The sequence below is a fragment of the Podarcis pityusensis genome (genome assembly GCF_964106645.2).
Source record: "Podarcis pityusensis genome assembly, chromosome: Z".
NCBI classification, from domain to species: domain Eukaryota; kingdom Metazoa; phylum Chordata; class Lepidosauria; order Squamata; family Lacertidae; genus Podarcis; species Podarcis pityusensis.
The window spans coordinates 46,387,258-46,459,346 of record NC_138044.1 but is presented as its reverse complement, the minus strand read 5'-3'; the positions used below and the strand labels follow the sequence as shown (position 1 = coordinate 46,459,346).

Genomic DNA, 72,089 nt, shown 5'->3' with positions numbered 1-72,089 from the left:
AAGGTACGACTGTACTATGGTGCTAAATGAATTGAGAGGCTATACACTGTGCCAATCCAATAGGGAACAAAGGCACACCAGCCTACCTCCTGCCAGTATGCTTGCCTGTGCCAAACACCATCCTGCATGTACTTCACTCGCTCCAACGCACTTCAGCTCACTGACACCTTCCTCTAAAGAAACACTGTAAGGATTCCCACCTAATCAGAGGGATGGCATTGTTTATGAGAAAGCTAGCTGTTAGAACAAGGTGAATTCTACAGACTTACATTTCCATAGGCAGCTGTGCAAAATAAAGCCTTGCTATGTACCTGTCATGGCACAGCAAATGCTATTTCTGTTTACTCTTAGATTAACGCCGGGTGCAGTGTGTGTGCGCGTGTGCGTGTGCAGAAGGAAGAAAAGACAAATGCAATGGGATGTCAGCACAGATACCAAAACAAATTGCAAGGTGTGGGAGTTACTGCAGGGTAGCGGTCAGAGCTTGCGGCTCTCCAGATGCACTTCAATTCCTAAGTCCCATCAACTAGTATGGTCAAAAGGCAGGGATGATGGGAATTGTGGTCCAGCAATGTCTGGGTGGTCTGGGTGGTCACAGGTCATTAACCTAGTATTAAAGCAAGCGTGGGGAAATCCTTTTCAGGCCACGAGCAACATTTCTTTCTAGGTCACCTTCCAGGAGCCACATGGCAGTGGTGGGTGGAGCCAAAAGCAAAAGTAGGTGGAGCAACAAATGATTTTTTTAAAAAAAGCTTTGTTGCTGTTGGCATCCATCTGAAGTCAAACTGCTGTATTAGCAGCGCTGAAGTGACCTCCCTAGTGCGCAAGCCTGAGCAGTGTGTATGGAGGTCGTGGGCTGCCCAGACAACAAGATCCCCCTCTCTTGGTCTTTCTGATATGGTCCAAAGGAAAGCAGAGCAATACGTTTGGCACCAGCTTGGCAACAGAAGTTGCCAGAAGGTGACATATAAGGCGCAATCCAACCATCTTAGGGACTCCACACTGGATTTGTGTAGGGTTTACTCCTTGGCTTTTTCTTCTCATGAATATATCCCACAAGGCAGTGGAGGTTTATGATCAGAGTTTTCCTTCTCCTAGATGGGCTCCCTTTTCAGGTGGATGAGCCCCATCTGCCCTTTTACTTTAGGCTTATTTCTTCACACACATCTCTCTCTGCTATCCATCTAGGCCACAAGACATATGATCAGAGCCTAAATACCTATTCTAGCCCAAAGCAGGACTGGTGAGAAGGAGTGTTTGCTCTTGAGGGGATGTGCTCTGGTCTGGATAAAGAGGCCTTGTGGAACACATTCAGCCCTTGGACCGGATGCTCCCTAACCATGGTTAGAAAACCTGTGTATTAGTGGGCAATGCTTTGCCAAGAACTTCCAGGATGAGCAGCTTATGATTCAGTGGATCTCTGTCTCAGCGGGCTGATTCCTGACTCAACTGGGGTTAAGTCCCCAACAACAACAGCTCAGCTGGAGGCATGCCTGTGTTCAGTGGCTTCATTTGCTCATCCCAGCTCAGCCAGGGCTCAGCCTTCTGAGCTGAAGCTGACTGAGCCAAGGGTGGTTTTAATCCCCCAAAAAGAGACATGGGGTGGGGCCAGAGAAGGGAGACTTAGGATGGATCTCAAGCCAGTTTCAGCTCAGTCACGTGACCTGGATGTCAACACACTGTTTTTTAAAGGCTTGTTTTTCCTCTGCCAGGCATCGGCGGAGTAGCAGCAGGAGCCCCACTCTTGAATCAGGATTGGACCTTTTGCAACTTTATGCTGGCTTTACTTGCACCAGGCTTTCTTAATGCTGGCTTCTTGCACATAGGATTGCTCCCTTATTTTCAAATCTCCACTCAGCCATGAAGCTTGCTTGGTGATCTTGAACTAGTGTGTGAGGCAAGGGGTGTAGCTTAATAGTGGAGCACCTGTTTGGCAGGCAGAAGGCCCCAGGTTCCATCCTTGGCATCTTCTGGCAGGGCTGGGACAGTCTGCTGCCGAAACTCTGGGCAGTTGCTGCCCATCAGTGTAGCTCAGTGGTTCCCAAACTCTCCCCAGCATAGACCACTTAAAACTTGCTGAGGGTCTTTGCAGATTCTGTTGCATGTTGTAATAAGCTGTGCTAGATGCTGTGTGATTTTTAATGTTAACGCTTCTTTTATTTATTGTATATTGTATTACAATTTGAATTCCATAAAATTGTAGTACAATAAAACACAATGTAAAAATGTAAGAAATAAAACAGTAAGAAATAATACAATGCAAAATGTATAGAAATGTATCTATCAGAGAAATGCACCACTAAAACCCCGAGAGGCCCCTTTTTAACAAAAAAGGTTTGCAAACTGGCTTGGAAATACATTAATTAAGATTGTTAAGAACGAGAGAAACCGAATTGTTGGATTCATTCATCTAAAATACAGGATTTACTTTTGAGTAAAAATGCCTAGGATTGTGATGTATATCTTCTCAACATCTCCTTTTAAAGACTATTACTCTAAAGGTGACAGAGAATTCTTACAGAAATGAGAGCATTCGTGCCATGTCTGGACTGGAAGTCAATATGACCAGTATTCACTGTAGTTTAAAGTCTGCAAACAAAGCGTAATTGATGGTTCCTCCACCTACCGCAGTTGCATTGAGTTTCCTTTGCACTGAAATGAATACCCTTCGCATTATAATGGTATGGAATAAGGGGATTGCATCCAGATTAAGTGACATTGCATATATTTGAAACACCATTGAAAAAGCCTGTAAACACCCTGTTCTACCCTCACCCTGTGACATTTTTGAGTTACTTCCAGATTCAGCATGATGCACGGATGCACAGTCACACACCTATTGAATGCATATAAATGGGGGGCTGCTGGTAATGATAATGTAATTAATTGCACAAAATTCTTCTACAGTAGACAGCAACATGATAACATAGTTTCTGTTGGAAGCCAAACTGCAGAAGAATTGAAACAGCTCTGCAATGAACCTGAGTTGTAAAGGAAATTGGTGTCTTCATACAGCCATACTGCTACAAACTTCAGATGTCTGGGCTTCCATTTCAAATTTCCGTCTCCACACCTTGTTGTTTTGCACAACATCCATCTTAAATAAGAGTTCTGGAAAACTCAAATGCAGTCATTCCATACTCAGTGACATTTCATTTGGTCCTAATGAAATTATTATCCTACTGTGGCTTTCCCCCCCTTCTCCATAAAGAGTAATAATGATTCCTGCAGCAATTCAAATAACTGGGAGACATCCGGTTACTTCATCACATTTTGCTTCATTAATTCAGTAATAAGATTACCACCCAATGCCAGAACAGAATAGTAACTTTATCTCTCCATTCAGCATTATACTTCTCTCTCTCTCTCCCCCGCCCTTGTATTTTTTGCCGGGTGCCATATTGATATTGAAATGCAAAATTTCCAAAGCATTTTTTTGTTGTTGTAATCTTCAATGAAGACTCTCCTGTTAAATCCTGAGCCTCATTCTTTTTCTACAATCATCCTTCAAAGATTCTTCTGTTTACTTAATGGTCTCAAATCAAAGTACACAAAGCGCATGTTAATAAAATGCTAAGGATTTTGACTGTTCAGAAACTTAGGAAGCTACTCTCCCCCCATTTTAGCTGCTTAGCAAATAAAAAATATATAAAAAGTTTGTGTGCTGTCAGGTTTTAGCAGCTAATGCTTTTATTTTGCATTACATGCAACTTTTTTGTACTTAAACTGAGCTTACAGGCCAATTCAAAATGATTGTGATCTTGGTGTGTTACTCTTTAGATGGATGGCTAAATACAACCAAAAAAGTATTGTCAAACCCAAACCCACTTAATGTTCAGAACAAATTCTGTATGCCAGTAAATGCGAGAGTTGAACAAGTTTGCTATGCCCACACACAGAAAATAGATATTTGCAGTCAGGCTGGGTCTACTTCCTTCACAAAAAAGTTTGTTTTTATATCCTCTTGGGTCTGACGCCCCCCCCTTTTTTTAAGGATTTGGCATCAAACTATCTTGCCAAGGGTCAAATGATTGCTTTCTCTCAGACTTTCATGTGCCTTGCAAATGAGCTGCACAACAAAGAGGTGGGCTTTCCTGCTTGCTTGCTGATTCTGGCTTTACATCAAAACTGTCATCAAAAAGTTCTGGTTTCTGCCATCCAAGCTTTTTAACCCATTGTAGCATGTTCATGTTTTTCATCTTTTGCACAATAATCAGGTGTCACTGTACATTTAATGTTTTGATGTGTCCCTGCAAGTCCTAATGCTTCTCCACCCTTCCTTCTTTGCTTCAGTCCCCCCCCCCCTTTTGCATAAAGCTGAATGAGTGAATACCATAATTTAACTATGCACAGCCAATTCTACAATTCCCGTGCATGGGGGTGAGCCACCATGATAACCATTCTCAAATATGCACCCCACAAAATGGGAAAACAGGGTCCTTTGCAAAACTCATTATAAAGGGCAGCACAGGTTTCATAACAATGAAAGCAAAGGTGTGCTCTGTGTCATCTTGAGGAAGCATTAAGATGGATGTTGGGGAATATGGCCTTTGCTCTTTCATAACACAAGTAATTGGCCCAGGAAGCAGGTGATACTCCATCCCTGCAAACTGATTTTAGAATACATCTTAACAGGGGCTCCAGTTTTGAAAGGCAATAACCATCATAAAAAGGTTTCGTCCACCAGCCATCTTTTCTCTTTTCTCTATTAAAATTTTATTATTAATTAACATCCAAGGATAGCATAAATAAGTAATAATAATAATAATAATAATAATAATAATAATAATAATTTTTATTTATACCCCACCCTCCCTGGCCAGAGCCAGGCTCAGGGCGGCTAACACCAATAAAATTTTGGTAAAAACATATTAAGAAAAAACAAAAACAAAACAACAATTTAAAATACAGGTTAAAATGCAATTTAAAATGCAGCCTCATTTAAAAAGTCAAAACCATAAGGGGAGGGAAACATAGGGGTCAGACTGAGTCCAAACCAAAGGCCAGGTGGAACAGCTCTGTCTTGCAGGCACTGCAGAAAGATGTCAAGTCCCACAGGGCCCTAGTCTCTTGTGACAGAACATTCCACCAAGTCGGGGCCAGTACTGAAAAGGCCCTGGCCCTAGTTGAGACCAATCTAACCACCTTGTGGCTTGGGACCTCCAAAGTGTTGTCATTTGTGGACCTTAAGGTCAATCTTAAATACACGTACAAAAAAAAGGTAAAACTAATAATAATAATAATAATAATAACATGAGTCTGGACAAACTGCGGGAGGCAGTGGAAGACAGGAGTGCCTGGGGTTCTCTGGTCCATGGGGTCACGAAGAGTCGGACACGACTAAATGACTAAACAACAACAACAGCAACAATAATAACAACCTTAAATAATTATACAGTTAAATATTGATTTAAGCTTGTACTTATACATGCTCTTTTCTTATACTTTCTAACTAAACAAAAATAAACCAAAGTAAAAATCCAATAAACTAAATTATGTCAAAACAGAGTTCCCATCATTTCCCGATGTAAGTTACATTTACAACATAGAATGTACTTATACTTCTTACCTTACTCTTACTATATTTTCTAATACTTTTATAACATATTGTACCATTTTTCCTTATTTAGTATTTAATTTACACAAGGGTCATTCAAACGCTGCCATAGATGTTATGTCATTATTATATTTTTGTAGGTATTTCTTAAACATATCCCATTTTTGCGTGAATGATTGCTTTGTATTTGTCAATTGACAAATTGTATTTGTCAATTGAGCCATTTCTGCATAGTCTAAGAACTTATTTTGCCATTCCCTTACTGTTGGTACTTTCCCCCCTTTCCAGTTCAATGCAATTAATAACCGGACAGCAGCTGTCACATATAAAAATATTTCTCTTATGTTTTTCGGGATATCACTGCCTAGAATTCCAAGTGCTTCTGGCTTCTTTGAAAATGTTAATTTAAAGAGTTTTCATCTCATCATAAATGAGGTTCCAGAACTCTTAATTTTTTCGGCATGTCCACCACATATGGTACATATCTCCTTTTGTTTCTCCACACCACCACCATTTGTCTGAAATATTTTTATACATCTTGGAGAGTTTTGATGGTGTAAGCTACCATCGGAACTGCATTTTCATAATATTTTCTTTAATTGTATAACATGCCATAAAATTCATGTTAGTTTTCCAGAGTTTCCCATTCACTCATCCGATGTCTTGCGCCCATTTAATCATTACCACCTTCACCTCTGTACATTCTGGAAATAATTTTGGTATTATTTAACAATTCTTTTTCTAATTTTGAGGGCTCGTTGTTGAATCCATTTTTTTTTGTCTTGTTTGAATGTCTCAAAGAGCTGGTGATATTCTAGCCATCCTGATAATTGATCTTTTATTTCTTCATCTCTCTTTAATTTTATTTGGTTACCATCTTGAATTAATAACAAATTATAAGTGAGCCAATTTCCTTTCATATTTTTCTTTTTAACTACCATGGCCTCTAAAGAAGAAATCCAACATGGAGTTTTTGGTTCCAACAGGGCTTTATATTTTGCCCATATATTTTGCCCAAACAACAAATTTCTTCTTAGGCGGTTGGTAAAGCTCTAATGTACTTTTGACTTGTTGTAATTTAAGTAGGCATGCCAACTGAAGCGAAGATCATGCCCCTCAAGATCCAGTACATCTGTATTCTTACGTTGACACCAATCTTTTATCCAAGAGAGGCATGCTGCTTCATAATAGTGTTTTAAATCAGGTAGGCCGAATCCCCCTCTCTCCTTGATATCAATAAGTAAAGTGTGTCTTATCCTCGGTCTGCACCCCTGCCAAATAAACTTAGAAATTTCCTTCTGCCATTTTATTATACAGCCTATTGTGCACCTGATAATTGGAATGGTTTGAAACAGAAATAGTAGCTTTGGCAAGATATTCATTTTTATAACTGATACATGTCCCCAAAAAGACAAATTTAGTCTACTCCAAATCTCCATATTCCTTTTAACTTTGGACCATGTGTTAATATAGTCTTGATAAAGATTAATGTTTTTTGATGTTGGCCATATTCCAAGATATTTTATTTTTTGACAGAACCTCAACTATGTTGTCCTCTCAATTTCTTCTTTCTCTTGAGCCATGAAGTTCTTAGCCATAAGTTTATTCTTTTTACTATTTAGTTTAAACCCCACCACCTACCAGCTGTCATGGTCTGGTTCACGGGCGATCAAAGTCCCAGCTGGGGACGTTGGGACCGGGGGCAAGATGGCAAATTGGGAGCAGGAACAGGAGTCCAGGAGTCAGGAAGCCAAGGGTCTGAGGGTCAGGATGCAAGGAGTCACAAAGTCAGGGGTCTGAGGATCAAGAAGCAAAGAGTCAAGGAGCCAAACTCAGCAAGGCAGGGAACGTGTTGCTGTGGCAAAGAGTCGAAGGGAAATGCTGACCTTAAATACCTTCCTGGCTCTTGCCACCAGGTGCTGTGAGTTACCAATCGACCTCACCTGTGAGGCCGCGCCTTGCCTCTTCAGAACAAACTTATGAAGGACCCAGTCCTGGAAAGTCCTACTGATCACAAGGCCTGGCTCCTGCACACACTCCTGACACCAGCCATCTTTTCTCATCCTTGTCATCTGCTATAATTTACTACAGCTTGACATACAAGTACTCTCTCTTAGAGCCGAGTCCTAGGCTTGGATGTAAGTTAAATGAAAAGTTAGTCAGCCCAGCTTGTGTGATCATTGCGCTTGTTTCCAGGCAGGACTTGGCAAATCTGTCAGTTTTGGTTTCTCTTATTTTCTCATCTTCTCCTCCATTCTTTGCTTCAGTTCTCCACGCTGACACATCAGTTTGGGAATTCTTTTAGTTAGAAATCCTTCTGAAGATTTCTGAGGGTTTGAGTCTGAATCTCTCCTAACAGACACATTTTTGTATGCAATTTTGCCAAATAGACACAATTCTGCAAGCAATGCTCCCTAACATAATACAATTGTGTGTGCTGTTTTCACTGATATATGGATTTGTTTTACCTACTGTATGCAGTTTTTGCTTGGCTGAAGAACAAGAATGCAAAATTCAGAGAAGTGTAAACTCCCCCCCCCCCCAAGGCTGTGTTTCAGCTTGCATATTGTTTTGGGATGTTCAAATTAGAGAGACATGCCTTTAAGTGTGAGTTTAATTGAATGGTGAATTTTCCTGAGGATTTCCCCTCTTAAAAAACAGCAACTGCAAATGGATGTGGAAATGTGGAAAAGTGAATTTAAGACCGGGAAAATGAGAGACTGCAATTGACAGATCCGTCTTCCCCTAATTCACGACTTGGAGGCGTCAGCCTTTGTGGGCATCATGACTGAGTGCTCCATTCACACTGCTGATTACACACTCCACCCAAAGTTCAAGTGCACAGGAATCCATTGGTCACAAGCAGTTATCCAAAAGGAAGGAAAACACCCTATCAATCTATCTGCAAAGCAGCAGTGACCCCAATGTGCACCCAGGATCTCTCTCTCTCTCTCTCTCTCTCTCTCTCTCTCTCTCTCTCTCTCTCTCTCCTCTGCCCCCCAAGTTTCTGTATAACTTTCTATTTCAAAGACAAAGTCTGGTAGCAGTCAGCTCGAAGGCACTCTCTAAGCCAGTAGCATCCATCAACTGCAAACAGTAACACTTTGTTGCAGGCCATGACAACAGTGCCCCTGTCTCCAACAGAAAGATGTATTTTTTTACCACCAATGGAATTTGCTACGGTCGGTCTTTTGCAGCGAGCACTGAGTAAATGAAGAACCAGAGCAGGACAACAGTCCTTTAATCTAAGAACACAGGGTTTGAAATGAGATCCAAATTGCAAAGGAGGGTTATACACACCCACTCTCACTTTCTATGGCCAGCTTTGTCAATTGCAGATCTGCCATCTTGACCACTTTAGATGGCGATATCAGAGTTGATTCTCCCAATGATCTGCCTAAATGGTGTTATCCCTTATATCCCTTTTGGTCATTTGAAGCACAATAGCAAATTATTGAATGGCAGAACCATATGACTTGCAAGCAGCTCAGTTGGTTAGAGTTTGGTGCTCATAATGCCAAGGTTTGGGGCAGTTGCATATTCTTGCATTGCAGGGGGGTTGGACTAGATGATCACCAGGGTCCCGCCAACTCTACAATTCTGATTCTATGACCTCCCTCTCCCAGATTTGCACCTAACAACCAAATTAATTAATTATTTGGTTAATGATCCAGCTGAACCATTCCCTCCTTTCATTATTGAGGAGTATCCTGATGACTTTTTAAAAACATGTTGATATTATTTATTGTGCTTTTCTTTAAAAACAAAACAAAAACAAAATTGAAGTTTAATGTTACTTGTAAGGTGACCTGGAATTATCTAAGATGGGACATAAAAAATTATAATGATAAAAAAAATAGAGAGAGGGATGAATGAATGAATGAACTATCCAGCATTATTCAGTCTTAAAATGGATGGGATGTTAACTCAATTTGGTGCACATTTAAAGGCAAACCTATCTATTTTGCACTTTCCGAAGGACTGCACAAAATGAAATAAAGCCATCTTTCAAAATTTGCATTTTTTGTGGATTTTTCAGTGCAGTTTTCCAGCCAAGTAACGTACAAAAATGCACAAACTATAAAAAGGGGGGAATTAAAATGTATGTAACACAGAGAGATACTTCATATTGTGGAAAAATGCTTTGCAAAAATTTGTATATTAGGAGAAATTCAAACTAAACTGATTTTTCATTAGGACCTTCTTTAAAAATAAATAAATCACAAAGTAATTTTGGCAATGTGAAGATGGGAAAAATGAGAAACTGAGAGAAACCCAGAGTCACCCCCCAGATTCACCCATCCTTACTCTTAACAAAGGCAATAGGAGCTGACTTTGTTTATGCTTATTTAACATGCATCTCGGAATAGAGATGATGACAATTTAATTATTTATACTGCTCCAACAGTGGTGTCGTGTGTGTGTGTGTGTGTGTATTATCTTACAATCTAATTGTTGACTTTGGGAGAAAGAACGAAGTGTGGAGGGTAAAGGTGAGATGCAAGAGCAAGATGGAATTACAGCAATCTACCTTAAACTTTAATAGTTTTTATTTCTTCTATTAATATGGGCCATAGATATAGATTTCTGCCATTTATTGCAACATTTCTATCCTACATAGCTCTCCCCTCCCTTCCCCATTGTATCCTCACAACAAGCCTCTGAGGTAGGTTAGGATGAGAGACAGTGAATGGGGATTTGAACCCTGGTTTCCCAGGTACTAGTCCCACATTCTGACCATTACTACCCTATACTTTAAAAATTGTGGCTGCTTTGATGAGATTTTTCTTCATCCACTCTCCGCCCCCCCCCCCTTTCCAAATAATGTGATTGATTTAATTTTCTTTTACTGCCCTTAATTGAAAAGGTATCAAGGTGGCATACAATGTAATACAAAACAATAACCCTAGTATCCTACAATTAAAAAGGTCTGAATACAATCCATTTTTAAATGCCACAAAATCTCTAGCAACAGCATATTTAATAAATCAATCATGTCCCCCCAAAAGAGGGAACGTGTTGCGGTGAGACCTGGAGACCTACCACCTGTGTTGTGGGTGGGTAAGATTGGTCAGCCACAACACCCGATTGGTAGGTCCCACGATGTTGGGTTCAATCTGGCCAATGGGGCGCAGTCCAAACGGATTGAGGGACCTATATATACCCATACACGTGACCTAGAGCTTCCTTTTTTGGCTCGTGCATTCAGAACAAGCTAACAGCGTGTCCTCTGTGCAGCCGAGAGACTTACCTTCAACAGATCATCTTTGGTGATTTCTTTCTGTTATCTTTCTTTTTCTTTAATTCATTCCTTATTTATTCCCCTTTTTAAAGTTGATCCCTTCCTCTTCCTTCCCCTTCCCTTCTTTCCAGCAGGGCTTTCACCCCACGGGGCTTGCAACCCCTGAGCACTCCTGGTTGCGGAACCTGCCACTGCCCGTTAATCCTTGCCCTCCCTTTTGCAGTGCCATTAGTATTGTGAACATAAATTCAGTACCCCCCACCCAGTAAAGAAGGGATTGCGATGCCTATCAAAAGGAATCCCAGTCCTGCTCTCCCTTCTAAGAGGGTGGTTAGAGATCTGTCTCAGTCACTGCATTCAGTGCCTGCCCCCGCGGTTCCTCAGCTTATGCTGGATCGCTTGGGTGCAATTATGGCTAATATTGGTTCAGACCCTGCTGCCATGACATGGTTCAATACAGAACTTGAGACGCTGGCCCAGCAATTTGGGGGCAGCCTGACTCTCAGCTGGCCCCTGCACGCCATCCACTGTTTTTGAGGCTCATGGTCCTTCGGATGTGAGTGAAGGGAGTGAGGTTTATGACCCTTCTGGGGCCTTGCTTTCCCAATTTCAGCCTTCCAGGATCCCAGTCCCAGCTAGTCCTGGGGTCATCCTAGGAGTATGGGTGCTATGGTACAGCAGGCCTTTCGGTCTGGGCTGCCTCATTCACAGTCAGCTCCCCCAGAGTTTGTGCCACGGTGCCTCAGGTTTAATATTGTGTTTTCTGCCCGTTTTATTCCTGGCACTAATAATGATCCGTCACCCAGGCATTACCTTCCGTGATGCGTCCCTTTACAGGCTTGATGGGGTTCATCTGTCTGTAATTTGGAATGATTTGTGGCTGACCTCCATGTCAGCGGGGTTAAGGGATTGGTTACAGGTGCGAGTGGTTGGCGGCGAGTGCGGTGCTCGTGTGGTGGATAGGCACTGGTTCATGTGATAGGGATGGGAGAGCGGTCTCGCCATCCCTATGTGAAGGGTATTCTGTTAAAGGAATCCAGGAACTCAACTGGTTTGGTCAACTCCCAAGAGGGGGTTGTGCCTGTGCCTGAGTCCAGGGGGGCATCTGGGTGGTGAACACAGTCTGTTCCCGGCTTTTTGCCTACCCAGGTGTTCACCCTTGGCTGGCCTATGCTGGTGCCCTGGGTCAGCCCTGCCTGCAAGTGTGCAGGGAGCTAGTCGAACCAGAGCCTATGCAACCACTCACCTTCTGTAATCAATAAAATTGTGGCCTAAATTCTGCCAAAAACCAAAACTAAAATTTGAGTCTAGTGTGAATTTATTTAGGGGGAGGTCCCTGGGTCTGAACACGCAAAAGCACCTTCCACTAGAAGCCAGGGAAGACTTACAGGTTTTTGACACTTTCTTTAAAAGTTGGTGAATTCCTTCTCTTTTTCTCCCGTACACACACACAAAACTTGGGAATGCAACAAAATGTGGCAGTGTGGAAGCTTCCTGTTTAGGAAATTCTCCTGGGTAGGGTGCAAGGATTTTGCTGCGCATGCATTATGTATAAAATGTGTTTGTGAGTGTCTTTTCTTTCATTCTGTAATTCTCTTTCAGTGCTCTGCATTTCGCAGCCTGCCTGGGTGCCTGTGCTGCCTGAAAACAGCTGGGCTTTCCTGTAAGGGCAGGTAGGTGGGGAGGCTGCCTGCTGTATGACTGACAGCTGTTCGCTCCCTCCCTAAGGGATGTCTTTTTACTTCTATATAAATCAGCACAGAAAGATTTTTTTAAAAGGGTGAAAGGAAGAGTTTCGCTTAAAAACAAAATCAGCAACTGCACTGCTCTGGGGTGCTCAGTAATCTGCCTCCCTGGCTGGCTGTGCTTAGATTAAACTTTCTGGGAAGATGCCATGAGGTAATATTGTCCTATGAAGATTTTTAAATCAGAAAGGGGAGGCAGAGATCTGGAGAAATGTTCCTAAAGAAACACCCTCTCACCCATCTGTAGCCATCTCATAACAAGAAGATAAGCTCAACTCTGCACTCACTAACTGTCTAGAGAAATTCTAATTGCCCTGAGAAACAGGCAGAAAAATAGAAGCTTCTTTCACAGGAGAATAAAGCATTTGAGTAATTAAGGGACAGGTTTTGACACAGCACTAGAATTTACCCATTTTACTCTGACAAGCCTATTCAATTGTTTACAGTTCTTCATAATGAGTCAGTCTAATGTATTATTATTTTGTACAGGTTTTAATGGTGTTTTATGTTTTATTGTACTCAGTGCTTTTTAAAAAAATAGGAAAAAAGGAGCTGGTACTCTCCATGAAGTTGTTACGGTAAGTGCCACACTTTTAACATGGGGGGGGGGGGCGGGTGTGTGACAGTGCTGATGCTTCATACCCCCAGGAAAAAAAGCACTGATTGTACTTGTCAATTTGGTAGTACAGGGTCCTGGCCTTTTATATGGGGAGTGGGTGGGTTTCTTTAAATATTCATACAAATAAAAATAAATACAGAGACAAAACATAGGTGGCAGAGATGAGAGGCTGCATACCTAACGTACTTAGTGTGGACTGGGTGGAGGGACAGGCAGGTGAGGCCAGGTTGTCATGGGAGCCAACAAGGTCACTATTCTGAAGAGTAGGCCATGCTCTTTTCTACTTGAGGAGGCCAGAAATCTGCTTGGTTCTTAGATAGGCCATGAGGGAATAAGAAATCCTGTTGGAGCCATTGGCCTTATAAACTGAGAGAGAGCAAAACATCCTTTGGTCCCCCTTCCTTCTGTCCAGTTCTCTAAAGCTCATTTCTTTACATCTCCTTCTGAACTGTTGCCCCCCCCCCATCTGTCTGCCACCCTCTCCATTCCCTCCTGTAATCATGTGTCTTTATAGCAGCAAAAGAGTCCCCAGGTAACTATTTAGTCTAAACAAACCATGCAGCTTTAATGGAATTACCTCAGCCTTACTAGTAAATAATTTATAGGAGGCAGTAAATAAAATATGTTTCTTCATCTCTCTCTCTCTCTCAAACACACAGAGAGAGACAGAGACAGGGGGACTCAGTTGTCAAGCGGGACGTTAAGCGAGAAGATTGTAAAAGCACTCCAAATGAAAAGGGGGAACACAGTCAAAATGAAAGGCAGAAACCAAACAAAGCTTGTTTTTTCTCCTTCTTCCTTCTTCTCTGAAAGCGGAGACATGAAACGAGGCTTTGGTGCCATTGTGTGACTGGAGGGTGAGATGGCCCCTAGCCCTGAGGAGGAATGAAACGAGGGATGTTGAAGCAAAGGTTTGTGTCCATTCAAGGGGCTTTTGCAGTGCAAGGTTCTGTATGTTGAAGATCTGCCAGTGGCAAACACTTTATTTATTTAATTGGATTAAGAATGTAAGAAAAACCCTGATGGATCAGGCCAATGGCCCATCTAGTCCAGCATCCTGTTCTCACAGTGGCAGACCAGATGCCCCAATAGGAATCTCACAAGTGGGATGTGAGAGCGACAGCACTCTTCCTGCATGGGATTCTCAGCAACTGGTGTTCAGAGACATACTGGCTGGTAGCCACTGGTAGCCTTATCTTCCATGAATTTGTCTTCTTTTAAGCCTTCCAAGTTGGTGGCCATCACTACCTTAACATGGGAGCAATTTCTAAGAGTGGCTATGTTTTCGGCTCGCGCATTGTTTCAGGAAGTGCAGACTAGGCATGTTCCTCTTTCAATGTGAAATGAATTGAAATTCTCCCCCATTTCTGTTGCAAACGTTGACATAGTAAATGAATATATGACTTCAAAAACCGAATAGAAATTCGTGTTGTAGTTCATAGGCTCATTGACAACACAAACAGACTATGGGACTTCCTTGTCTGGACAAGAGATAGGTCAGGCAATGTCTCCTTCAGCCCTGGCTTAGATGACTTTTCAAAGGGAATTAGGCAAAGGTATAGTGGTTGTGATGGGGTGGGGTGGTAGTATCTGCCCATAGATATTAGTTATTTCTTAGTCAAATGTAGAATCTAGTTTGTTCAGAGGCAGTTTGCCACTGAATGCCAGTTTACTGGAGAGCAATAGGTTTGGGAGAAGAAATACTTCCATTTCTTGTTCTAATGTGAACCTACTTAATTTGCACTTCCTGAACTGAGAAGTGCAAATACTTTGTACTTTGCACTTCTCCAAATGGTGTTCTCTAACCAAAAAAATGTGCACAAAAGTCCACATCTTTGTAAAAAGAATGTATAAAACTGCATTATATTAGGGCAAATTGGGGCATCAGGGTGGGGAATGAAAATGCAAATATTAGGAGAAACATACACAGAAATGCAGTGCTTTTTTGGGGGGGCGCAGGGGTATGCATATTCCTAAACATTTTGTGAATCTTTGTATCTTTGTTCATTTACTGTTTTTATTTTCCCTGTTTTGAACTATAAAATGGTGGTTTTCTTGAGTCAAAATGAGAGTACCCCTAAGCATATTTTTAGGGGGGAAAGCACTGTGGAAATGTATGCACATTCTTGTGTAGATTTTTCTTTTTTAACTGGAAATTCAAAACAATTGATGTAGAAATAGGGTGAAGTTGTTGTAAACAAAATCTGCCCTTATTTCCTTATGGGGTACACAAGAGCCCTTATAGAGTCCTTTGTAGGTTCTCCATCGGTAGGAGAAAATAACAGAGGCCTACCAGAGAATACTGAGAAGCAAAGCAGCTAGTAAGCCTGATCTTTATTAAACCGTTGCAACAGGGTGCTCCCCTCACACGCAGGAGAGAGGAGGAGGACCACGAACCATATGTGCTTGCCCTTATATAGCCATTTTGAAATTCCTTGCCCTAGAGCTCAAGACCACCCCTCCATACATCATACATACATCACAAGAAGGGGTGTAGCCCAAGACCACCCCCTACAAACATCCTACCTACGTCACAGAAAAGGCGGTCTACAACATAAATTTGAATGTTGTTGTTTTTCCTGTCTGCCAGGTTATCTGATAATGCCTTATCTGATTGCCTTCCCTGGTAGTCTGGCCATTCCTTTGAGATGATGATTTCCCAGTTCCTGAGACAATGGGAAGGTTCCCTCACCCCCTCCATCCTTGCAGAGAAAACATTTGGTCAGTTTGGGAGTCAAAATGGTTTCAGGACTGTCTTCCTGTGCTTCTTCAGAAATGAGGTTTATATATTTATGTACATGTTTGCTTGGTACATTTATGAACATTTATTATATATATAAGACCTTACAATTCTTATTACAAAGTTAAGGTGGGAAAACATGAAAACAGGGAGAAACTGAAATCAACTGATTCATACATTCCACTGTCCCGCTTGAAAGCATCACAGAGGAATTTGGTTGGCTACTGTGGGAAGCAAGCTCTGTTCATTTATGTATTCTGTACAATCCTCCACCTCCCACCTCCCAGGAGATAAATCCCATCAAGATGGCTTAGACCAGTAACATTTCATAGCTGGTCTGCACCCACCCACCTTGGCCTGGTCCAGCAAGTTGTGTGTAATCTTGTTTAATAGAGATGTGTATCATTTGCCAGACCAGAAGCCAAGTTTAAATATGTTGTTCCTCCTCCATCTTCGTTTTCCTTGCCCTCTGTGTAGATATTTGGTCATTGAAGAGATCTTCCTGTTCTTCTTAGGTCGCTGTCTCTTGTGATCCCCTTGACCATGAAACTGGAGCCCTGAATACTTGACCCACATTCTCAAGGGCATCTGTTTCAGCCTGTAATTGCCAACATGCCTCATCTGAAATCCGAAACTTTGGCTCTAATAGTATTAACAGAAGCTCTGGCTTTGAGCAAGGAAGCGCAATGGGTCATCTTTGCCTGGATGACCAAAAGCACCTTAAACCACCCTTTCAAAGTTTTGCAGGCTCTGTTTTGTGTTGTTCCCATTGCAGTCATAGATGTGTGATTGGCGGCTCATGATTCTCAGTTTTCATATCATAGAAAAACAAACAAACAAACTGTCCTCTCCACTGCAGAGAATACAGCTGGGTGGAGGTCAGCAGAATCTGCCCTTGCAAGGGTGCTTTGCAATTTTATTTAGCAAAATCATTTATTTGTAGATAAACATAAGGCAAATTCAGCTGCTCCATGCAATGTGCAAGAAAGCAGTTCAATGAACCAATATTATAAAACAACAACATAAAAAGTTACCATTAAACCACTAGGAAACAACTAACTCCCTAAATGTCTATGTATCATCGCTCCATCTAATTTATTTAAAAGCATTTGTAAACCACTTAATATTTTAAGAAATCTCCATGTGGTTTACAACATAAGACAATAAACCATATCATTAAAACAGAAATGCAACATAAAACCAGTAAAACAGTAGCATAAAGCATACAAAAGCAAATAAAAACAGGAATTCGGGGAATCCAGACAGATAAAAACAGGATCAGAGAAAACCTGGGCAAAAAAGATATCTCTTTACAAGATGTCCAAAGCAAATGATGGATGCCTGCTACACATATGGCAGAGGGAAAGAGGGCATTCCATAGTACAGAGGCAATTGCAGAAAATGATATTCTTTAGGGTATGGTGCCAGAGGTAGAATTTCCCCAGATGAAATCTATCATTTATCTACAGAGAGAGAGAGAGGAGAGATATTTAAAGGCAATTATATTTGCAAAAATAATAGGTTTTGATTTTAAAACATTTTAAAATCTATTATCCTCCTTATCTCACTTCATGCAAATACAACAGAATCCAAATGATGAAGGCATTGAAATAACATGCCATTAAATATATACAACTAATAATTAAACCCATTCATCAGCAGGCAATAGATCATTTTTCTCCTTTATCAGATTACACACACATGCGCGTGCGCACACACACACACACACACACACGCACACATTTGGCTTTGGTCTTTGAACAGGTTCCTCTCAGTCTGGCAAGAAAAACAGTTCCTTATTCCAGTCAAAGTGCTCATATCTTCATGGGTATATTCTTATTAAACCATCCATTCTGCTAGGTTACAGACGATTGCAGTATTCATGATGCAATCGCTGTTTACCAGCAATTTGCATTAGTAGTTTCAGTGCTGGTAAAAAATATATATTCTCTACAGCTGTTTTGCTTACTGGGGGTAACTCTATCCAGGCCAATATCTGGAAATCTTGCAAGATGAAAACAAGACACGGCAGCCGTCGTTAGTCAACACCAAAGACCTTAAATACAACCAATTAATTGAAAGCTGCTTATTAAATAGTTTGACACATTTGATGTAATGCATTTAATACAAAGCACCTACAGTTTCGATATTTCATTGTCTCCTAAGGCTATGTTTTCTCTCCATTATTGGAGGCAATATGCTGCTGAATATCCGTTGATGGGAATCACAACTGGGAAGGGTTGCTGTTGCCCTCAGATTCTGTTTGTGGGCTTCCCTTTGGGGCATGTGGATGGCCACTGTAAGAACAGGATGCTGGACTAGGTGGGCATTGGCCAGAGCCAGCAGACACAATCTTCTTATGTTCTTGGTCTGCTGGGAATCTCAACTGGAGAGAGTTGAATGCACACCCTGATTGCCTCCTTCCCATAGGCATCCATCTATGGGAATGCTTGGCTTGATCAACATTTGACCTGATTTGTCAAGACTCTTAAGCTGTTATGTTATTAACTGGAGACTTTCCATGAGCAAAGCCTGTTTTTGGCCACCACTGAACCATGGTCTCTCCCCAATGCTCACCTTTCCTACTGCAAAATGGCAGCACAATATGGTTTCACTACCCCATCGAACTAATGGCAGAGCTATCCCTTTCCTACCCACTCATTGGGTGGACTTTATTTATAATTAGGGCACCTTTCCTTAAATACTTGCAGAACATCATCCAACCTGCCTAAATGGGTATCATCAGTCTACATCTGTTCCAACATTTGCAGGGTCTGGAGAGGCTCCCCCCGCCCAAACTTGGCTGCGAGATTTAATATGTGAGCCGAGATATATTTCACGAAAACACGGTGCTCCGTCTGTGTCTGCATCTGCTCCTTTATATTAGGGAAAGTGAAGCGTTTTGATACTAATTGCAGCGAAACGGTGATGTGTTCACCCTGTAATTGACTTAATGAAGTTCATATGAAACTTCTGAAAATGGTTGGGTAATAGGCTCCCCATTGAGCCCATTGTGGGTGGGAAGGGAGAAACTGCTGTGTTGTGAAGGTAACGTGCCCCCCCAAAGGGTCAAAAACAAGTGTGACCATGGAAAAACTAGTGTTCTCACTATATATATGTTGCTAAATGCTGATACCACAAATGCCACCTCCAGTACATTGGGGGTATCTTGGACTCAAATCACCCACTAAGGTGAGATGTATTTTAATTTAAACTAGGGTCATTTGTTCTAAACTAGCATATTATGATGTTGTTGTTCACACTGGCTAGTCACTTTATTTTAACGAAAAGTAACCTCAAAGCAACTTACAATATATTAAAAAATTAAAACCAGTGTAAAACTAAAGCAAAATAAAAGCTAGAAACATCCATACACATATGAAAGGCAGCCTAATCCATCCCACCTACTAAAGGAGGCCACAGTATCTAAAATTCTCCAAGTTCAAGGCCAAAGGCTGGCTGAAAAATGTTTTTGCCTGGTGCCTAACACTAGCCAGTGATGGTGCCAGATGCAGTTCCCTCAAGACAGCATTCCATAAGGCCCATTCTCATTTTGCCATTCCCTCTTCGCCTCCCTTGGAGATGGCACACTGAGCAGGATCTCAGATGGTGAACATAGGGTGAAGGCTGGTTCATGTGGGGAGAGGCAGCCTTTGAGGTATTGGGGCCCTGAGCTGCATAAGGTTTTATAGATCAAAGCAATTTAGACAAAACCTTTTTCAGGGTTATGTAAGTGTCCAGCCCAGCAATTGCGCTGTCAATTAATAGAACTTACAGGGGACAAAATCAAGCCTCCATCAATGGATAGTCGTCTGAGATGATGGGGAAGTGCTTGGGTATGTATCCTTAGCAGGAGAAACCAGTTGTAGGCATTTCTTGGGCCACGGTTTCCCAGGGAGCTGCAGGGCTGAGTGAGGATTTGAATCTGGGTCTCTGCATTCCTGGTCCAGGATCCTGACCACTGCAGACAAATGTCTTAATTTTAGTTATTTTGATATGGGAGGTGGGAAGCAGTCCCTTTTGGTCTCTAGCAGTTGCTGATACAGTCCAGACCTGGGCAGTGTGCATGGAGGTCCCAGGCTGCCCAGGTGACAAGACTCCGCTCACAATTGCTGTGTTTTAAACTCTGCATTTTTACTCTGTTTGTAAGTCACCTAGATACTATTTTTGCATTAAGCCATGCATTTAGTAGTAATGGAGAAAGATTAGAGCCCTTAGAATTTCTCTCTTTCTCCCTCCAAAATCCCTTCAAATATACAGAAAGAGAAAGAGCCAGACTTTTCCTGTAGACTCACAATCTTCTTATTGGCATGCTAGCTTTCCACATACAAGATTTGTTTATTTTTAAGCAGATTCATTGGAAATGAGCTTTGATTAGCTCTGATCTTCCGTGGCAGATGTAAATTGTACAATAGATGCAAAACACACAATTCATGCAATTACTTTTCTGCTTTTTGAGGGGAGAAGAATGTTTATTATCTTTATTAGAGTACACACAACCAAGGGTCTGCTTTATTATACATCTTGAAGACTGATTTATGGCCCAAACTGAAGATCCTTCCACCCTGAGAATTGCTGTAAAACCAGGGAACACATTAAACTTTAACTACTGTAATCCTAGATAACTCTGCTGTTTGCTTTTACTGCAAGTTTGTGTGTGTTTTTTCTACTGAAGAATGATCCTAACACCTAGAAGGCTTCGGGTGGACAGAGAATGATCTCATGCCTTCAAGATCAAAGCCAAGTACTGCAAATAGTAAAGTAGGAAAGAGATGGTTCACACCAAAATAGTCATCACCATGTACGTACATTCGAATCTGGTCCATTTTTCAGAATCCAACCTTATTTTTAAGCCTCTCTCTTTAAACACGCTACATACCAGGACCAGCGGCTTAAGGCTTCCAGTAATGACACCTCCTTGTCCAAATGCTCCAAGGAATAGTCCATGTATTTAATTACCTGTCCTGGGAAATCACTAGAATGCTTTCCCAAAATGTGTGTGTGTGTAACTAGCAGAGAGATGGGCAACCATTTTTCCCTGTGAGGGACCACATTCCCATGTAGGAAATCTGTCAGGGGCCACATGCTGGCAGTGGAAGGAGCCAGAGACAAAAGTGTTCTAGATTAACTGGGAATAAAGTCTTCCCTGCTTCGATTTTCACCCTTGTCTCTAGGTGCGTCTTGTCTCTAGTTAAGGGCTAACGGAAGTGAAATAAAAATAAGAATCTTTGGGGGGGGGTGAGTATTAGGGTCGCAGAAAAGGAGTGATGAAGGTAAAAATAATGGAACAAATATTTATAGTTAAGTCATCCTGGGTCTCACGTATGAGGCACTTTCAGGTTGACTGGACCTTCACAAAGTTCATTTTCACAATGTCATATAAGATTGAACACCAAACTCTTGAAAAGTCTGGCTGGGAGGGAGTCTAGCAGTTGAACTTGGTTGGCGGCGGGAGAGCTGGTTAAAACAGTTGTGGGCTTATAATGTGTGTGGGAGAAAGTACAGAATGAATTCTGCCATCCTCAGCGATGAATAAGAATAAGAACTAAATCTATAAACTCTCTCCCACACACAGGTAGGTTCTTCTTTTTTAGAATTATTTTTGATAGAATTACTCATAAAATACTTGCAAAGCATTTTCTTGGGAAGGGCTGCAGCTCAGTGCAGAAGGTCCCAGGTTCAATCCCTCTCATCTCCAGGTATGGCTGGGAGAGAACCCTTTTTGGAGTTCTGGAGAGCTACTGCTAGTCATTGTAGACAATTCTGTACTACATAGACCAAAACAGCTTTCTATTCAATTTATTGTCTATTTTTCTTCCAAGGAACTCAAAGTAGACAGTTCTCTCCTGTGTTTTATCTGTACAGCAACCTGATGACATAGGTTAGGCTGAGAGGCAGGTGCCTGGCCAAAAACCACCAAGCAAGCTTCATGGCTAAGTAGGGATTTGAAACCTGGCCTCCCAGGGCTTAGTTCCAACAGTCTAACCACTATACTACCCTAGCTCTGGTGCATGCAGGTTCGTATGGTAGCTGTTAATATCCTGACAACAACCCTGTGAGCATCATGGCTGAGTTGGGATTTGAATCCTAGATCCTAGTCCCTTGCCTCTCTGCTGGTTCAGACTGCAAGCTCATACAGGCAGAGACCTGTCCTCTTTATATTCTGTAGGGTGCCATTTAAATCAGTGACGCTATAATGCATTGATGATGATGATGATGATAATGTAAAATTACAAATCTTGGAAGCAGCCCTCACATCTCACATGCGGAAGGGAATGCCTTTTCCAACAGACTTCATTGTGGCTGCAATAAATGTGCACAGTAGTTCTGAAAAAATAACATAAAATATGTGTTTCCCTCCAGAATTGTTGCTTTATTTATTGCTCTACTTTTTATTGCAGATGTTTGTTTATTTGTCATTTACTGACCAGTTTTATATATAAAAAAACCTTCATCACATTGTAATCTGAGGGCAGTGTCCAATAAAGTAACAAAGGCAAGATTGCAATAAGTACAGCAAAACCCTTTAAAAAAGCTATAATAAAAAACTATATCAAACAGCAAATAAGAACAGATTAATCATAAACTCAAAAGCCCCAACATTAGTTAAAACCAAGACAACACAACTCAACCAGAATATACATTAAGTGGATTTAATGGATTAACCCCATGTGGTTAATCAACTATAATTACTTTAATCAGGTAACAGCCCTAGAAAGAAATCATTCTCAAAAAGCTTTTTTTTTTTTTTTTTAAATTACAGGGATGGTGGACCTGATGTTCCCCGAAGTCATAGCAGCAAACTCCCAGGGGCTGAGGTTCCTTCAGCCCCCCCCCCCCATATTTGAGAGGGCTGAGCTCCTGCAAAGTTGATGGGCATTGCCATTCAAACAGAGTGTGTGTGTGTGTGTGTGTGTGTGTGTGTACACACGCCATGTCATGTGATCAATTATATGGGGCAGGGCTTTACCTGGCCCTCCCCCCAATATTTTACTCAAGTTTGCAACCCAGCCAGAAGTTGCTACACTACAACTGCTGTAATAACCTCTGACTTTTGGCCATGCTGGTTGCTGCAACTGATGGGAGATTCCCAATGGCACCAGGAGGGTCAACACCCCTGTTTTATCAGGTTCATTCTTGGTGTTGCTCCAAGGAAGGTGTTGTACATGAATATTATGCCATCTTATCCTTGCCCGGTCAGTAGGGCTGAGAGAGCCCTGTTGACAAAGAATCAGCCTATTGCATTTCATGACCAAGCAAGAACTTGATGGCTATATAATATTTGAATCCTTCAGCTGCAGGGTAGTATAACCACATTATTGTATGTCACCTTGAGGTTTCATGGAACGCAACAAATACGTTGAAATAATTAATAATAATAATAATAGGCCAGCAGCATTCCACAACTGAAGCTTCAGGATAGTTGTTAACTTAGGAATCAGTTGAAAGAAGGAGTAAAGTGAGGTTCTTTGTGGAGAGAAGATCCCTCCCTCTGCCTCAGCCTTGTTCCATTGGTGTACCTTTGCCGGTAGATAACATTGACTCCCACCTTCCTGTTCAGCCAGCAGAGAGAAGACAGGGGAGCTGATAGGAGGAGCCAGGCAAGTATTTTATCTGGCCAACAAAACTCTGAGCACATGCCCTGAATTAATTTTCTACAAAGTTGCAACTCAAACAAACTTTCCTTTCGTGTCCCATCCCTGTTTGTGCAAGGACATTAATACTCTACACATTTAGAAACTTGACAGCTATTGTTGCTGAGGCCTTGAGCTTGCCATCTGTGATCTTGGATGCCATCTCTGTCTTTTCAAACGTGGACTTAATCTGTAGCTGTTTATTAAATAAAAGCTGGAGTGAATAGTGGCAGAGAGGCACTGGGGACCAGACTCTGCCATCATGCCTGGAGTAAACCTAGCTTTACATACAGTTGTACCTTGGAAATCGAACAGAATCCGTTCCGGAAATCCGTTCAACTGCCAAAACATTCGGAAACCAAAGCACGGCTTCTGATTGGCTGCAGGAAGCTCCTGCAGCCAATTGGAAGCTGTGGAAGCCCCATTGGACGTTCAGGTTCCAAAGAACATGTGAAAAGGATCTAGGAGTCTTGGCTGACCACAAACTTGACATGAGCCAACAGTGTGACGCGGCAGCTAAAAAAGCCAGTGCAATTCTGGGCCTCATCAATAGGAGTATAGCATCTAGATCAAGGGAAGTAATAGTGCCACTGTATTCTGCTCTGGTCAGACCTCACCTGGAGTACTGTGTCCACTTCTGGGCACCACAGTTCAAGAAGGACACTGACAAACTGGAACGTGTCCAGAGGAGGGCAACCAAAATGGTCAAAGGCCTGGAAACGTGTCCAGAGGAGGGCAACCAAAATGGTCAAAGGCCTGGAAACGATGCCTTATGAGGAACGGCTAAGGCAGCTGGGCATGTTTAGCCTGGAGAAGAGGAGGTTAAGGGGTGATATGATAGCCATGTTCAAATATATAAAAGGATGTCACATAGAGGAGGGAGAAAGGTTGTTTTCTGCTGCTCCAGAGAAGCGGACACGGAGCAATGGATCCAAACTACAAGAAAGAAGATTCCACCTAAACATTCGGAAGAACTTCCTGACAGTAAGAGCTGTTCGACAGTGGAATTTGCTGCCAAGGAGTGTGGTGGAGTCTCCTTCTTTGGAGGTCTTTAAGCAGAGGCTTGACAACCATATGTCAGGAGTGCTCTGATGGTGTTTCCTGCTTGGCAGGGGGTTGGACTCGATGGCCCTTGTGGTCTCTTCCAACTCTATGATTCTATGATTCTATGATTCTATTCTAACGTTCACAAACCAGAACACTCACTTCCTGGTTTGCAGCGTTCGGGAGCCAAAACGTTCGAGTTCCAAGGCGTTCAGAATCCAAGGTATGACTGTACTTCAATTATCCTTGCCAATTTCTGTCCTTAGTCGGGCACTCTAGTCCAACCTCCCCATGTCCATCAGAGACCAGCCCCATCAAAGAGTCTCCATGCCTTCCAGCTTGTCCATGGGACTGGATTATACTTGTATGTCTACCTGCAACAACCAGTGGGGACTTGCATATGTGAATGGGCATCCCCAGATATAGCACCACAGATGATCAGTTCACAAGTTCAGCTACCAGTCACAATAAACTGACTGGTTCACACACAACAGATTGTGGAATAGGGGTCGAGTGTTTAATTGTCATTCCCCCCCCCAAATGTATTCATTTTATAACACAAATAATAAACACAAACAGAAAAGACAAACAATACAAACAAATTCTTGTCATATCCTTATTTTTCTAAACATTGTTAAGCGGGCTTCCCCAAGTCATATGTGGTGTCTGTGTATCAAAATGTGTGTATATCACAGTGATATAGGGATATTAATGTTATAAATGTCTTGGCCTTCTTCATTTGAATCAAACATTACTACAACCAAAGTGGCAAGTAACTGCCTTATTGGCTGCAGTACCATTTGATTCTCCTTCATGGATCACTGCCATGTCATGGTGAAGGAGCTTGAATAACTCAGAGAAGCTATGAGCTATGCCGTGCAGGGCCACCCAAGATGGACAGGTCATAGTGGAGAGTTTTGATTAAACGTGATCCACCTGGAGCAGGATCACAGCATCAAGAATCTCAGGATTCTTTGGGTAAAGCCATAAGTGTTTAAAGTGGTATCAACAGTGCTTTATTACGTAAGGTGCAGATATGGCCTAGATTTGTGGGCTACCACTTCCTATAGTCTTTCTCATTCCCCTTATGGCCAGTGCCATTTTGGCCTTCCTTCTGTTTCCTACCACTGCACTGTAAAAAAAATCCTCTTGAAAGCTCCCTGCTTTAAACAGCTTGCCTTTTGCTTCTGTAGTTGAAGATAGCTGACAGCCTCAGTGTGGCATCTACTGGGCAGCCATGCATTTGGAGTGCCACCTCCTCACACTCTGTTCTGAAGCCTCAGGCCAAACGGTTGACGTGTGCACTACGGTACCTTCTCACAGGTGCAAAGTGGCAATCGGGATCTGTGTGGTTCTTTGGGGCAAAGGAGAGAGACCGCCCTGAAGAACGCTGTGACCTGGAAGCCCCTGTGGTGCAGATCTCCATGGCAACACAGAGAACATGTAATTAACACCCCATGGTAACTGAGCTCTACTACTGCTCGGAGAGCCGTGCCAGCCGTGATTCCATATTGGAAATCCTAATTTCCTCAGGTCTCTCTCTCCCCCCACCCTGTTCTCCTTTTGGGCGCATCAGCATCCACACAGTTCATCTTTGCGGAAGACCTCAGGAAATCCACAAACAATTGTGATTGCTGTACGAAGGGCCTGGAACAACTCTGTGTGGAGAAGGCCACACACACACACACACACACACACACACACACACACACATATTTAAACCACTATGGTACCATACTGTCCAACATTTCTCCAATGAAAATAGGGCTGTCCCATTCCATAATGAGAATTTTACTGTTTATACCCCACACATCTAACTGGGCTGCCCCAGCCACTCTGGGCAGCTTCCATGAAATATACTCAGAGTCGAGTAATAATTTCATGTTCTTTATCATAGGAACAGTGATTGAATTTCCCCCCAAACCTCAGGCTTTATATACATTATTTACACAATGAGTACTGTCTGACTGATTGGGTCCTGGAGCCTGATTGGGCTGCTCCTGCAGGCCAATCAGGTTGTTGCATTCTAGGATCCTACCTGCCAATTTTCTAGGATCCAAGCTTAGTACATAACATTCCAAAATATAAAAACATAATTAAACGTTGAACTTTAAAAAACAAAACAAAAAAACTTCCCTATACAGGACTGCATTCAGACGGCTCAGGGGTCAGATAATTCCACATCTTCCAACATTTCTCCAATGAAAATAGGGACGTCCCAAGGAAAAGTGGGACATTCCAGGATTAAATCAGAAACTGGAACGGCTTCTCTAACTCAGGGATGTCCTTGGAAAATAGGGACACTTTGAAGGTCTGTGGTACCACTTAAAAGAGTTGTGGTTTCCCCCAAAGAATTCTGGGAGCTGAAGTTTGCTAAGGCTGCTGGGAGTTGTATGGAAACCTCTGTTCTGCTCCCAGAGCTACAATTTCTAGAGTGGTTTAAAAATCAATTCCTTTTCACAAGGTACTCTGAATTTGTAACTCTGTGATGCCTCCTCTTGGGACCCGTAAACTACAGCTCCCAGAATTCTTTGGGGGAAGTCATGAGTCTTTGAAGTGGTATCATAGTGCTTTAAATGTACGGTGTGAATGTGGCTTGTTCTTGAAGTCATACAGAATGACATTAGCTGGCCCTCCCTGCCCAGGAGGTTTGCAGCAAGAGTATGAGCAGAAGTGGCTGGCTAGAATGGCATGTTTGTGAAATTTCTTCATTGTCTTTGCCTTCTTCTTAGTCTTTTATTCATTTGTCTACTTAAGAGCATAAATTGTTGCTGCTGTTATTTGTTATCATTAATCAATTGCCTTCTATGCAATTGTCTCAAGGTGCTCTGAAAGATGTTGGGGGTCATGAACCAATATATACTGGGCTTTATATGTCAAAACCAGCACTTTGAATTGGGCTCTTTATGTTGCAGGCAGCTCCCCACTTGTGTGCAACCATGCACATGTGCGGCACTGGGAACCCAGAAGTGGGGAGCACCCTGGAGAGTCCTCGTGGCTCACGAGGAGACCCTCCACAGGTCTTCCACTTCTGGCTCTGGGGTGGGTCTCCTTGTGAGCCAGAGGGGCAGTGGGGCTTTGTTGAGGCTGCTCAGCTGATGTGCAGGGTAGCAGCGGCGGTGGCTGCAATACCCCACATGTCAGCTCTTAACTGAGGATGCTGAACAGCCTCAATAAAGCACCGCTGCCACTCTGGCTCACAAGGAGACTCTTCATGAGTCACAAGGACTCCCTACTTCAATAAGGGTGCACCCCACATGTGCTCATTTCCCTTATGCGTGTAGGGGCCCGGAACTTAACTCCTGTGTAAGTGGGGAGTCTCCTGTACTTGAAACTTCATGTTTGTCAGTGCTTGGGAATGAAAAGAAACAAACAAAAAGAAACTTAGTGACATTTAGAAATCAGTGGTTAAAATCAATGCAATTTTGAAAGTTCAGTCCACCATTTTGCTTCAAAATGGCTTCCAGTTGTATCCAAACATAGGCAAAACTTGCTTCTTGATCTCGGGGACCATCATGCAAAATGCGGCCATGCTATCTTCAGAAGTGTCCATATGCATAGTGAACAAGCTACTTCCAAAAATATATAAAAGATTAGTGAATTTACCCCTCAGTGTTGATCCTTATGTATGGCACCACCTGGGTGTGAGATCTGATGATGTTCCACAAGGTTTGTGAAAGGATAAAGTTAGGGGGGGAAATGTAAGGGGGACTGAGCATGCTCAGTGGCCATGGAATGCTGAATGCTTGCTGAGTGGAAGAAAATGGGTAATGGGGGAAAATGGGGCTGTCGGGCACCGCAAACAGGAGCACTCTGCACTGCAACCTTTTGTTGCTGGTCCCCCTTGTTTCATCTCCTCTTATATGAAATATAAACTAAAAAGAAAAAACTACTCAAAGACTTATTATTTTGAAACACATCCCCTGTTTATGTGTGTGACAATGTTGAAGAAGTTAATCTCCAGCCATTTTAAAAACATATATTTGCCATTCATTTGACTTGACTAAGGGTAACCCCATTTTGTTTCCCTCGTGAACTGTCTTGATAAAAAGAACTCGGCAATCAAGCGCGGTCGCACTGGAGTGAATCTGTTTAATCAATTAAGGCAATCAGCTTTGTCCCTGGCAAATTTCAGTTGTAAAAAGAAAACTAAGCATTTAATTAGAAGGGTTTGAAGCAAAGCAAGCACCATATAAATATATATTTATCCTTCTTAATAATGAAAATTTATATCATCTCACCATGGTATCTGGAGACTGCAAAAGAGTTTAACATCTTTTTAGCCCATTAAACAAACAAACCAATTATTGCATTTCCTCTCTCACTTCCTCTTTTGTTCCCTGATAGGCTTGTTTCAAAGACTGGTGACAGAAAGGCTCCCTGGCCAATCTGCAATTAGGAGTGCAGTTTAAGGCTCCTGTTTGGACACTGGCAGCTGCATATTCCCTTTCCTGTCACCTGACATTACATATGGTGGCAGGTGTCGGGCAAATGGGTGTGGATTGAAGGAAACTGCCTATTGGGCCAAATTGAGGCCTATGCTGTACTTAATTAGGCACATGGGCTGAAGGTTCCCAACCCCTGATATAGCCCATCATCATCCATCACCCAATGTTGGACAGTTGGATCCCTCTGAGAAACTCACAAAGCATGAAAGTCTCCATGGTTGCTGAGTTCTGAGTTTCTATTCAGCAGTCATGGCTGATACAGAACAATGGACCATTCCTCTTTGAGGTTGCTTTATAGCAATGGTCCAGCGTATGGTCTGAAGGCACAGGAGGCTACTATTTTGCTGCTGCTAATCACATCTGGGTCTGGTCAGTTCCTGGATGAGTGGTTCCCATTCATATGACCTCCATATTGGGTTCCATGATGGAATAATGATGGGATAGAGTTCATAGAATCACACAGTTGGAAGGGACCCTGAAGATCATCTAGGCCAACCCCCTGCAATGCAGGAATAGTCTGTTGTCCCATATGGGGATCAAACCTGCAACCTTGGCATTATCAGCACCATGCTCTAACCAACTCAGCTATTTGACCAAAATAAATCAGCAAAAATATAAGAATAGCTGGACGTTTTCAAACGAAATAATGCACACAAATTGCATTTTTAAAAATCTTTTTTAAAGGTTCAGTGTTTTGCAAGGGAAGTGCTTGCAAGAGAGAGATGTTATTGGGAATACAATATTTTGACTTTGAACCTCTGCCAACTTCAAAAATTAGAGGAGGCACTACTTACAGAAGGAGGAAATCTACTCTGTGCTGTGTTAAACTGGCACTCTTTTAAAACAATATTCTGATCAGTAAGTCAGACACTTTAAATAACTGAATTAAAAATTTAACCAAGGCTAACCCCTTCAGGAGTTTCAATTTTGGAAACATGGGTTGTAATTACACTCAGCACAGCCTCATTTCAGATTATTTTGTCAAGCCGTCATTTACAACTGGCGAAAAAATTCTGGTTGTACTGTTAAGCTAGGTTTGAAAGCAAAATGAAGCAGAGAGAAACAATGGCCACATTCATATATTATTGGAGGGGGGAAGCCCATGTGAACCCATTAAAAGGCTATCTTCAATCCTATACTCCCCCCCCCCTGCCCTTGTTCCTGAGTCCCTGTAGGCATTTGATTCTGTGGAGCAGGTCTTAGTTTAAAGATAAAGACTTTCATTTCTGTACTGTAGAAAGCATAACTGTTCCCTTGCTTGCAATTACATTGCTGGAACTATGATCCTGCCATAAAATAAAAATCAGTGCATGAAATATTCACCAGCACAAAAGAAAAATACAAAGTCAGAACTGTCTAAACATGGGTTTGTGCATATTTAAAAATTGCTCTGTTGTCGTCCCCCTCCCGCCACAGTTTTATTTCACTGTGGAAGAAGCATACTTGGAATGTAAGCTCAATCCGCAAGCCATTTAGGTACAATTGCTTGGATTTAACCCAAGACAGGCTATAAAATAATATTAAAGGGAACATTGATAATAAGCTTGGCAAGGTGTTGGATCCCTTCCACCAGCTTCAGATTGCTTGCAATAATATGTTTAGAGGTTTAACCACACCTTCCAGGGTTGAACCTATGAATCTGCTTATATTATGCTATACTGTACTGTCCGATTGCTGTTTCCATCCCATTACACATTACAGAGGGAGGAATCCCTGAGCAGCTTACAAATATTGGTACTAAGACAGCCCCAGCCCTCAAGCTTACAAGCTAAATAACATGACACAAAAGGGCAGGGCTTTTTTTCAGTGGGAACTTGCCAGAACTCAGTACTGGTACCTCTCAGGTGGGTGCCATTGTCATTCAGAGAACAAGGCAGCTGGGTGAGAACGATTTGCCAGAAGCTCCCTGCTTGAGCCTGCAGACCTGCATGCAGGAGGACTTAGAAGAGTTGAAGGCAGCTCTTCCTGGACTCAAAATTTTTTGGTCGCAGCTGTTGCAGCGACATGTGTGACATGGTAGCCAATGCCCAGCTGCCACCGAGAGGGCCAGGAAGTGCGTCCAGAGTGCAGTGGCCAAGAAGGTTCTGGCCTTGGGCGGGACAGTGATCCGTCACCCAGGCATTACCTTCCGTGATGCGTCTCGTTACAGGCTTGATGGGGTTCATCTGTCTGTAATTGGGAATGATTTGTGGCTGACAGCAGTGTCAGCGGGGTTAAGGGACTGGTTACAGGTGTGAGAGGTTGGTGGCAAGCGCGGTGCTCGTGTGGTGGATAGGCACTGGTTCAAGGTGATAGGGATGGGAGAGCGGTCTCTCCATCCCTATGTGAAGGGTATTCTGTTAAAGGAATCCAGGGACTCAGCTAGTTTGGTCAACCCCAGAGAGGGGGTTGTGCCCGTGCCTGAGTCCAGGGGGGCATCTGAGTGGTGAACATAGTCCGTTCCCGGCTTTTCGCCTACCCAGGTGTTCACCCTTGGCTGACCTATGCTGGTGCCCTTGGTCAGCGCTGCCTGCAAGGGTGCAGGGAGCTAGTCAAACCAGTGCCTATGCAACCAGTCACCTTCTGTAATCAATAAAGTTGTGGCCTAAATTCTGCCAAGAACCAAAACTAAAATTTGAGTCAAGTGTGAATTTATTTAGGGGGGAGGTCTCTGGGTCTGAATATGCAATAATGACCAGTGTGAATGGAAGAAGTTAAAGGAGTTGAAAGTTGCAGGTCTCTCAACAGCTGCTGGAGAGGCCCTTCAACCCTGACTCCCTCCCATTTCATGTAGCCAGATGGAATGGCTTCTGCAGATGACAGCTGAAGGAGGAGCATGATGGAACTGGTCTCTCAAGACAGCAGACCCGGCAGTGCTGTCTTTCCCATTGCTGCAGCCTGATTATAGTGGAAGATCTACTCTGTTATGTGCTGTGTTCATTTACATATTATTTGAAATGAGTTTTTGCAGCAGATAAAATGACATATTGATGTTGATACATTTATGTACCCTGGACTTAAGATCCACCCATCACCAAATGAGATGCTTTATTTTTCTACAAAGGTATCAGGTGCCGTGGTGGGTCTGCACCACTCACTTGGTCTCCTTCTGGTTGCTGCTGCATACCAGGATGGAAGGATAGGGCAGTTGTGAGGTGCAAACATGCCAGCAGGATTGCCAGATTGGATTCACTGGTGTGTTTGCACCATGCTGACCTTGGCACCACCTTGCCACTCACAGCCTCTGTTCTATGGGGAGATGAATCCTGAAGAAGAACCACTCCAGGAATTCACAATCTAAATATTAACATTACATATCCAAAAGAGAGAAATAGAGAACCACAGGGAGAGTGGTTTACCAGGGACACAGAAAAATCTCAGCCTAATATTTCCAGTCTGTTTAAGTTTTATATGTGGGTCATTTATAAGTAAATCCTATCTTGTTCTCATATTAATTTCTGACTTTAAAAAATAAATAAATCAGTGTACAGTATTTAAATAAGTTTATGCATTCTTATTTTCTCCAAAAAGACACACTTCTCTTAAAGTTCATCTCTCTAAACGTATTTTATCCTAAGATACACATCATTATATAAGGTTGTTTTTGTTTTGTTTTTTCATTTAAGCCAAGAGCTACAATGCAAAATTCAGAGCATGGTGAAATCCGAAGGTTAAATGCATTCCAACCCACACATTAATCCAGGAGTGGTGGTTTATGTCTGCTTGCATTGGAATGTGTAAAGAAGAAATTCCTCAAGCATCTGTGACTGAGACTAGAAAATGTATAATTTAATGTGGGTTGTTGTTGTTTTCATTGGATGCCCCTCTATCCCCAGGAACAGTTATCATATTTCAAAATTTGAATCAACCCTTCTAATAAACTGTTTTGGGTAAACGATTTGATTTGCAAAGGGGAAAATGAGAAATAACCCCCCTGCTTCTCACCAGAGCTTGACTGCAATGTAAACACTACTGTTTGGTGTTGTTTTTAACTTCCAACAAATCAAATATTAACATGATTAAGAATTCAGATTGACGTCTCAGACAGGGAAGAGCTGTAGGAGGTGATGAAAGACAGACGAGGAGCGTATTTGATCTGGCAGCATTTCATCTTCATGCCACCATTTTACCCAGAATTGTGGGGTAAGGAAACAAAATGGTGGTTTCTCCTACTGTGATTAGTCGGAAATGTTCAGAAATGGAAACGCTTTGCAGTGCTAATGGAAGGAAAGGGGCCTCCTGACTAATGCAGGAAGGGAAAACTGAAGTAAGGGATCAATTAATTCTTTGCACACTGCAATACAGACAGACAGACAGTTTGCACAGTTGAAAGCAGCTGTATTTTGTTGCTACGCATCGCCTTCTCACATATTTTGCTTGAGGTTGCTACCTTTTAACCTGGAAAATCTGAAGGGGAAAAAAGGGTTATCATAGTGCTGGGAAAGATACAGAAAAGAACAACTCAAAACATCAAGGGTGCATCAAGGAAAGGCTAAAGCTTGAAACTCAAAAGGTGAAGGGAGAAAAGACAGGAGTTTATAAAATTAGGAGAGAGGCAACAAAGAGAAGCACTTCTGCCTTGCTGCGTTAGAAGTCTCAGGTGGCAAAGATTTTGGGCTGATCCAAGATGGAGGCAATGTTGGCTCCAGGTTTTCAAGAGATGCCCCACCCCCCAGGAAAGACACTCCATAGATCCTCCCTCCCTCATTGAATCTCCCTCCTCCCTGCTGCAAGGCCCAGGGGGCTTCCTGTCTGTGGAGCCTGTGCTAGGGCATGGGCCCCAGATAGATGCCCAGCCATGCCATACCTTGATGCTGTGCCTAAAGGGGGCACACAACACCATGCCTAATTACGGAATTTACCACCCCCATGTTTATTTTTATGTATCAAGATTTATAAACTGTTTGATTAAATAATAAAAACTCTTAAGTCAGTTACAAAAAAAACACAACAGCAATGAAATTACCATTCAAATACAGTTAAAAGCAGGTGTTTGTAAATATTCAAAAGAGGATTAAAAATCAACAGCAAGGAAAAAGAGATTAAACAGATGTCGATATTCTACATGTCTTGGTAGGCTTGACTAAACAAACATGTTTTAAGCAGGTGCAGAAAAGAGTACAGTGAAAGCGTCTGCCTATCGTCAATAGGCAAGGAGTTCCAAAGGGTAAGAGATTGATTTCTTACAAGTGCTGAATGAGTATGATATCACACCTATAACCCTGCCAGTTTCACATACAGAAGTGGCTGAGTAGGCATACATGGGGTAAGGCGATTGTACAAGTCAGTAAAGTTTGATGGCTTTAAGAACATGTAAGTGTCACCCTAGCCAAAGGCTGCTAGCCATTATAGCTGAATGGTTTAACAATATGCCAGATTATTTGTTCATCCAGCTCACTGTTTCATACTCTAACTGGCAGTAGTTCTCCAAGTTCTTGGGCAAAGGTTCTGCTCGTCATATGCTAAACCAGCATTTCTCAAACTTGGGTCTCCAGCTGTTGCGGGACTACAATTCCCATTATTCCTGACCACTTGTCCTGCTAGCTAGGGATGGTGGGAGTTGTAGTCCAAAAGCAGCTGGAGACCCAAGTTTGGGGAACACTGTGCTAAATGGTCACTTCATCTCAGAGGTGGGGAACCTGAGGCCCAGAGGCCAAATGTGGCCCTCCAGATATCTCTAGCTGGCAGTCAGGACTTTCTCTAGGTCACCACCTTCTTCAGACTCAGACACATCCAGCCTTGCTTTGCACCTTCTTAGTGTTTTTGCCTGGCTGCAATTTGCCCCCAGACTCTGATAATGCCTCTTACTTGGCTGGGTGGACGATAGAGAGTGAGTATGTGTGGAAAATAATTTACTGTACAGAGGAGGGGGAGGAATGCATTGTTGTTCTGCCCACTTTTACCTCTGGACATGTCTCCTACTGGCATGTGGCCCCCAGAAGGTTGCCAAGAAGGGAATGTGGCCCTCAGGCTGAAAAATGTTCCCCATTACTGGTTTAACCAGGATGGCAGAAATAGCCTTCCTCCTGTCTGCCGTTGAAGAATAGTTCCTGCTTCAAGCGCTATGCCCTTGAATAATGGAACTGGCATGTTCAGAGGCAGTATGCCTCTGGTTACCAGACAAACATTAAGGAAAGGGCATCACCTTCATGGTTTGCTTGCGAGTTCCTGGCTGCTGCAGTTGGCAACAACGCAGTGGACTAGGTGGGGTCTCAGTCCCATCTCACAAGGCAATTCCTGCATTCGGGTGTTCTCAGAATAATCTAGCCACCTACTGCTTCAATGGAGCAAAACAAGTAGGACATCCAAGGGCTTACTAGGAGCACAGTGCAATCATCTGACATTGTTTCTCATGATTAAATATGGAGTCAGCAGAGTGGGCGTTTACTCTGCAACCATTCACTCTAGGCACACAAATCACACATCCAGAACCAGAGACATGCAGCCGACAATCAGGAAGGCTCAGCTGATGGGCCAAGTGTGAAAGAGCACCCTAATTTTAATTTGCATTTGAGACTGTATTTAGGCTACTTTCTTGATCCTTCCCTTGTACCTCCCCCCCTCCTCTCAGGTGTTCCAATCTATAAGGAATTATTATTGCTTTCACCCTATTTTCTGACAGATGGGAGTCTAAATAGAAAATAGCAGAAATTGATTTTGCACCTCTGTGGCCTTGGGGTGCTTGCACATGTTTTTCTTTAACAAAACCTAAAATAGCAGCACAAATGCTCCAGAGCAACTAACTGCTTTTAGTTGACAAACTAGAGCATGCCCAGAGAAGGTGAGGTGTCTGGAAACTAGGGCTGTGCACCGGATTTGGCTGGAGTCTGAATCAAATTGCAAAGCTTCTAAGGACCGTCCCGGAATTACAGAAGCCATCTCAGTTGCTGATTTGACCCTGGAATGTTCCAGTTTTCTTATTTACTTCCCCTTCATGTCTTGGAGAACAATTAAAAGGATGTGTGTGTGTGTGTGTGTGTGTGTGTGTTTGTGTGCATGCGCATGCAAAAATGAAGGAAACAGTGAAGCTCTTCCTGTAATTTTGAAGGAAAGTGTAACCAATCCACTTTAAATTATTTAATTGCAATACTCCAGCAGCCAGCAATTTTTTAAGGAAACGTGTGGAGTGTTTATTCCTTTATCGTAAATTGATCCTTACACTGCAAGCCTTTACATGTCTCCTTAGAAGTTAGTCCCACTGAATTCAATGGAGCTTACTCCCAGGTAACTGGGTAAAGACTGTGCAGCCTTACACTGCAATCCTAAGCATTTTTACTCAGAATTAAATCCCACTGAGTTTAAAAGGGTTTACTCTCTGATATGTTCCTTATCATTCTCACAGTTCTTGCTGGAAATTAGCAACTTCTCACTGGAAATTGCCATGGATGCCAGCATCACTTCTCTACAGATGCTGCTAGGCAGAGGAGGCACCCAGTGGCAGAGCTTCAGGCGGAGAGCAGGCGGGGGCGGGGCTGGCACGCGTCCCAGGGGCATGGCAGCAGCGATGACACCCTGCCGGGATCGTGCTGCCAGGGGTGGCACGCTCCCCCTGCATGCCTTTTCCTCCGCCAGTGGAGGCGCCCATGGGGACACCCCCTCAAGGGCTTCTGCTGTCTGAGGCAACAGCCTCACCCTACCCAATTTCTGCCCTGGCCCTGTACAATATGGTGGCAACTGTTTGCCCCTGTGACCAGCCAGGCCACAGCATTTTGAGCTAGTACACATGCTTTCCGGGATGCAGGTGGTGCTGTGGGTTAAACCACAGAGCCTAGGGCTTGCTGATCAGAAGGTCAGCTGTTTGAATCCCCAAGACGGGGTGAGCGCCTGTTGCTTGGTCCCTGCTCCTGCCAACCTAGCAGTTTGAAAGCACAAAGTGCAAGTAGATAAATAGGTACCACTCTGGTGGGAAGGTAAACAGTGTTTCTGTGCGCTGCTGTAGTTCACCAGAAGTGGCTTAGTCATGCTGGCCACATGACCCAGAAGCTGTACGCCGGCTCCCTCAGCCAGTAAAGAGAAATGAGTGCTGCAACCCCAGAGTCGTCCGCGACTGGACCTAACGGTCAGGGGTCCCTTTACCTTTATCTTACACATGCTTTCCACACTTGGAATGAACTGATCTTCCAGTGTGGCAGCTCTTCTGGAGCTCTTACATGGCACTGTTTTCAGTGTCTGCTGAAAACCTTTTGGTATTGTAATGGTTCTAGGGGTTGCTCGTGTGTAAATTGGCGTCACACCTGGCTGGGTTGCCTGAGTGAACCTTTTCTGTCTGGACAGCCACTCGCCCGTGGCTGTCTCAATCGCTGGCCGAATCCGTCAGTGGGCGTTTCTTGAACTTCTTCCAGCAAAGAAGTTCTTTGACGCCTAGTCTCCACCTAGTCTCCCTGCGCGGAAGCCTTCTGCGCAGGGAGGGTGTGGGCAGCGGAGGACCCGTGCTCTCCCCGCTGGTCCCCGGCGAAGAGTCATGGAGCCACCTCGCCGATTCCCCCATCTGCCCCCCTTCTCCACTGGTGCTACGCTGATTTCCTTCCCCAGAAGATGTGCTGCTTCTCTCCCTCCCGGGACGCTCTCTGGAATCCCTCTGGAGCCCTCCCTCTCCCCCTGGCTCCGATGGCAGTTCCCTGACAGGTATAGGCCAGGCTAACCAGACATGTACATTTTAATATGTATTTGGCATGCATCTTAATATGTATTTGCATGCATTTAAATATGTATTTATCATATATAATGCATGTATGATCTACAGCTGATCTAATTTGTATTTTGGGTTGTGGGGTTTTGTTTTTGTGTGTGTGTTTGGCCAGCTTGCTTTTAACTTCATACTTTTGTTGATCATGTGTGGTTTATACAGTTAAGCAGTATACAGATTCTGTTACATAATTAAAGAGTCACATTTTCTGGGGGCCCCTCAGTCAGTGCACTCAGTGAACAAAGATGTGAAATTATATGAACTTGTTGAAATTCTCTTAAGCTGCCATCACTGCTCCAGCAGACCTTTCCGATGGGACTTGACCTCTCTGGACCAAATAGCTGCAACTAGGTAGATAACAGTCCTTTAAAACATTCTCGGTGGTGACATGTATGAGCCTATCTGACCTGGCAATATGAAAAGATCACCTCAAGAGGTGGTGCATCAGATAACAATACATGTCAAGATAGATATCAACTGTTTTTGGTAGGTCACCCTACAGAATGAGGTCATGGGTAGTGTAATGGGATCTAGAGCCTTTCACCTCCAGGTTACAAGCATCATATCAAATCTAAGTCAGTGTCGGTTAAACAAACAGGGCTCAAAACAGTGTCTGAGGAGCTCTTGAAGTGAAGGGCAAAGACAAGCAGTGTGTCGGCAAATTGGAGAAGAAAGAAGTGGCTGGGTGCATCTCAGGTGATGAGGAAACTACTAGACTGAAATTAATGGACAAAAAGCCAAGAGTTAAAGTAGTTCCATCCTATATTCTAGTAGCAAACTCATGGGCTGCTAACACAACATACATCTGAAGCACATTTGTTGTTGGCATCTGTCTGTCTTGAAAGACAATGAAGTGCAGCTCTGGGGGTGAGGTCAAACAGCTACCTTAGCATTACCAAAGTGACCCCAGGGCACAAACCTGGACAGTGTTTATGGAGGTCCTGGGCTGCCCAGATGACAAGACCCTCCTCTTAGTCTTGCTGATGTGGTCCAAAGAAAAGAAGAGCAACAGCACCAACTTGGCTGCAGGAGTTGCCAGAAGGAGGCATACAAGGCCATCCAGGAACTCCACTCTGGATTTGTGTAGAGTTTGCTCCTTAGCCTTTTCTTCTTCCAAAGTTATCCAGCAAGGTAGCGGAGGTTTAGGATCAGAGTTCTCCTCGATGGGCTACCTTCCAACGTTGAGGAGCCCCACCTGTCCCTCACTTCCCTCCACAGCTTGTGCAAATACTTCTTGATCATTGGACCGTTGGACCCACTGCTGGCCTCATCCTTTCAATATGTTTGGCATCAGCTTGGCTTCAGGAGTTGTCAGACGGAGGAATACAAGGCACCCTCCAACTATCTTAGGGACTCCAAAACACATTTAAAACCATAGCTGTCAACTTACAGATTTGAAAATAAGGGACCAGCAGCCTTGAAAATAAGGGACCACCAGCCAAAATAAGGAACCTGCAGCCTCACCTGCTCCAGGCACTCCAGTCTTCCTGTCCTCCTGCAGTCTGGTCAAACTCATGCTGGTAGCTTCGAGAACACTGTCCAACCAACTTTGTAACCAGAGGTTCAACTGAATAGAATCTGAATCACATGCACCACAAGGCCTATGCAGCCTCAACTTAAGATGGCTCCCCAGCCTGGCTTTGCACTGCAAAGTTTGCAGCAGCACGTGCAACAAAATGGCATCCAGCATTCAAAAAAGCCCTCCACTTGCATTACCTAGCCACACACAAGGCATGCAAGCTCCACCCCCCAGTCGTTCTTAGACTTCTTATTGGGTGAGCAACACAGCCAAGCAACACAGTTGGAGCCTCCCTCCTCCCTGGCCGGCAGGGAGGGAGGGAGAGGAGCTGCTTCCTTTGAAATTTAAGGGACATCATTTAAGGGACATTTAAGGGACATCCATCAATAAGGGACAGCAGCGGGACATGGCACTGGAATAAGGGACTGTCCCTTCAAATAAGGGACACTTGACAGCTATGTTTAAAACACTTGATTTCCCCTAAAGAACCCTGGGAACTGTAGTTTACCTCCCACAGAGCCTCAATTCCAGCACCTTTTAAAATCCCAGGATTCTTGGAGGGAGGTCATGTGCTTTGAATAAGAGGCTGCTGGATCAGACCAGTGAGAGCCAGTGTGGTGTAGTGGTTAAGAGTGGTGTACTCGTAATCTGGTGAACCGGGTTCGCTTCTCCGCTCCTCCACATGCAGCTGCTGGGTGACCTTGGGCCAGTCACACTTCTCTGAAGTCTCTCAGCCTCACTCACCTCACAGAGTGTGTGTTGTGGGGGAGGAAGGGAAAGGAGAATGTTAGCCGCTTTGAGACTCCTTCGTGTAGTGATAAAGCGGGATATCAAATCCAAACTCTTCTTCTTTTTCTTCAGTGGCCCATTTAGTTCAGCACCCTGTTCTCACAGTGTCCTATGTTCCATGTCCATGGAATACCTGGCAGATCTGCACACACTGCCTTGTTCAGACCAAATCAGTCAGTCAGTCAAGTTTATTGCTTATAGCCAAAGGCTGCTGCAATGTATACAATGTCAATCAATAAAATATATACTAGTTTGATGCAAAAACGTAAAATATTTGCATTGTCAAAACATGACCTAATCTGCACAAAGCTATAGAAACTCCTTAATATACAAATTGAAACATCAGACAATAAAATTTATAAGCTAAAATCACAACGGGGCCACTAATATATTAAAAGTAATATTAAATAATACAATAGACAATTATGTCTAGTGAGAAACATACAGTTTGGTGTACCTTGGGCAACCAGATACCAAAATTTCCGTGAGTCCTTTTGAAGTGCTGCATCTCCCAGGGCTTTCCACTGTTGCTCATAATATATTTGTTTCTTACTTTTAAGTAATAGTTTATAACTATATCGCAATTGAGCTACCTCAGCTTGTAGAGCAAGATTGTGCTTATTGTGCTTTAACTTCAATTTTCTAAGTTCCCTAGATAGACTTTTTACTATTCTGACATTCCTTATCGAACCATGTCTGTCTTTTGAACTTTTTATTTTTGATCACACTGGTTGTGGTCATCAGTGGGCGCATTCGGTTAATTATATTCTCATAGAGTCCGATTACATTTCCTGTTTCTAACAACATTTCCGCCTTTAATAAAGCAAACTCATGAGAATCCAGGATCGGGATCATTTTTTCCTGGACCTGTGCATTCCATTTTAACCTTTTATTTCCAAGTATCAGATATTCCGTTTCATCCAATATTTTAGGGAAAGCAGGAGAAACAAATGGTGCAAGAGATAACTCAAGTGGAAAGTGGTCACTTTCATCTCTGGGGATTATCCTAAGGGTGTCTCGATTAACTGGAACATTATTAGATGTTAGTATATAATCTATGGTGCTAGTAAATCCACTGGGGGAAATAAAAGCAAAATACTCCTCCTGATTCCCTTGTCCATGCCCATTACATAACAAAAGATTGTACTTAATTATAAGTTCACAGAGGTATTTCCCAGCGTAGTTAGAGGTGGTGTCCATTGCTGCCCTCTGGCAGATTTCGGGTTCGTCCTTCAAGTTTAGTCCAGCTAATATTGTATTTTGTGGGGAGACAAGGCCAATCTGGGCATTGAAGTCGCCCCCCAAGACAAACCGAGGGTTGGGCGACAAAGAGTCTATACTTTCGAGTAGTTGGTCAAGTCTTTCCCAATAAGTTACACCCAGCCAGCACTTAAAACTGCAAAGCACGGAAGGCCTAGCGGAGGGTTCCCCACAGGACTTTACTGGAGGAATATACACGCAAATACAGTATTTCTCAGAGAGAAATCAGAGAGGGATAACACTAAAAAATTAGGGGTGGTCAGCGAGGGGCACAGTTGAATTGTTACATTAAGAGATGTTGACACCAGCCCCCCCAGCCCCCGCTAGGCCTTCCGTACTTTGCAGTTTTAAGTGCTGGCTGGGTGTAACTTATAAAACCCTGTAATTCAACCATAGTACCTTCTTTTGCCCAGGTTTCTTCCAGGAAAATGATATCATGTGTTTGTAAATAGGAACAGAAATCGCTGTCTTGAATCTTGTTCAGCCACCCTGTTACATTCCATGATAGAAGTTTGATTGTTTTATAGTGATTTCCTCTTAGTAAATTGCTGGTCATTGTGCTTTTAGAGTTTGCCAATTTTTGAGGCAACAGGGTATCATTTATATTAGTAGTGTGATTCAGATGTTCAATAATTTCAGTCGTTGGGCATAAAGTGCTCACATTTGAGTTCACTGGATCTTTACTTTGAAAATTACTCACCAGCGGAGATTCCTTAAGCGTAGTTCCTAATTCCTCCTCATCTAAATGTCTCATCTTTGTCCAGAACTCCGGTGGTTCCGTAGATATCAAACAGTTATGGACACTGGGTCTGTTGTCAGTCTCTACCTCTGATTCTTTGTTCTCTTTCAATGTCTGGCTCATAAGGTCAAGCCTCTTGATAACTGTTTGTTGCTTTTCCTGAGAGAGGTTCCTAAAGGAGTTGAGGAAATCATTTCCCAAGGGATAATACTGATGCTGAGCATGATTCTGTGGATTCAACTTGGACATGTCTGTTTCCTCCCGGCTTATCAAGTTTGTTTGCGATGTCATTACTACCATTGGAGATCCAGGCTTTGGTTTTATGGGTCGCTCTGTAGCCCTAGTCCTCATCTTGCATAAGGGCACGACAATAGAATTGTGAAATACCCGGGTTGGAAAAACTCCTCTGCTTGACAATCTGGGTTTCAATTTGTGGATCAGTAAGGGCAGTCTGGTAGAGGAAAAAGTTAACATGATTTTTTGGAATTGGTTTGTGGTATTCAGGGATTCAGTCCCAATTAGATTGATCTCTGTAAGTCCAATTCCAAGTAAGTCTGATAGATGTCGTTTGGCACGCTGGGCGCCTTTCCAGTTAGGAGCTTGATCTGAACTTCGACAGATTGTCATGCAGATCTTTTTTGGTTGAAAGATTAAATGAGAACAGTTAATTTTAAGGACCTCTACACATTCTGCATCAAGCTTAGGGGTCTGCTCTTGTTGACGCCATTTCACTTCGGTGCTTTGGTGGTCTATTGGTACCTGCTTATTATTTACAGATAATCTATGGACCTCTTGGGATAAATGAGTTATTTGGGAGGCGATACCTCAAATTTGTTGGAAGATGTGTTCAACCATTCTTGCAATTAAAGTTAATTGGGTGCTTTCCCTACTTGTTATTTCTTCCTCTATTTGAAGCTCAGAGTCAGCTTGCCCCATCGCTGAATCTAGTTCTACACCCCCACTCCAAGTATTCTCCTCACATTCACAATCAACTTCAAGAGGAGAAAACCGTTTTTTTGTTGTTGAAACTGAAAACAGATTTATTAAATCCATTTTTAATTGTTTGAGAGCTGGTGAAAGGACTGCCTCTTCTGTATCCCTGTAGCATTTACAAGCAGGCATAATAATGCGGTGATGAGTAAACAAAGAGAGGATTCCTTAGCAGGAAAGGAAAGGAAAAAAGTGTGCAGTTTATTCTGTCGAAGAGCTTCTCTGTGTAATGACTGCCAGGAAGTCAAAAAACAAAGTGTAAAAGGGAGCTGGCAATTAACAGCTAGCAGCTAACGGCCTGCCCAGGATGCTTCTCACAGTGCTTGCCCAGAGTGTTTCTTATAACATAGATAAGAAAGTGCTGATAAGTTCTCAGTGAATTGATAGGTTTAAAAGTGGAAAAGGGAAAATCACTTCCCTGCACAGCAATTAAAGTCAATTAGAGTCCTGCAGAGCTCCGAAGCCTGCTTTCTGAACCCATACAGACCAAGTGGATATTTAAGATCTTCAGAAGAATTTCCATTGGCTTTTCAGCATGCAACCTTAGTGCTTTAGCCAAAACCTCATCTTCCATGCGCAATAAGGAACTATCAAGAAACTTGGGGAAACTCCAAGGTTTGTAGGAGTACAAAAAAGGTGGTGGAGCATAAATACCCCAACCAAAACACAAACCCGGAGTGGTGACGACTAAGCATGCTGAGTGGATATGAAATGCTGCCTGTCGTGTGTGGCAGGGGAATAGAAAACTGGAGGAGTGGAAATGGAGTAGCTTAGGAAAGGGCATGACTGACAGGTGACCACTTTAAGCAGGAGCACACTGTTACGTTTTGTTGCAAGTCTCACTCATTCAGTAAATAATTTTGAAAGGGGAGGCATGCAAGAGCAGTTTGTGCTATGACATGGAAGCATGGGCAGAGGGGCTGATAGTCAATGCCTTGGGTATCCCTAAAGCATGCACTTCCTTCCAGAAATGATCCATGCGGGTTGACTGAAAAATGTGATCCATTCACAAGCCAACACTTTTAGCCTACAGGGAGGTGTCATGAATTCTAAAGCTTGATAGGTGGGGGTAGAGGTGGGTCAGGCAGGGAAGTGCAGCTTGATGTGGAAATAGACACTGTTCCTAAATCATGCAGACATGCTCATGCAGCCACTTGCTTGTAACTCCCAGTAGCCCCATCTCTTGAGCGGTGCTGGAAGCATGTTAGTCTATAAAAAAATCTCTGAAAATCCAAAGCCATAAATTTGCTTGGCTAAAAGGCAATGTTACTTACTGCGTCTGCTTCTTTGAAAAAATTAGTCCCAGCAGGTGAACTATTACACTTTCTGAGGATGCAATGTGTTGTGTTTGCGTGCTGAATGCACTGAAAAGTCATCAGTTACAGTGTTGCTATCACTACTTGTAGAAGCAGCAACAAACCATGACCTTATTTTATCAGCCAGATCTGGATTTGCAGACTGTTCTGCTGCCTTTGTGAAAGAGAACAAAAAGGCATTCTCACCTTTTCCTTGCACAATTGCCATTGCATTGAATGTGCGCAGCTGCTCACAAGTGTCTATGCATGGCTCGCATTCATTCCAGCTGAGGCATTTTGGGTGTGTTTTTGCCCCCAAAGCCTTTCATGAAAGCCAGACATCGGAAACCTGTTTCCCTGCATAAGTTATCGGACTACATCTCCCATCAACCTCAGGTAGGATGGCCAATGGTCAGGGACAAGGGGAGTTGTAGTCCAGCAACATCTTAGAGTGCTACAGGTTCACTACCCCTTATGCAAGTTATTCCAAATAAAGCATTTTTGTAGTTGCACTGACACTGCAGCATGTTCTAGTTCTCCTAGTGTTCCTGCTTCCCGTGTTTTGAAACAAAGAAGGAACTTGCTGGTTTACAGGTACTGGCATAGTGACTAACAGCACTGGTAATTTTGCCTCTGCAATAAGGCCCACTATGTGACTGTTCTCAAGTCACTTTGAACCCCCCACCCCAGCTGCCATATGAGGGCAATACTGCTAGGATTGTGGTGCAGGCTACAAGAAAATGAGTTGTATCCAACTAAGTTCTGCCCAGAGTAGACCCTTTGAAATGAATGAACCTAAGTTAGTCATGGCCATTAGCATCAATGAGTCTACTCTGAGTGGGTCTAGCATTGGATACCACCCTTGTGCTTGTGGAGTGTTTTGAAGTTCTGTAACTCTGAAGTTACAGAAATGCAAAATCCTCAGTTGGTTCTGAAGGCACACAGTGAAGCAACCTTCCTGAGTCTGATCAGGAGCCACCTTGCTCCCCATGCTGGCTTTAAAAGAGGATTAGACAAACTCATTGAAGGTATGGCTATCTACGGCTGTGTTCTGCCTCCATGCCAGAAACCACAGGAGAGTAGGGTGCTCTTGTGGAACATAGGGTTGTACCACATCAGACAATTGGTTATTCTAGCTCAGTATTGTCCACATTGACTGGTGGTGGCTCTTGAATATTTCAGGTGAAAAATTCACCATGCCCTACCTGGAGATGCTAGGGGTTGAACCTGGGACTTTCTGCATGAAAAGCATATGCTCTACCACTAAGTTGCAAATCTCTGTGTACTTAATTACTCTGTGTACTTAATTACTCTGTACACAAATAACTCTGTGTACTTAATTAATATTACTAAGCATAGCTGTTAATAGTAAGCATTCAGGGGGCTGATAGTTATTACAGATTAATTAACATGGGAGGAATGATAGTACCAGTGTAGAGTTCATGCTTTATTCAGAATTGGGACAGATAACATGGTGTCCTCCAGAGGTTATTGACCTACAGATTCCATGTTCAGTGACCATTGGCTATGTTGGTTGGGGTTGCTGGGAGTTGGCATGCTCTTCTGTACAAGGTCTATTTTATACAAGGAAGATATTGCAGTTGCTTCATATGCAACGCATTGACTCTGGCTTCAGCATTAGCACAAGGCCCTTAGTTGCTGTCAGTTTTAATAGTGTTCTTGTTAGTGGGACCCAAGCATTTAAAAGAGTATCATCCCCAGTACCAGCTGCCTCAAACCCTATGATTGGCAGGTGCTGACTCATAACAGGACCTTTTCAGTGGTGGTTCCCCAGATGTGGGATGCCCTCCCTAGTGAGGTGCACCTGTCTCCATCATTTAGTAACTTTCAGGAGGAATTTGAAAACATTCCTGTTCACCTGAGCATTTGGTGGTGGTGGAATACTGTCCCTGGCAATCCCGAGATCAGATGATACAAGGATGTTTTTAACTGAAACTGCTTTTCAATGGTGTGTTTTTAAAATTATTATTATTGTAATTGTTTTTAGGATGTTTTGGCCAGTTTTAGAATGTTTTTGCTTTTACATTCTGTATCTGTTTGCCACCCTGGGCTCATTCAGGAGGAAGGGCAGGATAAAAATTTGATCCAATCAATGATATTATCACTATCATTTCCCATTCCAAAGCACTGCTGGGGAGAGTGAAAGAAAGACAACGCCATTCATAAACAAAGCCAAAGAACAAACTCAAAACCATAATGAATGGAGCTTCTGAGGGTAATCAATTTGCATAAATTTCCCTTGTCAGGAAAGCAGGCAGGCTGAAAAAGTTGTGATGGGCACGGTGACCTCATGCCACCTTGATTTACATTTTCCACTAGGGACCCACTCATTACATCCATGTCTCATAATAATCATAACTCCATGATTGCTACACATCTGAAAATGGCTTGTGCAGGTCCCAGGGCAATTAGTCTCAATGGTGTTATCAGAATGGATTGTTTCACAATTATTGTGATGTGACAGATGCAAAGGTGGAGGGGGAGAGGGTGGGAGGCAAGGCTTTCCATCACGTCACACAGTGTCGGTTAATAATGGAAACATATAGCCATTAAGAAAAACATGGGCTCCTTTGCTTATTACTACCATGTTCTGCCTTGTTCACACTCTGCAATAATTCATGCCTTCAGTGAAGCATGGATAGCTGAGCCTTCAAGTATGGATAAATTGCCAGAGTGGCAAAAACTTACAAATGAGCAAGGGATGCCTTGAATATATGTGTACATTTAAACGAGGGATTTGCTATTTCCTTGATTCAAATGCAGTTTTATCCTGAGCACCCAAAACAGAACTGTCCACACTGTAACATCAATATACAAATCTAGGGTGATACCACACTTGGAATACTGAGTATAATTCTGGCTCTCTCACTAGATATGGTAGAGCTGGATATGGTTCAGAAAAGAGGCTGCAGAAGGGAATGGAACAATTCCCATTTGAAGAAAGGCCATAACATTTAGGGCTTTTTCGTTCAGAGAAAAGGTGTGTAAGTTGTGAGTTGGGTTGGACTGTCCAGAAAAATCTATGGCTATCAAGGGATGGGGCATCAGGCAGGAAGGAGAGGCAGGCTGGATGGGGAAACCCCACAAAAAAGCAGAGACCTACCTGACTGGTAGCCGTGTCTTCCCAGGAGAAGGTAGGCCCAACACTGCAACTCTACTTCCTTCCTGCTTCCTTGCAGGATCAATGACTCCACTCAGCAGCTGTTGAGGTGCAGGTTGGAATGTAAGTGGCATTCCTACAGGATCTGACCCTGTATGATCCCAATAAACCCAGACCCTTTAAAAACTCTATTTTGACCATATGTTTTGAACCCCTTAAAAAAACCCCTTAGCTACCCCCATTGTTTGGGGAAAGTATTCACAATTAGGTGGGTGGTCTCTGGGGTGGCAGAGGGTGAACTGGCCCCATTTGGGGGTCACAAATCAGAGGGTGGATCAGGGGGGTCTGTGCACAGCCTACAAATAACACCCTCCCAAAAACCAAAATCAGCACACACCACCATATTTCCTAACATGTCAGGGTAAATATTATAGTTTTCCAGTTATTTATCTTCAGTGATATGTGAATTATCTCTCCTCCCACCCATGATAATTTGAATATATTTGCAAAAGCTTGAGGGAGTTAAAACTGTTCTACAGAAAGATTCCCCCCTAAGTCATAAAGAAATGTGTCCTACCCCATCAACCCCCCCCAAAAAACCCCCCCACCGCAATTCTTCAACTAGCCAAATATCTCAGGGAAATAAGGTAGTCAGATAGATAGACTTTTATGTGATATCAACATTTGCATATTTATTCCTCACTGTCTCTCAAAGAGAAGCAATGATGTGGACAGAATGGTGATGCTTCATCTCTTTCTTTGGGGAATTTCTTATATCATACAGTACTAAAAGAATTTTTAATTGGACTCATTTTATTATATTATTATTTTAAAACATAACCCGACAATGCGCATATGAACCCCCATGGTTCCTCAAGGCTTCAATAAGCTGCCAAATAATATTATGGGAGTTATAACTGGATTAATGAAAAGCATGTAACAAAATTATCATCATGAGGAGAAATTATCCTATTGGGGACTTCTGCTCAAATGGGGAAAACAAAATTTGTGATAAGATGTAAAGAAATCTCCCTTGCATAAATTGTCCTGACTTTGTTAGCTCAATAAATAAGCCTGCGATGCATTCCTTCCTGGGGTACCAGTCAAAGTATATGTAAAGATTCAGGCGCACTAGGCATAAAACAGCATTTCCCCAACCTGGTGCCCTTCAGATGTTATGGTATACAACTCCCATCAACCTTGACTGGGAGCTGATGGGAGTTGTAGTTCAAAAGACCAGGAGGGCTTCTGGTAGGTTCCAAAACTGTGTGCTAGGAGACAGTGCCAAAGCACAATGAGAAATCCATAAATTTAGCTGTATGGCTTTCTGGGCAAGGCAGGGGAGCTGTCCAGCAGGCTCCGTCAGGGGCTAGTACTGAGCAATAAGGGAGCTGTCCAGGAGGTTTGCTAAACTAGGAGCAGGTCTAGGAAGACTGTTGCACCAGCAGCTTCCAGGCAGCACTAGAGGTTTTAAGTCAGGGATGAACACTTGTAACTCCCCAAATATTGTTTAACTGAAACACCTGTGGTTCCTAGAAGCTGTCAGAATATGACAGAGGCCACACCCTGGGAAACAACTTCAGCTGGCTGGCTAAACCAGGTGAATGGATCTCAAACCTTATGTGAGTTAGGAACTCCCCCCCCGCCCCCCGCATGTGAAAGCAGGCTCTGGTGGATTGAGCTGATGAGAGCAATGGTGGGTTCAATGGTCAAGAAGGCAGTTTCTGCACATGCTGTAGATGAAAGTGATGGGCAGGTGGGACTTGCCAACAGCCATGTGTAGTCTAGGACTGTGCTGTGCATGTGCCATTTATACCAGTTTACACTAACATTGTAATATTGGGTTGTATGGGGTATTAGGGAAGGGCTAGTACCTCTGCTGGAGGCACATTGTGCTCCTTCTGGGATAGTTTGTCCACCTTTGGTCCCTACCATGGGGAAGGGAGCCCGTCCAGGCAGAGGAAAACTCTGATCCTAAACCTCTGCAGCCTTGTGGGGTATCTTAGAGAGTAGAAAAGTCTAAGAAGTAAACCCTACACAAATTTGAAGTGGAGTCCTTAAGATGCTTGGATGGCACCTTGAATTCCTGCAGCCAAGTCAGTGCCAAAGGTATTGCTCTGCTTTCCTGTCAACCTCCTCCGTGAGGCCAAGGTTTTGTCTTCTGGGGAGCCCAGGCCCTCCATGCACAATGTCCATGCTTGTGCCCCAGAGAGGTAACTTTGGTGCTGCAAACACAACGATTTGACTTCACCACTGGAGGTGCACTCTATTGTCTCTTGAGACAAATGGATGCCTACAACAACAGCTCCTGAGATTCTGGCCATTGGATATGCTGGCTGGGGCTTATGGGAGTTTGAGAGATAAAACCTGGAGGGCCGTAGGTTTACCACCCTGACTACCTCAGCCTTCTTGGTGTTCCTCAGCTTACCACTGTTACAGAACAGTTTCTGTTGAAGATGTTTTTTGGCATGGATGGGTGGGATTATGCTGGCCCCATGCTGAAGTTTTTACCATGTAGATTACCAGCCTCCCATCAATTAAAACAGCTGTTGACTGGAGTGGTTTGAGTGATGTCTCATGGATTGGGGAACCTGGCCAGGACCTTGAGATTCCTCTGTGTTAATTGCATCAGAGATTCCTAGGCTCCCACTGTCTTACTGAGAACTTCTCTTGTAGATTCATTTCCATGCATAGACACAACGGTCACATTTGCTCATTTTCAGAACACTGGAACCTCATGTGCACATTAAGTTTTAAATGTATTTGCAAAAGGTTTAGTCCTTCCTTTCCCTTTTTATAATTATATTGAGCTGGACCTCAGCTAACCCCACAGATCTTTCAGTCTACATCTGTTTTAATTTCTTGTTTGCCTATTGCAGTGTGAACTGGGTGTCATTTAATATCTCCCTTGCCACTCATCCTCATGTTGGAAGCAAGCAAAGTTCTCTGCCTCTCTGCCTAAACCTGTGCATCCATTGTCCTTTGTCAAAGGCTTATTTTCTCCTTTACTGACATCCTCCTATATTTGCCAGGTCTTCTTGTTTGCACTTAACCAAATTGCAACCATCCTTTCACCTACCTTAGCCTACCTTGTCATTTTTTAAGCACTTCTTTAGACTTCTTTCTGCCATTGCAACACTTCGTTGTACAAAAGTTTTGCATCTTTTTGCACCCCTGGTGTTGGGATGTGATTAGATGCTAGAATATATATTTATTAGATACTTTCCTTCCTCATGTCCGTAAGTTTAGCAGAGTGCCATCCCTTTGCATCTTAAAATGGAAGCTTATATAGGCTAGTTTTAGCCTTTTAGTTTAAGTAATCCAGGATGCTTTAAGGCAGTCTGGATTCTCCTGGTACTTCCCTCCTTTTCTCCCCCTTAAAACAATAACCACTCACAGATAATTTTGAGAAAAGGTAAAAATTATGTTCACTCACTCGGTATGTTTCTTGAAGAATAACAGATACCACAGCTTTGTTCAGGCAGGCTTAAAATACTAATTCAGTTGCAAAGACATATTTAAGTTTAGCTTAAAAATGGAGCCTGAACTTGGAGCTCAGACATGCAGATGTTGTCATGTTGCAAGCATGGTGAAGAAGAACAAAAAGAGGGTTTGCCCAGGCAGGCAGGAGGGATATATAGCTAAGCCCTTTTCCTCTTAGGACACACAGGGAGTGTTCTCACAGAGTTCTCTCTAGCAAATTTACAGGAATACACTGTGAGGCTCAACAGCTACATGCACCTATCTGGCAAAACATGAATTGTTGGTTTGACTGCATTTAAATATCCTACAGCTGGTGGTTGATTCATTAGGGAGAATTGTGCACTGCCCCACTAACCTCAGACTCTCCTCTCAGACCCTACCTCCCTGTTTCCTTACTTACAACCAGTGAGGGAGCAGCTGTGCCTACCATTCACTGGTTCCACCTACTATTTGTCTCCCCATCTTCTGCCCTACCAGTCCCAATGGACACCAGCCACCACTACTCTGCCACATATGATGCCACACACCCCCTGCCACTCTCCTCTGCACAGTTTTAAGAGGCTGAACACATAGTGAAACTTTTATTTGTGGGTGAGGAACAGGAGGAAGAAGCTGCTGGATGAGGGATGGATGACCTGTGGCTTTCCAGATCTTGTTTTTTTTAAAAATGATATTTATTACTTTCCAACAATTTGAACATACATAGAGAAAGAAAATAGACAATACAATACAAAAACAATAGCTAACACTAAACAAAACAAAACAAAACAAAACAAAACAAAAACAATTTAAAACACATCACGTAATTTCAATCTTTCATTCACTTATTTCCATGACCTCCTCACACCTCCCTTTTTGTATTGCACTTCTATTTAGTTGTTTCAGCAATTCCTTTCCATCTTCCTCTGCTTTCCATCCTATATTTATCTTAACACATTTTAACCTTATTTTTCCCTTTAATTCTCTGTTAATCTATTTATGCTTAATTCCTTATAACATTTCTACTGAAGCCTATAACTTCATTCCAACATTTTTCTAACATTCATTAATTTTACAATATTTCTGTAAATAGTCTTTAAACTTTTTCCAATCTTCTTCCACCGACTCTTCTCCCTGGTCTCGGATTCTGCCAGTCATTTCCGCCAATTCCATGTAGTCCATCAACTTCATCTGCCATTCTTCCCAGGTAGGTAAATCTTGAGTCTTCCAATGCTTCGCGATGAGTATTCTTGCTGCTGTTGTAGCATACATAAAAAAAGTTCTGTCCTTCTTTGGCACCAATTGGCCGACCATGCCCAGGAGAAAGGCCTCTGGTTTCTTCAGAAAGGTATATTTGAATACCTTTTTCATTTCATTATAAATCATCTCCCAGAATGTCTTAATCCTTGGGCATGTCCACCAAAGGTGAAAGAATGTACCTTCAGTCTCAATACATTTCCAACATTTATTTTTGGGCAAATGGTAGATTTTTGCAAGCTTGACTGGTGTCATGTACCACCTATAAATCATTTTCATTAAGTTTTCTCTTAAAGCATTACATGCCGTAAAATTTCATACCTGTGGTCCATAACTGTTCCCAGTCAGCCATCATTATATTATGTCCGACATCTTGTGCCCATTTAATCATAGCAGATTTCACCGTTTCATCTTGGGTGTTCCATTTCAACAGCAAGTTATACATTTTTGACAAATTCTTGATTTTAGAATCTAACAGTTCTGTTTCCAATTTTGATTTTTCCACCTGGAAACCAATTTTTTTGTCCAGATTGTATGCCTCCATTATTTGATAATAATGGAGCCAATCTCGCACTTTATTTTTCAATTTTTCAAAGCTCTGCAATTTTAGTCTGTCTCCCTCTTGTTCCAGAATTTCCCAATATTTCGGCCATTTGGCCTCCATATTGAGTTTTTTCTGTGCCTTTGCTTCCATTGGTGACAACCATCTTGGGGTTTTCTTTTCTAACAAATCTTTATATTTTATCCATACATTAAACAATGCTTTTCTAACAATATGATTTTTAAACGCTTTATGTGCTTTCACCTTATCATACCACAGATATGCATGCCAACCAAATATGTTGGTAAAACCTTCTAGGTCCAACACATCAGTGTCTTCAAGTAGCAGCCATTCTCTCAGCCAGCAAAAAGCAGCTGATTCATAATAGATGGCTTATGACTTCCATCACCCCTGGCTATTGGGCTATACTGGATGGGTCTTATGGGAGCTGCAGTCCAGCAACATCTGGAGGGCCGGAAGTTAGCTGCACCTACACTAGATCAACTGCTTACTAGCAAGCAGCCCAGTAGGGTTAGTGAGATGCTGCAAGCTCTCTATTTCCTTCTGGTGGCTTCTAAACCTCAGAAGGTGTCATGGTAAGGATAGGGGAGAGGCTGGCAGAAGGCAGAGGCTGTCTCCCCAGGGAGGAGCAGGCAACTCTGAAGCTGGTAGCATAACATAACTGGTACTGTGGTAAGAATAAGTCTCCCCTCTCTGCTCCACCATGCTGAATCCAGCTACTTATGTCTGACAGTAAATGGCAGAAATACTTAGCAATGGTAGTTCTTAGGAGTCAGGACCCATTGACTCCCACATGCAGGGGACTGGGAGTCCCCCTGAAACTTTGGTTTTCTGTTTCACACCAATGCAACTTGTTTATCATTTCTTTTAAGTATTCTATAACATCCATTATATTCCTTACATTGCCTTTCTTTCTTTTTTTTTAAACATAATTTTTATTAACAGGCCAATCCAATCACATTATTTCCAAATCATATTACTTCCAAATTATACAACCAGATTTTAAAATTTTGTTGGGGGTACCCTTACATCAAGCTCCGAACGAGAATCAAAGCATCACTTCTGTTACTGCTTTTATCAAATGATTCTATCCAGCTCTGTCCAGATAGTCTCTTTATTACTTCTTCATCTTCTTGTTGTTATCATGTATTCCTTTCTTTGCAATCTCTGATAATCTTCGCAAGCAGGTTAAGAACAAACAACATCTGCGTGGATTTTGCACACTCCAAAAGTCATATCTCATAAGGACAGCCGCCATTACTCCCCTTCTTCAAAAATTTATCCTCGGTCCGTCCTATTAATTTTCCCAAGCTTGCCACATATATCACAAAGGGGCTCTGCCAGGTTATCACATTCAATCCATCATTTACATTCCAATGACCCTGGTCCTCCTCCCCTCGTCTTTCTTCAACAAGCCTGTCTTAGCAAGACGCCATTAACAACTGCGTCATAGAATTTTCCTTCCGCACTCCATATTTACCAGTCCTCTCTTCAATAAATAATTCACTCCACACAGCTCTTAAATTCTTGCTTGCGATTAGTAAAAGGTGACGATTCGTCTCTCTTGGGGTGGAGGTTTATAAATACTCACATGAGGCAAAGAAAATAAAAGTTTTTTCCTCCACCCCCCCTTTTTCGCTCCACACATACCAGTCTCGTAATGGTGGCTCATCGCTTGATTTATTTGTCTCCTCCCGTCGCTCCAAACACAGAGATGCATTAATCAGCAGCCTTATCTCTCGAACTTTGCTTGATGTAAGTGCTTCAGCTTCATTCCAATTATGTATTTCCAATTATAATTCCGAGCTGAAGCTAACCAGTGCGCGCTGATTGGAATCGGTGTCAGGAAGAGCTGACTTCATCGAGGGCTCGTGCCAAGTGACCGGCACCCCCGACTCTCGGATCCGGGGGTGCATTGTGGACACCGCTGGCAAGGCAGCCCCCCATCTCCTTGGGGGCGGGGGTAGGAAGACTGCATACTTCCCATAGCAGCCTCTTAATTACCTCGTATGGGTCAGAGAGATGTTATTGTCGGCCATCTTCCAATGTGCCACCTGGTGGCCCCCCCTCCTTACATTGCCTTTCAACTGTCAGCCTGTAAAAAATCCAGCCTGATCTTGATGAATTAAGTCCTTTAATACTGATTTCAACCAGTTTGGCAACATAGATGCAAAAAGCTTATAGTCTTAAATCTAAGTCCTTCATCCTGGACCTGACTATAGCTGAGCTATGTGCGTCATGGAAGCAAATACATACATTCCAGTCATTCTATCCCTCTTGCCTCAATTTTTAAAAATCCTTCCTCTGCTGTCAAATTTAGCATTTGACATGGGGATCTGTGTTCTTGTGCGAAGTGCAGTATGTAGTAATGTGTAATAATGGAGAAGGACCACAGCTCAGTGATAGAACATCTGCTCTGCATGCAGAAGGTCCCAGGTTCAATCTGCTGCATTTCCAGGTAGTCATGTGAGTAACACCTGCTAGGAACCCTGGAGAACCTCAATCAGTTGGTCTGAACAATACTGTGCTAGCTTGACCAAGGGTCTTGCTTGGTCTAGGGCAGCTTCCTCAGTTCCTGTGTTGGTGATGGCACCATTATCCATACTTGTGTTGATCTTACTTGCTGAATACTATCACCAAATTAACATGTCTGTCTCTTGGTGATCTTAGTTCCTACCTTTGCTTAGTTTGTAGCTCAAGTTTATTTGTTCTTCAGGTCATGAGAATGTAATTACCGTACGTCAAATTAGATGTTCAAGTTCTTCAACCAGAATGAGTGCCCAATGATTGCCAGAGGTAGTCCCTCCTAGATACACATTGACAAGAAGTGATGTTTTTAAAAAAGAAAAGAAAAAAATGAGCTGGGTTGTGGTCTTTCCCACTATAAGTTTTAATTCCCCCAAATTCATCTTCAGGTTGGCCATTTTTCCGTCTGTAGACTGAGAGGTAGAGAGAGTGGGAGTGAATGAAAGTGATGACAATGAATAATTCATCGTGACAATGTCACCTCTGGTCTTGTCCACAGCTTCTCTGTAAATACAGTAGGATTTTCTCAAAACCCTATTAATTATTCAGAATTATTCGTGATCCATAACTCATTCTTGAGCATATGTTTTCTGGTTGTTTGATTCTAAAAGTGGAGTACCTTCCAAGGAAAGATCAGGAGTTTCACTTTATACCAGGGATTGAGAACATGCAGCCTTGCAGACATTGTTGGATCCCAATTCCCATCAACCCCAGCAGTCAGGGGTGGTGGGAGCTGTTCTGGCTCTCACTGCCTGATGAAGAACTGGAACCTGAGTTTCTGCTTCTGTCAAATTATTTAATGCATACCTCTGAGTGATACATAGGGAAGGCACAGCAGGTGAATGGCATGGCTAAGTGCAAGCTGAGATATTCTTCCAACCAGCTACATGTTCTGAAGATCAGGGTGAGCACAAAATTTTGTGTGGCAAATGAGAGGTGTTTCAGCTCTGGGCAAACCAATGGAAACTACTGCAACTAGGCTGGGGCTGTGGTGTTGTTCATTTCAGTGCTGGTGTCTCTGTGTCCTTGGCAACAGAGGTGCTGCCTTAGTATCCAGCTTACTTTCTGGTGCTTCCCCTCTCCTTATTGACAGGAGGGACCAGTGATGGTCCTTTTGGAGGTGCCTGATATCACAGGGGCAGAACACCACTCTGTGACAACCTGCTTGAACCTTCCGCAGGATCCAGCTCCTGATTTACTTTGATCCCTGGTCCCTTCTGCCAGCTCCAACATCTCTTGAAGCCCCAATTTGCCTGCCTCAGTCCACTTGGGCCCTTCCCTGGGTTGTCTAAATCAAACTCCCTGATCTCTAGTCCAACAACAACTGGAGGGCCACAGATCCCCCATCCTGGCTTACTGCATAAGAAAAGCTCCACCTCTTTCCAGCAAGGGTCAGCCAGAAAGCTGCATCTGAATTCAAAGTCTGTTCCCCAGTATGAGCAATTTGTCTCTAGTGTGAATACACTACCCAAGCACACATTCCTTTCCCCTGGTTACTGGGAGGGGCCTGGGGCAGGTGTGAAATTGAAGTAGGCATAGGTCAGGGGTCAGCAACCTTTTTCAGCCATGGGCTGGTCTCCCGACACATTCTACACATGTAAAAACATGCTGATTCCCAGACCATCCGTGGGCCAGATTGAGAAGGCGATTGGGCCGCATCTGGCCCACGGGCCTTAGGTTGCCTACCCCTGGCATAGGTCATGGTCCCAGAAACAAAAGAAGCTTCTTCATTCTGGGAACTGCATTCCTGGAAGGGATATGAGCAGGGTATGTTTTTAGTTGATGCTCAGAAGGTGCCAAGAGGTAGCAGGAAGACATTTTGGATTCTCTCCTCTTTGGGATGTACCGGAAAGATCTTCTGTTCAGGCTGCTTAGGCAATGAGGTAATGGGAAGAGCTCTCCACAGCTTTCCTTGGTTGAGGAGGACCAGGAGAGCACTGTGGAACAAAGATGTAAGTTTATGTGCACTGCTGAGGAGGGTCCTTTCTCTTTCAAGGGGGTGGCTCTACAATGCTCCAGGGAAGAGCAGGCTCTTCTGGATCCAGGCCAAAGAGCTCTGTTCAGGGATGCCTTGCTATACAACAGTGAGATGGTGGTGAATCTGGAATGGCCTCTGGTGCCCAAATCTGATCTCACCTCCTAGCTTGAAAAAGGTGCAAGGGGGTGAACAGGGGGAAATGGCAGGTTGATCTACCACCCACTGTCCTCTGTGGGAAGAATCCTTATGTGTTTTTGATATTGTTGATGTTTTTTAAAATGTAATTGAGCATTGCTTGTGAGCCAGTTTGGTAGGAAATATGTGCAAAGGTGGGATATAAATCATTGCAATAAACAAATTCCACATTAGGCTGTTGGTTCATCTAGCCTGCTGTTGCTTGCAGTGGCTGTCCGTCAGAGGTTTTTTACATCACCTGGTGTCAGATCCTTTTAAGGAGGAGACTGTAAGCAAAGCAGCCACTCCACCACCTAACAATGGCCTAATACCTATACCAAGTCAGATCTTTGGCCCATCTAGCTCAGTGTTGTCTACACTGTCTGGCAACAGCTGTCCAGGCTTTTAGGAAGGAGCCCTTGCTAGGCATTGAGTCTGGGACCTTTTTCATGCAAAGCAGATGCTCCACCACTGAGCCATGCCCCCTCTTCTCAAAGTACATGCTAAACTTCAGTCTCCTTTGCCCTGCAGTAAATCAATTCTGATGCATGGGTCTGATTCCGTAAACCTAAGCAGAAGATCACACTTTGAAAAAGAGACAGGAATGCCAACAAACCCCCCCCTCTCTCTATGTGTAATCCCATGAAACACAATCAGTTCTGATGCTAACTTAAAAGCAAACAGAGGAGAGATGTATCAATAAATAGATCTGAGCTACTGAGGGACGAGATCAGATGCCGAAGCCAAAAGATCTGAAAATGAGATTGTGTAAGAGTTATGATTCATGCACACTCAGTAAAAGAAGGTGAATGATAACAAATGCATTTACTAGTTCACGTTCTGGTTACTGGATAAGACCTCTGTGTGTGGCCAGTCTTTTGGTGGTCAGGATTAAGGAATGGATGCAATATACAAAGGATTCAGGGCATTATATATAGCATAACTGCACTGTGTTGTAAGCTCTGAAGGAGTGTAATATTGTTTTTCATTTTAAAAAAGTGCTTGTTTTCTGCTAAGTATTTGTCATGTTTCTAATGCATGGATCCAGAACTGATCAATAACCAACCAAATTTAATAAGAAGAACTGTGTTCTTGTGGGAAAGGAGGCTAGTTGCCATGCCAACCATTGATCATCCCTGAGAAGCTACCCTACGAATGTACATCATGAGTTGGGGTCCTGATGGTGTGGGCTATCCTCTAGCCTGTCTGCAGGAAACGGGTTCCTAATTTCAATCAAGCTTTTTCTCCCTGGGAGATTTATAAGGCATCCATACCCATATTTAAGACTGCATCTGTACACAAATTTGACCAGGGATCCCAGTTACCTTGAGTTCTCCATCATGCTGCTTCTTGTGCATATTTGAAAGCAGCAATGCTTATGAATGCCCCTTGCTGGAAACGGCGGGTGGAAGGACTGTGCCCTTGCGCACTGATCCTGCTGGAGAGGCCTTCCCATACAGATCTGGTTGGCTTCTGTAGGAACAGGATGCTGGACTATGGAGAACCATTCACCGGGTCAAGAGAACTCTTCTTATGTTCTTATGTAGTTCTTAAGAGCCTTCTTAAAAATAGACAGTGAGCCTTGTCCCCCCACTTTTTTTTTTTTTAAAAAAAGAAAATCATAGTCCAAGTTCCCAGAAACAACAGATGAAGTGGAAATCTTGTGTCTGGACTGTACCACTTCAGTGTGCGACAGGGAATCACATGACTGAATGCTTCTCCATAGAAAAGGAATTCCATTACACAATTAAAAAAAATATGTGCAAAGATGTTGATATAGAAATACATGTGGCCAGTCAATTAAAAAGCTCCCATTTTAACTAAAGGAAGAGAGAAAGTGTAAATTGTGTAATTCCCTAAGCAGCTAGTCAGAGAGGTATATGGTGTTAATGTCACAAAGGGTTGTCGTTAGACACTTATCGCTGCCAGTAGGTCCTCTCAAAAGTCCAGGAGGTGCAGGCCATTTCTAGATTTCAAGGTCCCAAGCCATTGGAAAAATTAAAAATGATGACACACTGAAAACAAATAAGGCACCAAACCATATGTCTTATTTGCTTGAATTTGCAGCTGTAAATGAAAAACAGATTGTGAAACTTAGAGAATGTAAAAAAATGAACAAATGTTTAATTTGACATCCCCTTTGGGCTTGAGGCACTAGAGCACATGACCCTCCTGCCCATGGGCATACCCAGGATTTTTGTTAGTGGGGGCAGGCCTTTTGTTAGTGGGGGCTAGAACCTCAGTTTCTTATGTATTTTTATTGATTTGTATTGATTTAGGGGGCAGCTGCCCCTCCCTGCCCCCCTGGCTACTCCCATGCTCCTGCCCATCTCCCATTTGCACTGATTGCCAACCTAAATAGTATTTATGAAACATATTTCTAAAGGTTACACATTAACATACACACAGTCGTTGGGCCATAGCTCACTGGTAGAGCATTTGCTTTGCATGCAGAAGGTCACAGTTTCAGTCCCCTGCATTTTCTGGTAGGACTGGGCGAGGGTGCTGTGTGAGAAACCCCGGGGGAGCTTCTGCCAGTCAGTGTAGACACTGAGCTTGTTAGACCAATTATCTGACTTTGTATAAGGCGGCTTCCTATGTTCCTGTACCAGCTCCTGAGGCAGACAGGAGAAAGCAATTCCGAATTGCAACAGTGGCTGGAACAGTGAGAGAGATTTAGTACTCTCAGGGTCTCCCATTGCAAAAAAGAAAAATGTCATGAAGGTAGGTGGGGATTTAATTCATAAGGAACCACTGTGGTTGTATCTCTGTACCAGAATGATCTGCCACAATCAGAAACGTAGATTTTCGACTACTCCCCGCCCAATCCATCAGCCTATCTCCAAGACACACTCAGTTTGAAACACATTTAGAGGTTTTGTGAGTTTTAAACCTTCCGGTTTCTTCCAGGCGCTGTCCTCGGTTCAGACAAAGCAGGTCAAATTTAAATACGGAGTGGAATTGAGGGGTATCTCGTCTCTCTCTCTCTCTCTCTCTCTCTCTGGGGCACACATCCAAAATGTCCGCTATTTTTAATTTAAGGAATTTTCACTGGAAAGGTTGTGGGACAGGAAACCTCCTGCCCTACCCGCCACAGATTCGTTAAAGCCAGTTCTTCCACGTTAACTGAATTACATAAATACATACTTACCGGTTTGGAAGCTACTGGAGGATAGAGAACAGTGGTCATTATTATTACACGGTGGAAGAGTCCCAGTAGAAGAGTTGACAGAAGACCCAGGGAAAATTCGCCTGTGTGTATTTTTGGTGGATGAGGGCGCGCAACTACTAAAAAGCGCAAAGTTATGAACGTGTGAATGGCTGATAAGGCTATCCGTAGCTATTAGCCACGATGGCTTGGCTTTGTTATCTCGCCACTGTCGGAGGCAGTAAGCTTTTGAATAACAGCCTCCGGGAATCACAAGTGGCAAGAGCTCTTGCTCCCAGGCCCTGCTCGTGGGCTTCCCATGGGGGCATTTGGCCGCAAAGTATTAGAACAGGATGATAGAATGGATCGGACTTTGGTTTTACGCAGCTGCAGGGCTCTTGCGTTCTTAACGACTGTTCATTTTTACTCAGCAGCAAGTCTCGCTGAGTTCTGTGGGGGTAATTCCCATGTATCCGTAGCCTGGCAGCTGGGATGTACGAGCAGGTGTGCAGGAGCGCACAGGCTAGGAGAGGCACGTCCCTCGGAGACAGGTGGCTAAGAATGGGTGCGTTGGAGAACAGGAATAGGTATGTGCTGAATACATTGGGAGAGGCATGCTGCCATCTGGATGTCCATTTCAGCTAAAGTTAATAGAAGTACAGAAGTGTGCTTGTAATGAAGGAACTGGCTCGGGCTGATTTATGCCAGAACGCGCCTGCGCCGAAAAGAATCCCCAGCGGGAAAGGCAGCTGTGTGGTGTTTAAGGCGCCACAGAAACGTCGACCAAATTGCGTTTACCAGAGGCAGAAAGTTGAAGGGCGGAGTGCTTCCTATGCTGTCTAGGCTTTGCACTCCCCCCTCCTCCCTCCCGGGAAAAACAAAACAACTCAAAGATTCTGGTTTGGGAAAGTGAAGTTCTGGCGGGGAGACTTTTGACTCTCATTTGGACCAGGCCTGAAGGTCTGTGTCCCCTCGATTGGCGAATGCGGCATAAGGAAGTCTCAGGGATGGGCACTCCCCCTCCCCCTGGAAGATCTTCTCATGGTCTTGGGAACGACGGAAGCTGCCACTTAGCTCAGAATTGTCTACTCTGACTAGCAGCGACTCTCCAGGGTTTCAGAATGGGGTCTCTCTCATCCAGCGGCGTAGCGTGGGTTGTCAGCACCCGGGGCAAGGCAAGTAATTTGCGCCCCCTAACCCGGGGCAAGGCAAGTAATTTGCGCCCCTAACCCCTAACCTGCCGCCGCTGCCAGCTTCTTGCTGCTGCCTGGGCCGGGTATTCACAGTTCTACAAATCTTTGGCGCTGGCTTGCTCCATTAGTTTAACTTGGGGGGGGGGGGTGAGAGAGAGATTGCAATCGTGCTATGTGCACCGAGAGGGGGGGCACGGTTGTAACGCAGTGGGGGGGGGGGGAAGAAGAAGAGAAACTAGCAGGAGAACCTTGATTTCCCTCTGCAGCTCTGTGGGGAAGGAGGGCGCAGACTGGGCTCCTTCCTCGCCACAAGATCCCTCGGCTGGCCGGGCCCAGGCCCCGCGGGGCTCCTCCGCGCTCCCCTCTCCCGGCCGGCAGCGCCTGCAAAGGCTGCGGGTTCCGCTGCTCCTCCGTCTCTCTTTCCACTGGTAGCGAGAGCGGGTGGGAGGAGGCCACCCGGGAGCCGGAAATGGGCGCCAAATAAGGAGAGCGGGGGCCTGGATCCTGGCCTTGTTTGGCGTTTCCCCTCGGCCGGTCGCCCAGCCATGCCCGCGGCGGCGGCGAGGCGATGCCCGCGCAGGGGGGCGCCCACCCCTCGGCCCCCGCCCGGCACTGCCGCCCCAGCACCTGCCCGCTCCTCCCAAGGGGTCTCCTCTCCCTCCCGCCTCTTCGCAGCAGTCCTCGCGGGGCGGACAGGCTCGACTCTCCCCTCCCTCTTGCGCCCCATCCCGCGCCCGATCCTGGCCAGGCTCCGGCTCCGGACCTCCTTGCTAGCGCCTGCTACTCCCCCTGGTCACCCAGCCCGACCCCTCCTCCCAAAGGAGCTGAGCCCCGAGGCTCTTCGGCGACTCTGGAGGTGGCGAGTGCGCCCCCCCAGATGTTGCGCCCGGTGCGGCCGGCACCCCTTGCACCCCCCACGCTACGCCACTGCTCTCATCCGTACATGGTTGGAAAATGAACTTAGAACCTTCTGCATGCAAAGCAGGTGTTCTAGTACTGAGCTGTGGTCCTTCAGACAGCTGGAGAAGTTGGCTGTGAGTGGGGCGTGTGGGATCCCTGCTTCGTCCAGACAGGCCGTGACGCAGGAGTTAACCCGGGTCTGCTTCTCGCTACTGCTTTTGACGAACTTCCGCGAACTCCTTAAGGAGCGGATTCACGCCAGGAACAGAGGAACCACCTTCAGCTCGAGGGGCTGGTGAGAAGACCACCCACATCTCCCTGGCAGTCTCAGAATAATATACTGGAGGCATCATGGGTGTAGCCGGGGAGTGCAGGGGGGGGGGTCAGCTTCCCCACCTCCAAATCAAGTAAATAAATAAAAAATATTTGATTAACTGACCAATTGCATCGCAGATAACTCGTTTCCTCCCCGTAACATAAATCCTCCCCTCTAAAATAAATCCTGGCTACGCCCATGGGGTCATAGAGGGGGCATAATGCACTTCTGAGGAAATGGGATGACCTTTCTCTTATATGCTAGATATCTCAAATAATAGTTTGTTTCTCATTACCGCTTCCACCCGAGGGCAGGTAGTCTATGAGTGTGCCTGTATGCGCGCGAGTTACGCTTGTGCGCGGTGGGCACTGACATACAAACCCCAGCCTGCGGCGCCGCCTACGCGCGGCTCTGCCTGTCTTCCTCTCGCTCTGATAATTTCAACTTCTGTGTGGTAAGCAACAAGTAATTCATCGCTAAATCAAAACCCGGATCTACATCCGGATTAAGATCAAAGGCGCTCTTTTTTTCTTTTTGGCAGGGCAGAGAAGCTAACTCCTCTCACACAGACTCTTAAACCTTTTAACCTTTCCCTCGTTCTTCAGAACCTGACTTGCAAATAGTTTTAAGCTGGTGCATGCGCGTGAATGCAGTAACGGGTAAACTTTCCCCCTTCCCTTTATTTGGGGTGCTAAGAACAAGAAAAGGGACGCGGGTGGCTCTGTGGTCTAAACCACAGTGCCTAAGGTTTGCCAATCGGAAGGAGGGCGGTTCGAATCCCCGCGACGGGGTGAGCTCCCGTTTCTCGGTCCCTGCTCCTGCCAACCTAGCAGTCGTAAGCAGGTCAAAGTGCAAGTAGATAAATAGGTACTACTCCCTCGGGAAGGTAAACGGCGTTTCCGTGCGCTGCTCCGGTTCGCCAGAAGCGGCTTAGTCCTGCTGGCCACATGACCCGGAAGCTGTCTGCGGACAAACGCTGGCTCCCTCGGCCAGTAAAGGGAGATGAGGGCGCAACTCCAGAGTCGTCAAGGGTCGGGTACCTTTACCTTTAAGAACAAGAAAAGTTGACAACCTCCCCCAAAGTGTGCGTATGTATGGTTGAATATATATGTGTGCATCTGTATAATGTACATGTCCTTCTTTCCTTCCTTCTGTCCAGCCATCTATCACAGCTGGAGGAGGGGGGGAAATCTCACTTTTTAACTCTTTGTCATGGATGCTTTAGCTGAGATTCCTGTATTGCAGGGGGTTGGACTAGATGACCCTTGGGGGCCCTTCCAACTCTAAGATTCTATGATTCTTCACCGAATAGAAATCTTTCTGTAATTACTCCTCGATTTCTGATTAGCTGGAAGTGAGTCCCACTCAGTTCCTGCAGATTTCCACCCTAGTAAGCATGCCTAAGACTGCAACTTTATTCATTGGTGGTCACTTACACTTTTCAATGTTTTATGAAAAGTCTTCGTTCTTATTTCTATGGAAACAAAAATGCCACGGGGAGGGAGATGGAATCCCCACACTGTTAAACCACTTTGAGATTTATTTTTTTTGGAAGGGTTTTTGTTTGTTTGTTTGTTTGTTTGTTTCAAAAGTGACAGACTCAGAAAACAGTAAGAAACAAATGAATGGCAATAAATGGTACGCTTCTAGGGGAAGTGGTTGGGAAGGATCGCAGGAGATCCATTTCCATCCCATTTTAAATGTATGCGTTTGGTTGGATGGGGAGAAATATTTTGAAACCGGTAAATCAACCAGGAAATCCTCAAAACACACTAAGATTGGAAATAGGCAAGGAAGGAAACGCACGCGCTTCTGAAGACTATTAAGAGAGTTTTGAGAGTGTTTTTTTTAAAAAACAAAAAATGGTTAAGTTGAGTAGTATTGATTGACTGGGGCGGGTGGGGAAGAACTGCAGGGTCTTTTTACAAAGTGCCGGAAACTGACATTTGAAGACACAAACACGCGCGCGAGGAAGAGGACAGCCTCCTTTGTATTGTAGTCTACAGCCTCTTTCCCACATCTTCTTCTCAAGAGGAAGAGACGCAGCTGAAGTCGCAGCCGCGCAATCTTAGAAAGTGGGGCGTGGTAAACACTGTCTTGGAGATTTTCGTTGCTATTCTTCCTAATAACCCACTTGAGGAGTGGTGAGTCGTGGCCTTTGCTAGAAACAAGCAGGAAGACATTTTAGGCGAGAGACAGGGTGGCAGCGAATGCGGCTTCTTCATACAAAACGTAGATGTTGTTTAGTCGTTTAGTCGTGTCCGGCTCTTCCTGACCCCATGGACCAGAGCACGCCAGGCACTCCTGTCTTCCACTGCCTCCCGCAGTTTGGTCAGGCTCATGTTGGTAGCTTGGAGAACACTGCCCAACCATCTCGTCCTCTGTCGTCCCCTTCTCCTTGTGCCCTCCATCTTTCCCAACATCAGGGTCTTTTCCAGGGTGTCTTCTCTTCTCATGAGGTGGCCAAAGTATTCGAGCCTCAGCTTCAGGATCTGTCCTTCCAGTCAGCACTCAGGGCTGATATCCTTAAGAATGGATAGGATTGATCTTCTTGCAGTCCATGGGACTCTCAAGAGTCTCCTCCAGCACCATAATTCAAAGCAAGAAGAAGAAGAAGAAGAAGAAGAAGAAGAAGAAGAAGAAGAAGAAGAAGAAGAAGAAGAAGAAGAAGAAGAAGAAGCTTAGATAGGGATACAGAGATCTCTTGCTAGTGCGAGTTTTGGTGCAACCGTTTGGAAGAAGGGAGGAGGGGGGAACTTTTAAAAATAGTGTTGGGGTTGGAACAAGTTCTTCCGTTGGGGTTAATTCCAGCCTTCCAGGTCAGAAAGGTAAAGCTCTCCGCCCCCCGCGCCGCCACCCCTTTCTCTCACGCACACGCCCAACACATTTGCTAGGTAGAATGTTCATCCATTTGGTGTGTAAATGAAAAAGAACCAGCTATAACATTGCCTTTTATATGGTGGTTTTGCTGGCTGATTATAGTTTCCACAAGGTACAACTTGCGTTTATTCAGCCAAATTCCTGTACTTTTGACATTTCTTTAAAAAATTTCCTTCTCCTTCCCCCACCCCTTCTGCTTTGCCTAACATCTTTTCTGAGGAAGAGTTCTGGAGAACTCTATAAAGTTTGCCACTATCTTGTGGCGTTTTCGTTGGTCCTAATAAAGGCATTGCTCAGCTGTGAATTGGGGGGGGGGGGGCGCTTCTTGGAACAACGCTGCTACCTTTGCTTTTTATATCTCATATATCAGTCTGCTCGACTGATTTCAAGGATACTTTCTCCCAGAAAAGTGAGTATAATATTGCGGTTTGAGGTTAAGAATAACATCTGGGTGATCATCCGTAAACATGCGATGCAACCGGATCTTATGCGTGTTTACTCACAATTGAAATCCCACTGAGTCCAATGGCATTTGCTCCCAAGTAAATGTGGAAAGGACTGCAGCTTTACTCCAGGGAAACGAAAACTGATGGGTTTTGCCACTTGAGTATGTTTCGAGGGCAATTCTGGCACCAAACCTCATTAAAAACAACTAGACATACTTCTGAATATTCAGATATTTGGGTTATAGTTTTGTTGTTGATCTTGACAAAAATGGATAAATAGGTATGTATGTGAATTTATGTATCTATGAAATAAACACCTTTAAAAAGAGAGAGAGACTCATAATAGATACGTGTAGGACTGCAGAGATGTCGTGTATGTGTAGCGGTGTGTGAGCACGTAACTGAGATTCACTCACACGCACACACCACGCACAACCAAGCACTCACCCAGAAACTGATCGATTTTTCTGCTGGCCGCTAGTTAACCTGTGTGGATTCTGCGGTGGATCCTCCACTTTTCCGATCGGGCAGAAACTCCCTGGCATCCAGGAGTAGGGCAAAGGCGAAAGGCTTCTGGCCCCTGGGGCATAGCAGCATGCACTTGCCTTGACAAGGTCTCTCCCCACCAGAGCAACGCTTCGAGCCACCCTGGCACTCTGCTCTCCCGCGTCGCGTTCCGTGGTGACGTTGTGGCCTGTTTCCTAGCCTCTTCCCCCGAAGAGCACCCTTGCTGGACAGTCCAAAGGAGACTGAGGGTGACTCGATCTTCTTGTGGGTGGTGCCAGACCTGAGCGAGGTGGTGCCGGCGGCGCTGCTGGCGCCCTTCTAAGAGGTGCCAAAGCAGGGTGTCTTTGCATTCTGGAAGGGCCTTTGGGACGCTGATGGTTCACTTCACCGAGACAGCCCTTTCTCCAGCTCCTGGTTCCAGCTGGCTCAGATGACCAGTGCGCATCTCCGCCCCCCCCCGCCCCGCCCCGCAAGGCACTTCAAGGCACTAAATCCAGGCCATGGTGAGGTCAGGATAGAGGACCATATCTCATCACCGAATCGAGACGTTTTAATTTTATTTTATTTGCTAAGAATGGGGGCGGGGGAAGGGGGTGCCCCTGGGATTATTGTTTATTTTTTCCTGGACGAGTTCTTGTCTGATTGGATCAGTCCTAACAAGTAAGATCGGGGAAGGGGAGGGAAGGATCAAAGGGTGGGCGAGGGAAATGCGGACACCTCCTTGCAGTTCCGAAGGGTCTGCGAGCTACAGTGTGGGAGAACTCCGACTTTTAAAAACAGCTGCCCCTTTCCCTCCCGCCCCCCACCCCGCAACCCGCTGCAATCACCACACCATGAAAAAGGTGGCAGTTTCCCCATTCTGACTTGGAGGACTGGCAACCCCAGACCTGCAGGGGGTCCCCCCCACAAGACAGTGCGCGGGCGGGGGGGGGGACGACAACATGCTGGAAAGGGGGAGGGCGGAGAGCAAGCTGGCTTCTTACAAAAGAGAGTGAGAAATTGCGCCTGCACATTTAGGCTCATATCGCAGGTTCTATTAATGCTAGAAACTTACTTTAAAAAAGAAGGAAAGGAAATAAATAAATCCGGGAATTATGGTTCACGGGGGAGGGGGCAACTCATCTTTGCCCCCGCCCTGCCCCCGCTCAAGGACGCCAGTTGTAGAGCTACCATGGACACACAATCCTGTATAATTAATTATTATTTAGCCCCAGTTTCATTCATTCATTCATTCAGTAAGAGCAGGGGTCCACAATCAATGCGGCCCTCCAGAGGAACCACAAAACCGACTAATCTGAACAGTCACGAGTTTGTGCGCGTGTTTATCTGGACGAAGAGAAAGAGGAGCGCATTTTGGGAGAGGGTCCCCTGTATTTTAGCCATGCCTGCCCCATCAGAGCCCCCCTCCTCTTAAAGGGATAGCAGAGAGAACGGGGAAAGAAGGGGGGGATTTCAGGCTGGAGTTGGGGGGGGGGGAGAGAAGAGAAATACAGCCTCTCTCTCTCCCTCTAAACATGCTGAGGCGTGTTCCATAAAAGCACAGCAGGAAGGGTGGCTCGGAGGAGAGGAGGACGCGGATTGGCTGCGGAAGCCGTTGATGGACAGCAGCTTACTTTGGCAAAGAGGAGATACGCCAGCTATCCCAGCGGGGCATCTTTCGGAAAATCTACCGGCGTTGCCTTTGAAAAGCGCCGCGCTTTCTAGGAAAAGGAGCTTGGGGGGGTTGGGGAGGGTGAGTGTGAGTTTCTTTCCCCGCGACGGCTTTCTAGTGCGTTGACATTTCTTTAAAACATAAGGAAGATCAAAAAAAGAACTCCGATGTGGCCCAAACACAATGTTTTAATTAGTTTATTCTGAGCCGTCGCCTTTTATCCAGTGTCTGCTGAGCCCATCTACCGGTTACGTCTCCTCCTCTCCCCGTCTCTCTCTTCGACACCCTTCCAGCGCCAAAACCTTTTAATTAAAACAACTGTGTTTACCTAGGCTGAGAGACAACGCCTTTAACTTTAGTGTGTGTGAGAGAGGCGGGGAGGCGGGGGGGGGGAGAGAGAAATAAATAAGATTGGCGAGCGAGGGTGTGTGAGATGCGGCTTCTGGAGAGCTGCAATAGAAAGAGACGGGAAGGAGCAAATGAAAAAGTGCAAGGAGACCGTGCGCGTGCATGCGCGCGCGCGCTGTGGGATACATCTATATCCAACTACTATCTGTTCCTGCCTCAGTGCAAAGCAACTCCCGCCGCCGCCGCCCCAACCCTCTCCTTTTCGTCCTTCTATCGTGTGTGTGTGCTTACTATTTATAACACAGAATCTAGGCCGACTGGGAAAGGTTTTTTGAAATCAAATTCCCCACACACACTCCGCAAAAACCCTTTCAAGACCACCCCGGGCTTTTATTTTTTACTTATTTCACAAAATTTATTTCCCTATATAATTATTAAAGGGTAAATGGTCAGTGTATGAGGATGGAAGCGATACCTGGAAGTTTGCTATCCAGGATCCTAACCCAACTCAGCCCCCAGCGCGCGATTATGTGAAGTAATATTATACTAATGTGGAACAAAACTTTCATTTTGTTTATTTTTAATCGACAGCTGTTTTGAACTATGCTGATCTTTGCGATGTATCTCACCGAATTATAAATAGCCTGCTATGTTGGAATGTTATTTTGTGTGGTTGTTTTGGGGTGCGCGTGCGTGTGAGTGAGTGAGTGAGTGAGAGAAGTCCCTGTTTTTTTTCATTTTTGTAACTCATCACTCCCCCGTTATTTAAAGTATCAGGTGGAGGAAAGTTTCAAGCACTTTCCTCACAGTATATATTAATTCAAATCGCACTGGGAAGAAGAGGGGCAAGTAAAGGTTGAGACCCAGAAACTAACCCTCATACCCTCATGGCAGAGAAGCAAAATACACCATGCTTCGACGAGAGCAACAAGTTAAACACACACACACACACACACACACACACACACCAGAAAACGCTGGAAGGCAGCTTTCGGATTACACAGGAGTCCTTTCCAGGGAGAGGTGGTTTCAGAAGACTTATTTCATTCATATATGTAATATGTAATATGTAATATGTAAATTGTGGTGCATCTCATACACACACACACACACACATATATGTATATGTATATACAGTATATGAGAAGCACCACAATTTACATTTACTGCACAGCACGGTAGTCCCTGCCTATACACACCTGCTCCTTTGACTGAAGTGCCAATGCGATTCTGAAAGCACCAAAGTACCCACAAAGTATCTGTCTGTCTGCCTATCCTATCTCTTAGGATCATAGAGTTGGAAGGGACCCCGAGGATCATCTAGTCCAACCCTGCAATGCAGGAATATGCACCTGTCCCTTACGGCGATCGAACCTGCAACCTTGGCGTTATCTAACCAACGCTCTAACCAACTATTATTACCTGCCTATCTGCCAATCAAATTTTGCTCTGTGTACCTCACTTTGTAGAAGAGGAAGGTTCTCTGTGTTGCAAAGATGGACCTGGCTAGCTAGAACCAGAAAATCCGAAGTTCCTCCTGCTCAATTTAATGGCACCTTCAAATTTACCACCTGGGGCTGACCTGGTCCCTCTGTGGCCTCACGTTAGGGTGGGCCTTTCCTGCATTCGTTGGCCTCACAGACTCCAGTCGAAATCCGTATGACCCCCTTTGGTCCAGCTCTCAAACCTCGACGGTTCTGGGTTTGGAGAAGTCCTGTTATTTTTACTGCAGGGAGAAGCTGCTCCCCAAATCACAATAGGTTGTGGGGCAGACGAGGGTGCCCTGGGAGATCTGGAAGGGAAAGCCCAGCGCTTCTCCATTCCGGAGGAAGGGTGGCTCCAATATAACGGGAGAGAAGTAAGGGAGGAAAAGAAAGAGGAAGGAAGAGAAGGGGAGACAGGGGAAGAAAGGAGGAAGGAAGAGAGAGAGAAAGATTCGGAAGGAAGGAAGGAAAATAACGAATGTGGAGGGAGAGAAGGAGAATGGAGAAAGAGAAATAAATAAGTTAGAGAAATATAAGGAAGCAAAGAACCCGAGCAGCCCCCGACACCCAAACTAAAAGTGAAATATCTGCTACTGATTAAGGAGAATGAAATAAGTAGTCCGATTTTTCAAACGGGTTTGGCACACAAACGTTTTAAAAACGCTGTTGAACAGCACTAGAAAGCATTCTTGTTAATATTCGATTTTAGACGCGAGGGATCGTCCGTCTGTCCAGCCATCTGCTTGTCTCAGGGACGTGCGAATGAAATGCAAAACGCCACAGTTAGTCTCTGGGCACACGAAACCTTAGGATCATCTTAGTCACTTTAGCAGAGGGGAAATGACTGGGGTTCGCCAGGACAACTGTTGAGGAAAGGGTCCTTTTGGGGGGTGGCGGTGGAGTTGGAAGGCAACGGAAACCATCAGGCAACCTGTGACTTAGAATGGGCGCTAATTTCAGCTGCTTCCCAAATAAACTTTGCTTTTGCTGAAGGCCAAACTGGGTCTTCCTGGATCTTTCTTTCCCTCGCTTTCCACCCCCCATCATTAATTACATCTAGGTGTGCAGGAGTCTGTTTAGAATTCCAACCTACTATCAATGCAGGAGGTGTCCCCCCCACTCCTTTGATGGGGGGAAACTGGAAAGTTGATTTCCTTTGTAACCACGTAATGACAATAATAACAACCACAAGACTTAAAGAATTATTTAGCTGTTTTTGGTATAGGAAAGAAAGGAAAAGAAAAACGTGTGCCCAGGCCTGATTTTTGATCTTGGGAGATATATTGCACACATTTTCAATTTTCCTCTGCTCAAAATATCCGCCACCCCTGCAAAAAAAATTACAATAGGTGCTCTTCAACTAAGTTCTATGCAGAGTATACCTACTGAAATTAATAGGCTTAAATTAGTAACGTCCATTAATTTCAGTAGGTCTGCTCAGAGTACAGCTGCAATTGCATGCAACCTTCATTCTTCAAATGTGAAAGGAAACAAAATGTTGGTTCCATTGGAGTTTTGGTCTCCTTTTATTTTCATCATTCCATTTAAAAACATCTGGATTGTTAGGATGATTCCTCACCCTGCCCCAAGATCCCTAAAAGTATATATTGCTTCAACCCCCCCAAAACAAAACCCCCAGTGACGTAGCTGAATCTCAGGGCTTTTTGGAACTAATTAAATATATATTCCGACAGATCCTTTCGACTGTGGGAAGGGGAGGCGGGGGGAGAGATAAAGAAAATTAACGTCTCCTTTTAAGTGAGCGACGGCTTTTGATTGGGATGAGCCAAAACTGCATAAATTATAAAGGAAGTAAAGATGAAGCATTGTGTGAGTTCTCTTTAATTCTT

General features: G+C 44.0%; 1 long non-coding RNA gene across 1 annotated transcript; it reads left to right on the top strand.

Moving 5' to 3' along the window:
• The first annotated feature begins 24,330 nt into the window (after nt 1–24,330).
• On the top strand, nt 24,331–61,647 carry LOC308468143. The gene is made up of 3 exons (XR_013981487.1): nt 24,331–24,804; nt 47,180–47,287; nt 60,949–61,647. It is a non-coding gene; the product is annotated as an uncharacterized lncRNA (long non-coding RNA).
• The last annotated feature ends 10,442 nt before the right edge of the window (nt 61,648–72,089 follow it).